Source organism: Lycium barbarum, chromosome 11 (genome assembly GCF_019175385.1).
Source record: "Lycium barbarum isolate Lr01 chromosome 11, ASM1917538v2, whole genome shotgun sequence".
NCBI classification, from domain to species: domain Eukaryota; kingdom Viridiplantae; phylum Streptophyta; class Magnoliopsida; order Solanales; family Solanaceae; genus Lycium; species Lycium barbarum.
The window spans coordinates 44,662,521-44,734,609 of NC_083347.1; the positions used below are offsets into that span (position 1 = coordinate 44,662,521).

The window sequence follows — 72,089 nt, forward strand, 5'->3', positions numbered from 1 at the left end:
GTCCAGAATGTAGTCTACCACACTAAGTACATCATGGTACATGTAATCTCATTTGGCCTGAATCACCCCTGGTCTGGTAACTAGAAGCTATAATACTCTGAAATGGCCTCAAACAAGCAGTTCTATCAACCCTGGGTCCATGAAACTGTGGAGGCGCACTAGCTGTTGAACGAAGTGAGCGCTTAGAGAATTGCTGCCTCGGGGCACCTCTGAACTCATGGTCAAACCCTGAAGACCTGACCCTCTTCCTCCAACTCCTGCCACCATGGTCCGCATCCTGCTGCAGAGCTTGAGCGGCTTCTAACTGGGTCAGCAAAAGAATGGCCTGTCTTATCTCCTGGCCTGAGTTATCTGGTGGAGAAACTGGGGGTGCTAGAGCTAAAGTTAAGGCTCCCCTTTGCTCCTCAGGAGTGGGAGAAGAATGAGAGAACTGAAATAGGACCTTACTCTGGGACTCGCCCTCCTCCATATCTTTAGGCGGCTCCCGTTCAGTCCTTATTCCAGAACTGTCTTGCCTTTCTGGGCTGCTGTAACTTTTCCTTTCATAGACTTTCCTGAAAACTTAGCGCACAGTTAAGCAAAAAGGAATTCTTATATCACGGCTCTGTCGCACGATATATGATAAGAAGGAAGGTCAATCATTCCAAAATTCCCTGCAGGCTCCTGTTTATAAGTGTGGCGCGCTTCACACCAATAAACAAGACTCTACTGGACACGGCTCGTAGACACACCCTTGGATGGAACTGCTCTGATACCACTTTTTTCACGACCCAACTAGTGGGCCATAAAGGGTACCCGGAGCTGGCTACCAAGCACCACTCATCATTCTAATTATCGTACACAACCTGTACACACATAACCTCCAAGGTAATACTTACTGTGAACTGATCATAAATTATCTCCCAAAGCATTCATATATACACAAGCCCTCATGACTACAAAATGATGTACAAAATATACACTGAGAGGTCACATAACATCTACAACCCACACATAAGCATCTACGAGCCTCTAACTAGAATCCCAAAATCATGAGGACGGGACAGGACCCCTCTATGCCCCAAAATATACACAAAAGAATATACCAATGAACAGGAACTCCGGATTAGTGGAGTGCTCTTGTGTGTGCTGATGTGGCTCCTAAGCATTTGCACCGTCTCCCTGTCTACCTGTGGGTATGAACACAACATCCATAAAAGAAAGGACGTCAGTACGAACAATGTACTGAGTATGTAAGGCATATATGATAATACAAGAAGGAAATATAAAAAGCATAAGAAGAAAGGATAACTGTAACTGCTTGTCTCTTGAGGCGGAATCATGCATGCTCACTTTTACCTTTAAAACCTATCAGACATACATACATAACTTTTCTGAATCAATAACATCATTAGCCCGCGTCTGGGGTAATCATCTCATGTCGAGCACTAGTGTTGATGCTCGTGCCATATAGACACGGTGTAGTAAGCCGCCCGCCTTAGAGGTGCTGTCCGGCCATCTAGGCGCGGTGTAACCATCATTATCTATAAGCCGCCCACCGAAGTGGTGTCATGCCCGGCCAACTAGGCGCGGTGTAATCATACATATACATATAGCATGCATGAGAGCCCAATCAAAGCTACAACTCTATCGGAGTGACATAAGGTCGGTGACCTCCGATAATGTTATGGAACAATTATCATAGCTATATCTCACCTTAAAGGAACAATAATCATAAGGTGAGATCATCAATAATGAATAAGATTAGTAAACATGTGACAACCCAATGATATTATGAAAACATTGAGAACTTTAAGCTTTAGCCTTTTATAGAATGGAAAACATCATCATGAACATCATCACTATCTTGTCATGCTTGAGGAAATAACAATATAAGATGAGACTAACTATCATGAATGATGTTAAGAATTTCATGGTAAGCTCAATTATACTATAAGAGTTTTGAGATTTAAGGTTCTCTAGGACTTCTAGGAACAACAATAATATGGATAGCATATATGGGATTATAACATAGGATCCATGCCTTTGGAAGAAAGAGGGTAGCCTTACATACCTCGTCTCCTTAGTATACGGATCCTCCGAGTCCTCGTATGCTCTATGAATGATTATCTACATTAAACGAAGTATCTGTATCAATGATGGGTCCATAACTTATACGAGAACTCATTTAGACATTTTGTCGAACATTTTATGTGCATGAGATTCATGTAGCTTGTTTACCTCAATCCTATACTATTTCCCTTTTCACCTTCAAAACTCACTTAACAATCCGACAACTTCATATTACAACTTTAATTACACCAACCAGGCCAACAACATCACAACCATACCAAGTCTAGAATAATTCATACTCAAGCATAGCTAGGAACAAGTTATAGCACAACTTAAATGTTACTTTCACCAGTTCTCCTTCCCATAAGTCATGTAAATGCCAAATAATACTATAAACATGAAGATGGAGTGATAATATTCCTTTCAATCACAAGGATCACTTTAAATTCGAAATTCCTTCACCCCCAAGAATTCTCCAAATTCGACACCACAAGAGGAAGAACAATCTAATGATGATCATGGAATTCTTCATGTTAGAATCACTTGGTTTGCCCTTGATTTTGGTCTTAGATCATAGGAGGACTTGTTGAGAAAGTTTCTAGAGATTTCTAGGTCCAAAAATGGTGAAAATAGGATTTAGGGTTGAATTTGATCTATTTATAGTAGTCCAGAAAATTCTGGACCGGCACAACATGCTGCGAAGTTGCGAGGTCGCAAAACGTGCTTTGCTAGCCGCATGTTGTGTCGCTGGCCTCGCAACATCACCAAATTCCACTGTCACACTTTTCTGCGCAACTACGCCTCTGCAAAGCGTGCTTTGCTGCTCGCATGTTACGCCACATATTGCGCCATAATGTGGTAGTTTGTCAAACTTTTGCCGAATCTTAACTCCGATGGTCCGACAAGTCTTAAACCTTCCCGAGGCATACTAAACATGGTTTTACTCTCTTATATTCGAAAGATGAACATATCTATCCTCATGACCTCGAAAATTTGTCCTACTTCCCAAGACTAGGACAACTAGCATTTGGCGAAACGCACGTACAAAATGCGAGGTGTAACAGAACAGTTCAATAATACTCTGCGTAAATTATTGAAATAAGTTGTCTCTAAGTCCCAACGAGATTGGCATGAACGAATGGAAGAAGCTTTGTGGGCATATTCGATGACTTACCCCACACCAAAGCAAGCAACCCCATACTCGATTGCGCCTTGCAGAATTAGAAGCACTTGATGAGAAAAGGCTGGAGGCTCAACAAAATCTTGAATGTTATCAAGCCCGTCTATCTCGTGCCTTCAACAAAAAGGTTCACTTAAGATCCTTCCAAGTGGGAAATTAAGTCCTTGCAATAAGAAGACCCATCATCGTTTCCATAAGTCTGGGGGCAAATTCACCTCAAAATGGAATGGACCATATGTCATACAAAATGCGTATTCGAGTGGCGCTCACAAGCTTGTTGATGCGAATGACATGAGGATCGGTCCTATTAATGCAAAGTTCTTAAAGAAGTACTATCCTTGAGGCAAGATGACACTCCTTGACGTACGAGTATAAACTGCATGTTACTCCTGGCCCGCAAGAGTATAAACTGTGCACAGCACCCAAAAAAAAAAATCAGTCCGCTAGGTTGAAAATCTCGTGAGAGGCGGCCTAGGCAAAAGTTAGGACACACAAAAAAAAACAAAAAAAAAACTCACTTCTCTGAACTACGGTATGACTTGATCTTCTTCACCGAGGTACGTCGGTGCTTAGAGTTTTATTCTAGGTTCAGTCGCAAAAAAAAATCATTTTTCTGAACTACGGTATGACTTGATCCTCTTCACCGAGGTACGTAGGCACTAGGAGTTTTATTCTAAGTTCAGTCGCATGAGTTAAAAAAATGCATCCCCCTATGCGTTGTTCAAGTGAAGTATGACGAAATGAAGTTCACCTAACCAGGCACATGTAGATCATATATACAAGTATCCTTTCGTTAAAATTTGGACCTTCACCAAATACTGATGGTTTAATGGGAGGGGGGGGGGGGGATCTCCATATAAATGGATTTCCCGACAGGATGATTGTAACCTCTCGGCATGTTAAAGTCCGAACCACTACATCTGTAAGTTGAAGTCTTAAAATCTAGCAAACCTTCAAGTTCAATTCTTCAAATCCGCCAAGTTTTCAAGTTGGAACGAAAACAAATCTAAGGTGGACTTTCCGACTTTGATTTTTGGGTACATGTTAGATTCGTAAGTCTAGTTTCTTGAGAATTTGGCGGTTCGTGATTTTGATGTTCCTACATCGAGATATGAATTTCTTTCGGCAAAACTGCGCAAATCTGAAACTATTGACGTTTCAGCATGTAAAGCCGACTTCCCGAATTTATCTGGGATGATTCAAATGGTTGTTGATTTTGATTTTTGGATACATCTTATATTTGTGAGTCTATTTCCCTAAGAATTTTGCGGCTCGTGATTTTGACGCTCCTACATCGAGATGTGAATTTCTTTTGGCGAAACTACTCGAATCTGAAAAATATCGGCGTTTCAGCATATAAAGCCAACTTCCTGAATTTACCTGGGTTGATTAAGATGTTTGTTAGCTTTGATTTTTTGATACATGTTAGATTCCTAAGTCTAGTTTTTGAGAATTTGGCGGCTCGTGATTTCAACGCTCCTACATCGAGATATGAATTTTTTTTGTGAAACTATGCGAATCTGAAACTATCGGTGTTTCAGCATATAAAGCCAACTTCTTGAATTAATCTGGGATGATTAAGATGTTTGTTAGCTTTGATTTAGCTTTGATTTTTGGATACATGTTATATTCCTAAGTCTAGTTTCTTGAGAATTTGGCGGCTCGTGATTTCAACGCTCCTACATGGAGATATGAATTTTTTTGGTGAAACTGTGCGAATATGAAACTATCGGCGTTTCAGCATGTAAGCCGCCCGCAAGAGCTTCGAGACATGAACAACAACGTTTAAGAGAAATCAAAGCCTAACACAGCGGCAATGTGCATCGAAACGAGTAAATGATCCTTGATGTTGAAGCACAAAAATGCTATCAACGAGAATTGCAGTATAAAGCAAAATGCGAGAAGCTTTTATTACTGTCAAGAACATCAACTAATCAAATGCAAGAAAGCAAAAGGAGAGCAAAAAAAAAAAAAGTTTCCTGCAAGCTAATCTAGACAGAACTTATAATTGACTAAGTCTTGAAGGTTAGCCTCTAAGTATCTCCTCTTCTCTTCTACGTCGGCCGAATTATTTGCAGTTGCCTGGGAGATCTCAGCACATCTACGATATTCATCTTCAGCAGTTGAGACTTTAGATTTGAACTCCTCAACGTCTTTCTCTGTGGCGTTTCGGAGCTTCACTTTCTTCTTCGCCGCCTTAAGAGATCGACTAGTAGCAGATAGCTTTTTGGCCTTCTCATCTTTTCAGTTAAGACAAGATCAAGATGTTCCTTGGCTCTTACAAATGACTCTGATTTTTCGTCTTCTGCGGCCTTATCAACAAGAGCTGATTGTGCTTGGTCATAGGAAGTGGAAAGCTCAATGAAAGAATCCAATAGTTTCTTCAAAGGGGAAATATCCAAGTCCTTTGCATCCATCTCCTCGAGGATCACTTTTACCTCATCTTCAAGAGAAGATAAACAATCCATAGAAGAGTTGGAGAATTTAGCTTGTATCTTAGTCCAGGCCTCCAAAACGAAATTCTTTCGAAATATCATCACAACCTTTCTTCCATAATAAATGGACATAGTTGTTGCTGGTGGTTTACGAGAACTAAGTCCCAAATTTGGTTTAGACCTCCCATGAGAAATAGAAGTGGCCTCTCGCTCTGATTTAGATGTTGGAAATGATCCCAGTGAGTCTGGCCCTGCTACAGATTCACTGCTATCTTGAGGCTTGCTTTGGTGAGAAGCCACCAAAATATTGACGCTGCTTGGATGCATAGAAATAATAAAACAATCAGTAAACTCGTTCAAGTATCACAGAACAGCAAGGAAATTTAAGTCATTACCTCTTTAGTAGCAGTCAAAGTCCTTGAAAAACTGCTATCGCTGTCATGAATCTCTACCGCATGCGAAGTAGTGTCTATTGGCTCATCTATGGGTGGTCTGAATCTCTTCGGACAACGATCCCCATGACTTCTATCACTTTCGTCTTGTGGTGGTTGCTTTTTAGAAGCTTGATAAGCCTGAGGAAGCATCTTCTCTTTTCGAACATCTGTACATGGAGGTTCTTTGTTTTTGAGTGGCAAAACTGCTTTAGACTTTAAAGCAAGAGATTTATCAGTGTAGACCTCTTCATTATGCTCTTGAAGAATGTCTATAATAGGGCCAACAGCAGCCACCAACGATTGCAAGTTGTCTTCGAGATATTTCCTATGCACTTTTGCCCACCAGGATTTATACTCGGACGAAGAGAGCTTCCTTACATTAGACGTAATATTAGGGAAAGTTGCCTTCGACATGGATTTCTAGGACACACAAATTCGAGAGAATCTAAGTCCTTCAGCTAGTGAGGCACTGCGAATATCACTTTCCAAGACACTAAGAGTGTCTTGATAAAACCCAAACTAACGGTTGAATCGGTGCGGACTATATGGCTCGAAGATATAGGAGTCCTCACTCCTCAAAGGAAGGTAATTAAAACGAAGGCTCATAAAGTAACTCACCTCCAACTCTGGTTCCTTGCCATTGTCCACAAAATAATGAAGACGGGACCTATTTGGCATAGTAGAAGTCCAAGCAACGCTATCTCCTCGATGAACGCGTTTTCTTGCATGCTTCTCGTCAAAATATCTCGCAGCACCTTCTCAAGAATGTACTACCATTAACGGAACTGATGGTCCATTAAGAAGTGCAAAATGCATCTTGAAGTAGTGATCAAGCCAACCATATAAGTAATGAATGGGAAATGATACTTTAATATGCTCAAGTTGCGATGACTTGGAAATCTTCGCTTAACCATTGTAAATGTTTGATAAGACTAGGACTGCAAGACTAATTACTCATTTATTTGCCATCATGGCCGCCATTCTAAAATTCCCCGGTCGAATGAGGTCACCATCTTTAGAGGGAAATACAAAGGCGCACAACCAACATGATAAGAAGGATGCTAAATATGTATCATCCCTTTGTTCATGATCTACTCCAAGTTTGGAAAACATTACTTCATCTGCACTTGACCACTCGGCTGCTCCAGGTATGGCTCCAGTTGGATTATATGTTGACTTCAAGCGAACAGAATTTTTCTCCTTCCGTGGTAGAGCAGGCTCGTATTTCAAAGTTCTTTTGCACCAAAACTTTATCCACTTGCTCAAGGGCACCCTTGGATTATGAATCTCACCTTCTTGAAGATGTTGAAAAGCTACGAATAGGTGCTCACATGTTTGGGGAACGAACCTTTCGTTATTCTCATTAGTACCTGTAAGCACCTTAGCTTCGGGCACTATTTCTTCGTAAGGGGAACCACCAGTTGGTAGACCTCTAATGACGTGTAAATCCTAGAGGGATATTGATAGCTCTCCAATGGATGTAAGCAATGTATTTGTCGTTGGACACCAGGCTTCAAAGAATGCTTGCAATATGTTTGAATTGCGATCATAGGTGAACAGAGAAGCATAACTAGCATCATATATTCTCGTTGTCTTCAAAATTTGTTGACTTCTACCAAGCACGTCTTCAGCCCATTCCCCATATCCTGGTGTATGATGATATTCACAGTCAATTTCCATGGTTCCTGATCCTCATTATACTTGTCCTTGAAGTATTCGACGTCCTAATCAAGGAAAGGTGCCCGCAACTTTCGACTTGCGGTCGTTAGGATTCTGAAGGGACCACATTGTTGACGATCGATTAGAGCCTTGGTTGTGTTCTGAAGTCCAATTTAGCATATGGAGAGAATTCCTCAAAGATGGCCACGGACCAGCGTACCAACCAACCAGTGGAATATGAGTCAGCAAGTTGGTTATGATTTCGCCATTTTCAGCTTCACTAATGAGATACTTGTTTTTGGAGGACGGAGACGTATAATCTCTAAAGTGAACCATCTCTTCAAACTGCATGAACAAAAGAAGCTTGGTTAATCGCAAGGTTGAAGTTGACTGAATTTATGTAAACGGGACTTATCAATCTTAAGGTGTCGGAGGCAATGGTAATCTCTCACACCCTAAGTCGATTGTTTTGTGAATGTACTCTTAAAAGGAGCACAAGTTCTCAGTTTCAAAGTGTCGGAGGTAATATTAATCTCTCGCACTCTAAGATGATTGTTTCTTGGATACGTCATCAAAAGGGTCTTTAGTTGTCAGTCTCAAAGTGTCGGAGGTAATATTAATCTCTCGCACTCTGAGCTGATTGCTTCTTGGATACGCCATCAAAAGGGTCTTTACTTGTCAGTCTCAAAGTGTCGGAGGTAATATTAATCTCTCGCACTCTAAGCTGATTGCTTCTTGCATACGTTGTCAAAAGGATCTTTATTTGACAGTCTCAAGCTGTCGGAGGCAATGTTAATCTCTCGCACTCTAAGCTGACGGTTTCATGGATATATCAATTAAGGCTACCACTCATCAGTCTTAAGATGTCGGAGATCTCGCATCCTAAGTCGATTGCTTCATGAATAAAAGGCGACCACTTATCAGTCTTAAGATGTCGGAGGTAATATTATTCTCTCGCACCCTAAGCCGATTACTTCATGCATATTTCGATAAAAAGATACCGTATGTCAGTCTTAAGATGTCGGAGGTAATATTATTCTCTCGCACCTTAAGCTGATCTAGAATGAAGTTTTTGTGTTGGACCTACACACACAAAAAAAAAAACAAAAGACAACACAAAAATAAATGCTTGAAGAATATTCACCAAGAACGTTGGAGACGTTTGCTCCTCCAAGAAAATAATGTGAGAATATTATGGACTTGGCCCCTATTTATAGGGTGAAAATAAGCGGTGTGTGGGCTGTCCAAATCCGAATAAAACATTGAACTTAAATCCGAATAAAACATTGAACTTGAATCCTAATAGGACTCTTAAGTTATTGGAGAAACTTTCGGACCAAGCACATATACGATTTACGGCGGCGACACTATGCAAATCCTTGTTTTATTTGGAAAAGAATTTCCAATTAGCCCGTGCAGTATCTTCCACTTTTGAAAAATAGGGATAAAAGCAATATTTATTGCTCGGATATTATTTTGCATGGCAACAATAAGTATGTCACACCCTAACACTGGTAGGGCATGACGGGCACCCGACTCTCATCAGAGTCAAGCGAACCTTTAGACATTCGCTCTATAAAAACCTGTCATTTCAAAAACTTTTAAGAACATAAAACTTTTCCAAATAGAAATCATTATCTCTATAACGATTACGAAAACTGTCAATCAAATAAGTACTTTAAACCAATTGAAATCATCTAAAATACATACTCTTTTAAAATCCACAAATGACTCAACTGACATCATTTTGTCGACATCTCGACAAACATACCACAGGACACTGTCTGCAGAAGTCTCTAAGAAGTAAACTGAACATTCTGAGTCCGGACAGGGCCCTGACATACCCATAATCATACATATCGATACATGACTCAGCACTGCTCCAGAATGAGGTGGAACTTGCCAATCCCAGCTGACGTCCAAGCATCCTAGCTATACACTTAACCTGCCAAACAATCTGGGGCTGCGGGCATGAACGCAGCGTCCCCAGGCAAAAGGACGTCAGTACGGACAATGTACTGAGTATGTAAGGTGGTAACAAGTCATAATCATAATTTGACTTAGGAGAGAAGAAATCGCAACCTAACTCAATACCTGCAGCCTTCGCTGGAAGAAACATAAATGTGCACACGAAGTCTCAAAATAATCTTTAAGTAAATAATGCAATCCAACACATATGCCGCTTCCGACATCTTAACAGAATAGTCCCTTCGGACAGCCGCTTCCAGCTCAGCTAGGGTGGCCCCTTCGGGCAGCCGCTTCCGGCTTAATATCACCATCATATCAACACAAACTCAATTCATAAATAACAATTTCAATTCATATCATAAGTCACTAATCAAGTCATCACAATCCAGTTATTAGCCTTAGTCTTTCATAAGAAGTTATCAAATTTGTATCTCACTAGACTGAGGAGGACATACTTCCAGGTTTAAGGGTAGAATTGTTATGAAATTCTTACTGGTTATATTCTACTCAATTTCATCTTATTGCCCTACCCAAAGGATAACTGATCATATCAGTACAAAGGGATGATACTATGGAATGTGAAATAAATTGTAAGTGAAATGAAGTAGTAAAATCTCGCACCCCCTTCGGAATGGTTTTGAAAATCAAACTTTATGTTTCCTTTAGTATAAAATTCATTTCCTCGATATCATTAGTAAAACCATATACACAACTCAACTTGGCACCTTATGGGTGTTCCCTTTGGAACAGAATAGGAGTACAATATCAACAAGCCATCACAAGAAACATTAGACCTTACTCGTCTAAGAATGGAATCATATGGAGTACATATAGAATGAATAACAGCAAGAATCATGCCAAAGGAAGAAAGGTTTACCTTACATACCTTGTCTCTTACGTGATTAGCTTAACTTATGCTTCCAAACACTGTCCAATCCACAATCAAGGTAAAGGAAACCCTGTAGACAACTTGAAAAAGGTTCATATACTTCTCTAAGCTCGTAGTTAACTTCCGTAAATTCGGGCAGCATTTTCCCTTTAATCTTCGCTTCCCTCTAATCCTAATTCAATTTAACAACACAATCAGGAACCAACAACAACAAAAAACCATCTCATATAAGTCTCTCTAAACTCAAAGCATTAACTCCCAAAGATATACACCAAAACGACCCAGTATACGCTTTGTATACGATATCTTCATACACTTTATTCTCCCAAATTCAAGAACAGCAACTTATCAAAAACATATCAACAATCCTTTTATATCAATATCCAGCTAATTCTATCCATTTAATCATACCAAAACAGCCCCCAAGTCATTTGATATCCAAAAATTATAACCGAACTTTCAACGTCATTTTGTCTATTCTAACCCGTCAAATCTATCAATGATCATGGTAAGCACATCTTAAACATACCTTGTATGAGCAGTCACCACTAAAAAAACATCCCCCAAGTTCAACTTTTAGCTTAAAACGACGGCAACAACTTGTACTACACTTTATCCTTCACGGGCCTCGAACTTGATCGATTCTCCACTTTTTCTCTCTAACTCTCCTCTCTCTCTATCTAAAATATTATGGACCTTTGGTATGAAAATGAGGCAGATAAGGCTGAAGATTTCCCTTAAATAGCAAGGGAAGTGGGCCTGACCCGACTTGGAATCGGGTTGGGCCGAGCCCACTGCCCAGCTTGACCTTTCTGCCTTAAAACGTCCATAGCTTTTTATCCCTGTGTCACATGCAGGCCTACGACCTATGGTTGGAAAGGTATTTCAATTATCTACAATTTTCATTTTAGGAGTTTTCCCAAATTCTAAAATAATGATGGGGTTATGGCCTCCCGAAGTCAGATCACCAGAAAACGTAACTTAAAAACATCTATTTGGAGGGCTTCCACTTTGATTTGGCTCAAGGGTCCTTCTTGAGTTGTGTTTAACGTCACATATATTATCCATATAACTTGTCATATGTCCTTTATAATATCTCGACATGTGGACCCCACCTCAGCTTACGATTACGAGGGCTATATATCTTTTAACGTATCATTCCAATCATATTATACGAATTCCAAATATCATACTCATGCTATCCTCATGCTAATACAGTAGAATTTCATCCTTTATACTTGTAATATTTACTCCTCCTTGAGCTCACATTAAGCCGTCTGCAGCCTTAGTAACATGAAATTTTCTGGGGCGTAACAAAGAAAACGAAAACAATTGGCAAATTCGTGTGCTCCTGTGTGGATATAATGTCAAAGCAACGTGCATGACAACTCTACTATTTTCTCCATTGCACAAAAAGTGGAAATGATATACAATTGAACTCAAATACGATTGTTCACACAAGGTATCCAAAGTTTTAAATTGACCGAGGTCAATTTTGGTACTCCACCGGTACTTCAAAACTAGTCTCCGGGAAATCCAATGAGTTTATATTCCGACAAGTCTTGAAGTAGGGGGCATTTGTGGACAATGATATTTTATTAAATTTAAATCCACAAGAAATTTGAATTATATTAAATTCAAGATATATTAGTCCAAATAAATATTATGGGTTAATATGACTGACTTAATTATTTAAGTCCAATAAATATGGATTTGATTAATGATCCAATTTTGTTGGGCTAGTTCATTGATTTGGGCTATAAATAATGAGCCCACTTGGCTAAGCCCATGATGTCATCTTCCTAGAAGCCCACTCTAGCGCCACGTGTCAAATGACGTGGCACGCCAAGTCAAACAAAGAAGCTTATAGGGTCATGACACGTGGCAAAATGATGCAACATGCCTAGTCAAATCAAAGGCTAATGAAGATGTGCCACATATACATGTGACATATTCCGACCAACCAAATATCGCCATGTCAACTGAAATCTGATTGGCCGAAAGGAGTTCGTCCTTATCACAACTCCTCCATCCTACAACTATAAATATGAGCCTCATAATTCAGAAAAAGGTGACAAATTCTAACAAGAAGCTAGAGAAAAATCGTGGATCAAACGCTGCAGATTTCTCTTTAAGCTAAAAGCATTCAAACACTCAAGTATTTCTCTAGAAGTCTAGAGATCCAGACGAACATTCAAGATCAAGCTTCAAGCCCTTGAATCCAAGTACAAGTTCAAGCTCAAGCTCAAAAGCCCTTGAATTTATTATTGAAAAGGCGAATAAGAGGAATCATAGAGATTGTAACACTCATATTTTTGAAATCAAATAATACGATTGTTGCGATATTTTCCTGTCTTGATTATTATTTTCTCGACGCGAATTTTATTATCTACAATAACATTTATAAATATACGATCAATTTTTTGTTGCTTATTTCAATATCAATTTTACTTATTTTAGATACAAGATACGCACTCTAATAAGAAAATTTCAACTTCAGTATTTCTAAATTTGTAATGGAAGGCCGGCAAGAGGTGGTAGAAGTCATATGATTTTGTTGCTAATTAAAAAATTTGTACTTCCTTTATAAAAAATTTCATCTTCTCAATGTACCACTAATAATAATTAACTATACATTTTTATATGCAAGCCAAAGTGATAAATTCACCCAACAATAGTTTAGTTGAAAGCCTATTTGTTTTCATAGAACAGAAAAATTGTTTCTAAATTCTTTATTCACGTGTTGGTCTTAGGAACGTGACGTGGCAGTTGGCACAAACATTTTGTTCTTTTGCTTTTTTTCCTCAAACATTTTGATCCTTTTCCCCTTCTCCTAAAATAAATTTTATAATTTATATGAAATTTATTAATAAAAGAAAATACCTTCCCCCTTCCCCTCCTTTTCATTTTTGTATTTCTTTGTGCTTAGGGGGCTTTGAGTTATTGTGATCTTGATTTCCTTTTAATTTTGTTCACGCCCATGTTCTTAAAGAAGGGTTGACGGCTAACAAACTACTGATATGTTTTTTGTGTTTTCTTTTCTTTTTTAGGCTCGTGAGCTCTTCTAAATGTTCTATTCAATTCATTTGCTTATTTAAATATCATGAGAATTTTTAATAAGTTTTAATATGTTGTAAAATCAATTCTTTAGTTATTAGTTCGAGTAGGACTATTTTTTTTTAATGCTTCTTTATGTTCTCTTTTTTGTTTAGTTAAATGGTATGTAATTTTCATAATTTTCTTAAATTTATGTACTTTGTGTGTTTTGGGAATATGTAATTTTGATGCTCTCAGTTAGAGGTTTAAGACTAATAAGTATGTGTTACGTTCTTTTTTTTTCTTTTACTTTTCCTCCATATTTCTTTCTTTTTTTAGTAGATTTATAATTTTTGTGCTTATCAGAATGATAGTCTTTTTTTTTTTTTTTGCATTTATATTATAAAAAATTGTTATTATTTTTTTTGGAAAAATAAATATTCTAAACTAAATGTAGGAATTAATATTTTTACCTTTAATTTTACTTCCCATCAATATGTGTATTTTTTTCTTCATTTAATCTATGATATTTATGTTTGTAAGAGAATTTTTTATGACTGCGCGAAGCGCGTTCAAGTACACTAGTTATATATGATTTTAATTACTCCCGTATTTTGCCTTTTTAAAATCATTACCTCAACTGGTCCTAATCACCCTCATGTACTTGACCTTTCTTGTTCTTTTTTACTACGTCGTCCTATTATCTTGTGCTATTAATGCTTATTATTACTGTGTACTTTTACTTATGCTTTTTCATCTCTCCTTGAGCCGGGGGTCTATCGGAAACAACCTCCCTACCAGTGAAAAGGTAAGGGTAAGGTCTGTGTACGCTCTACCCTCCCCAGACCCCAGCTGGTGAGATTATACTGGGTATGTTGTTGTTGTTGTTGTTATCCTCTCAAAAGGAAAATGAAAAGATAAAAAAATAAAAAATTGGTAGCTATATATTAATGGAGAAATAGAGAAGATATATGGAAGGGAGAAAAGGAAATATCCATTGGGATGGTAAATATAAACGGAAATGGTATTTTAGCTTTTTTACACGTCAGATTAATATGATGTGGTTCTTATTTTACACTCTCACGCACCAAACGTCACTTGAAATCACTAGGATAATAGAAAAGTTAAGTACATGGGGTAATTATAATCAATTATATTATTGTTTGAGGGGGTAACGATTACAAAAAATCCAAGTACACTGGAGGTAATTAGAATTGGATATAGTTTAAGGGGGATTTGAATAAATGCGCCAATTTTAGAGAAACCTTTAGGGTAAATCATTAAAAGAAAGATCATTAAAACTATCTTGAGAGTAAATCTATGTATGGCTATCATGATCTCTCCTTAAATGGATGAACCAACTGGAATCTTGGAGGTAATAAACTAAGTATTTTTTTTACTTGATTCAGTTTAGCCTCCTATTGGGATTATGGGATAAATCTATCTAACCAAAACAAAAACAATCTTGACGTGACTACAAGAAAAAGGGTAAACAGAAAATAAAACATATACAGCAAAAGAAAGGGAAAAAAAAACCAAGTAATTAAAGATCACATACATTAGAAGACAATTCGGAGAAATGACCAAAAAAAAGAAAGCATCTCCATGTGTCACGATTGCACGACATATTTTAAGTCGGATTACATAAAAAGGACACTTACTTCAGAAACACGATCGATCCAATGGACTGGAATTGTTTAAATACAACTTATATTATTTTTAATTTTACACCAATGGATATAAAATATAATAATAAAGAAATCGATGTTCTTAATTTGTGAAAGCAATACCATTGTTTTTTTCTTCTCTTTTTTTTTTTGTGGGTGGTTGGGGGGGGGGGGGGGGGGAGGGTATATTCTTCAAGCATATAGCTTATTCATATTAGCCACAAAACATGTAGCTTGCATTAAGCAATGTCCTAATGAAGCAGCTTGATAATCTGAAATAAGAGGAAGATAATAATGCCAAACCTTGTCATTAAATGAAGGAACCAATACCAATAAAATGTATTAAATTAAATGTCATTAAATTAAATGAAGGAACCAAAACCAATAAAATGTATTAGAGACTAACAAATCAGCACTCTTTAGTTGAATATAATATTCATCATGGAAATAGGCACAACATGAGAGCTTACGAAAATTAGATCAAATAATTAATTGAGTGTTATGTGACGGAACTTCTCTAATTTCTATCTCCTGAGACGTCCATCATGCTAAAAAATGAATTAGGCTTTGCAACTAAACTACACCAAGAAAGTGAGAGATTAAATCAACAAGATTTTCCATTCCTAGCATGCAATTCAGAACCTCGAAAAAAGATACTCAGAAACAAACAGATTCTTATATCTTAATTAAATACAATGAATTCAAATTTCCATCAGATGGAAAGCCTTAGGTATTTGTTGGATCTTTTTTTTTTCCTGACAAGAAAGAAGAAACGTGTTTTAGGTGGGTGGTAACCTAATTCCAGAGTTTTCCCTTCTAAAATGTTTCTCTTCAATATATCACAAATTACTTTTTTTAGTAGATCCTATTGGGCGCGAATAAAGTCTCACATTGATAGTTGAAAAGATTGGGAAACTATACACAACGTGTGGGATCTGTTAATGGTGCGAGATCTTCTGAGGAAAAACCGTGCGGACTCAAAGCGGACAATATCACAACATGTTAAGAGTATCTGTGTGTTGATTTAGTTACAATTGATGGACGAATGTACATTGATTGGATGATTGAGATTTTTTTTATCTTTTACAATTTCACTACAGGTCCCGAGTTCAAGTTCCAGGAATGGAGAAATTTCCTTAAAGAAAATATGGGGAAAGTTCAAATTACTCGGGCAATTAATTTCAATTATGGAACCAAAAAAGGTAAAACGAGTTGCAACCTAAAGCTTGTAACATCGAGTTTTTCTTTTACGGTAATAGAGGAGTTGTTCAACTTTGGAAGAGGAAGGGTTGTAATAAGCAAATTTATTGCCAATATTTTTTCTGTGTTTGGTAACTAAAATGTTTATGTAACTAGAAGTAGATAATGTTTATCGATATACCTGATGGAGCATCTGAATTCTAATGGGGCAAATTTACGTTTTAGGCAAAACATAGTTGAGTTCTAGCTAGCTAGTATCTTAAAACATATCCTTTCTTTGAAAAAAGCCCGTCAAGAAATTTGCTCAAAGATAACATGATTTAAGTCGGGAGACATTTTTAAAAAGGGAAACTTACAGGAATAACTATCTTTTAAGAGTTGTTAACAATCTGTAGCTACCTTTTATGTATTTACATTTCGTCACTAGTTTTTAGGAGCAGGCGTGTGTATTTAGATGTATTTGAATACACTGTTCCGTCATATACATATGTATATAAATGAAACAAACAACACATAAAATCATTCAAATACATATGTATAATGAAACAAACAACACGTCATATCCCGTAGCATCTAAAGCACAGTGTAGCAACTGCACCAGCGGCTCGGCGTTTGGTCCTTCTGCCTCAATAGATGAACCCAAGTTTTCCAGGGTCTTGGCCTCAACATTCTCTTTTCTGGGCACATGTACCATATTCCATTCTTGGTACCGGGAGAACAACTTCAAAACCTTTTCCAGGTGTTTTAACATGCGTTCCTCCTTTGCTCAAACACGCCATGAACTTCATTTACCACCAGCAAGGAGTCACACTTCATTCCTATGACATCGGAACCTAGTACAATGGCCAACTCAAGACCTGCAATCATAAACTCATAATTCGACTTTATTGTTAGTTAATGTTACACTACATATCGCCTGTCTCAACAGTTCGCCGGATGGCATACGAAGAACTATACCTAGTCCAGTTCCTTTTACGTTGGATGCCCCATCTATGTGAAGGATCCAAACCCCGGGGACAGTCCCCGAGACCAAGGTGTCTTATTTTTCAGTGCATGGCACCATTCCCGGACTGAAATCTTCCATAAAGTCAGTAAGGACCTGTGACTTGATTATAGTCCGGGGTCTGTAGCAATGTCAAATTCACTTATTTATGCTATCCACTTAGGTAGACGTCTCGAGCGTTTGGGCTTTATAAAGACGTTCTGAAGTGGAAAGTTCGTCACAACGGCTATAGAGTGACACTGGAAGTATGGCCTGAGCTTAGGGGATTACATCACGTGAGAAAAGGCCAGCTTTTCCAAGTAAGGTTACCGAGTTTCGGCCCCTGACATAATCCTACTTACATAATAAATAGGAAATTTTGTACCTTTTTCCTCCCGGACCAAGACTGCACTTACCGCCACCTTTTTGACAACCAAGTATACCAGGAGTTGCTCTCCATCCTTTGGCTTAGACATAAGTGGTGGCCTAGACAATTACTTCTTCAAGTCTCGTAGTGCATGCTGACACTCCAGCGTCCATTCAAAGTCATTCTTCTTCCTCTTCAACAAGGAGAAGAACTTGTGACACGTTTCAGACGACTGTGATATGAACCTGCTAAAGGCTGCTAACCACCTGGTTAATCCCTGCACTGCTTTTATGTTGTCCAAGGTATCTAGGATTTCTTCAATCACCTTGATCTTGTCTGGGTTTACCTCGATTCCCCTTTATGACACAAGAAACCCAAGAACTTCCCCCAGCCAACTCTAAACGCGTCCTTTTTCGAGTTTAGTTTCATGTTATATTTCCTTAAGATGGCAAAGGTTTCCAGCAAATGACTTAAATGATCCCCTGCACAAAGACTCTTGACAAGCATGTCATGAATATATACTTTCATTGTTTTCCCAATTTACTGTTCAAACATTCCGTTTACCAACCTTTGGTAGGTGGCCTCAACATTCTTAAGTCCGAAAGACATCACATTATAGCAGTAAAAGTCAAAGTTAGTGACGAATGATGTTTTATCTTGATCCTCCGATGCATTCTTATTTGATTATACCTAGAGTAAGCATTGAGAAAACTCATTATCTTATGCCAGTCGTTGCGTCAATTATTTGATCTATGCTCGGCAGCAGGAAAGAGTCATTTGGACCTGCTTTATTAAGATCTTGTTAGGTACTACAACTACATTGGCTAACCAATTCAGGTATTTTACGTCCTGGATGGACCCTATATTGAGTAACCCTATTATCTCTTCTTTAACAAACTTGTTTCCAACGTCGGCTATAAGCTGTTTCGTTTGCTTTACCGATGGGAAGCTGGGATCCATGCTAAATTTGTGTGTGCTAACCTCTAGGGGTATACCTATCATATCTTGATGGGACCAAGCAAAACAATCATGGTTAGCTTTAAGGTAAGCAAGAATATCACTCCTGAGCTCGGGGGTTAGACCCGTGCCCAGGTATACAGTCATCTCCAAGAGACCTGTATACAAGCCAACATGTTCTAGCTCTTCTGACGTTGACTTAGTTGATATGAATCATGGGGTACTTGAAAATACCTGGGAACCAGATACCTGTCCAGTAACTCATCTTCGGGTCACGTTGTTGCTTCTTGTACTTGCGGGACCGAATCGGGTGCGAGCTCCGATTCCTGTGATTACTATTTGACGTCTTTTGAATCTTCCTTGTCCTTTGGCTCATGATGGAGAACATTTCTCTTGCCGCCGGTTGCTCCTCTTAGATATGATTGATGCCCTTCGAAGTGGAAAATTTATCAGTAGATGCAATGTTAAGGGTACTGCCCTCACGTAATGTAACTACAACCTTTCGAAGATTACATTGTACCTTATGTCACCATCTATAACATAGAACTTTGCCTTTTTGATCATTCCCCTAACATTTACTGGTAGTGTAATATCTCTTTTGGTCGTTTCACCATATTGAATACGAAAAGGACCCAAGTGGCTGGTATTAGCTTTTCCAACATCTTCATTTTCTCTACGACTTTCCATCGAATGTTGGCTGAACTACTTGGATCAATCAAGACATGCTTAGTTTGAAAACGGTCTATGTCTGCAGTGATTACCAGTGCCTCATTATGAGGCGATGTGATCCCCTCTATGTCTTCTTCGGTGAAAGTGATGCAATTTTCATCCGAAAGCTCACGAGGTATCTTTTCCCAAGTAACTGGCACCTTTCTCTTTTTTTCCATCATGAAGGTTGTACCAGCAACTTTGGCTCCTCCAATTATCATATTTATTACCTGACGTGTGACGGTCGGCACGACCTGGTCGTTTGTACCCATACGTTTTTCATAATTATTCATCTCTCTCTCGCTCAATAACTCCCTTAGGTATCCTTTCTTGAGAAAGTCAGTCACCTCCTCCCGGAGATGATTGCAGTTCGCTCTTCTATGCCCTTTTGTGCAATGGAAATGGTACCATACGGTCATATCCCTTGAATTAGGGTCAGATCGGAGTAGCATAGGGAATCGTGTTGCAGGCTTAGTTCTCATGGTGGCTACCATCTGCACCTCGTCAATGCTGAAGTTATATTCAGAGAGCTTTGGATATTCCGTACGCCTTGAAGGGGATCAAAAAGACTCTCCTCTGCAGATCCCAGTTGGTTCTACCACGATCATCCTTTCTATCGGCATTTGACCTTTCCAAGGACCGGTACCCCTAGTTACCACTGGCCTCTCCGACAGAGTATATGGTTGAAACCGGTTCTTCGATGAGTTACGGTCCGACCCAACCCCTTCGCTCGTCGAATCTTGATGCCAAGTTCATCCAGTGACCTCTCCTAGAAGATTGTCTTCCACCTAGATCTTTGACTTATACCTATTGTATACATACCTGTTGTTGCTTGAAAATCCAATAGATTCTCCTTGAGTTTTTGTAAAGCGTATGAGATCTGAGGATTTAAACTCTCGGTGAAAGCCTCTGCGGCCCACTCATCCGGTGCTGCTGGCAGCAATATTCGCTCCTTCTGAAACCGGAAGACGAAATCACGGAGTAACTCGGTTTCTTTTTATAAATACAGAAGATGTCTGCCTTTCGTGTTTGCACCTTTCGGGATCCAGAACGTGGCTTAATGAACATATATGTGAGCTTAACAAACAAACCAATTGAGTGTTCGGACAAAATAGAATACCAAGTTAAGGCCCCTTTTGGCCAATGTGTCACCAAATTTCTTGATTAAGACATATTTAATCTCATTCTCCTTAAGGTCATTCCCTTTGCCCGACATGGTATACGCCGTTATGTGTTCCTGTGGATCCGTTGTCCCATCGTACTTAGGGATGTTCGACATATTGAATCTTTTTGGGGTCAACTCTGGCTCGGCCTTAGGTTTATATGCTAACTGAATGTACTTCTTCCCATCTAGGCCCTTGATAATCGGTGGTGCCCCCGAGATCTGGTCCGTCCAGTCATGAAATTCCTTCATATTCTTTTCTGCTTCCTTAGTATTTTTGTCCATCCTATTGTTGATGTCTTGCATAAACTGTAAGATCCATGCCCCAAAGGGGTCCTCCGAAGCGTTTTCGCTCCCGGATGCATATCCATTTCCAAAGGTTCTTCCTTCTGATCGATCGCCCCTAGATGTATCATTCCTAACTATATGAGCGGGGGAGTCCCTTCAGCGCCGCTTTCTCCAGCATTTGGGACGTTGCGAAAAAGTGCTAACATAGTCTACCTCATGAGTTCCATCTCCTCGATCAACGGCTGTTGTTGTGCCCTCATAATCTACATCGCTTCTTTGGGGATCTCATCAGTAGGAGTTGCTTCCTCTGTAACCTGTTGATTTTGATCGTTCCTCGAGGCAATTGATCCGTATGTGTGCTGGGCCCTAGTCGTTGGATCGTGGGCAAGCACGCCATTCAGATTAAGCTGCTCATTGTTACTGTCATTTTCGGTGTTGAGACATGCTTGGTCGTCAGTAATATTTGTCATAACTGAAATAACGGTTCTACTAGAGAAAACTAAAGAGAATCAGTATAATAGACAGGGTCACAATGATACCACAATTGTCCGGCCCTGGTGCCAGTTTACCCGTAAATCGATAAAGTTGAATTTGTATACGTGGTTATGGATACGCAGATCAATATGACTAAAATAATGAAATAATAGACAAGAACAAGCAAGATAATTGTAAAGAAAACTAATAATATTCAAAGTAAATAGCATGCACGAGCCTTGGAGAAGCAGTGAGCTAGACTCTCCAGGTAGAGTGATTGCCAAAGCTTTGTCAAGATAAATCAAGTGCTAATATTAAGAAATTGCTTAAGAGTGCTTGCTTTTGCCATTAGATTTCAGATGTCCGTTAAAATGAAATGTGATACTCTATTTATATTAAAGCTATGAGGTGCACGATCCATGAATCGTGCCTCCCTTTATTACCAAATATTAATAAAAAGGGGTAATAATGCTCATTTAAGACTCGATGAAGACCTGGAGTCTTCTTGTAACGTCTAACCGTTGAACTTCGTGTGACCGGTGCAATAGAACGATACCCCGAGCCTTTACACTCTTTAGTCCCCATAAGCGAGATATCATACCACTTTCCTGGGGTCATGCAAGTTTCCTTGGAGCTTCTCACTATCTAATTCAGATCCGATCTATCACTCTTGCCACGTGTCATCACTTAATACGTCCACTTGGAGTATACGAATTTTACCCATTACATGAAGTTCATTTATATTTCCTTTTCTTTTTTCCTCCCAACAAGCCCTGTCGACCCGAAGAACGGAAATGTATATGCAAACCAAAAGCCACATCTTACAGGTGGGTGGACAAGAAGTAGCCAAAACATATTGACCATTCCAGTATGTCAGTCAAAATTTATGTAATAGTTTTGTGTACATTACACAATACGTACGACGGATTATGACTATTCCACTAATTATAACTGTTAATGATTTAATCAATTTCACTTGGTTACTTGTGTTGTTATCATTGTTTTTGTCATTTGAATTTAGCACAACAGATTTTGTATGTATCATATATCTGTTGGGCTAAACCAAATGAAGAAAAAAATTGTACGCATGCATTATGGTCTTACCAAACAATAATACCGAATTCATCAAAACTTCCTTTACCGAATTCTTGTTCTTTGTTTCTCCGTAGTTGATCTCCACTATAAAATAGCATTTGAAGTGTGCATAGTTTCTTCAAGTCCCTTTTGTAGATCCACAAAGAGCATTCAGCACTTGAAACTCAAAAAGGGCTTCACTAGGTAGATATATCATCATGGTGCAATTTAGTGTTCATGACTTATCTTTCATGTTTGGCCTTTTTGGTATGTTAAAACGCAAAACAATGTACACTGATTTTGTACCTTTTATCTTTATTTTGTTCTCTCAATATTCTCTAACTCGTATTCTACTATTATGCAGGTAATATCGTGTCATTCATAGTGTTCTTAGCACCAGTCTAAGAACAATTACTTTGATCCCTCTGTCCATATTTAATTTGGCACACCCCTTAAGAAGCAATTAATAAAATGATATGCTTACTATATCACGCTTTGAATATGATAAATTCAATGTTTTAGAAAATGCATCAAGAAATGATTATAGTTAATAAAAAGGATAAATTGAGAACTAATTGTTAAATTCTGTCTTAATTTGCTAAATTGGATAAGTAAAAGTGCACATGTATTTTTAATATAGAGGACAAGTAAAATTGGATGGAGCGAGTACATTTCAAGTTTATTTAAGAAGTTTTCAGACAATAATAATATGATGGACAAGTTGGTTTCTTTCTCCATTTCTTTTTTTCTTCCGGGCCAACATTTTACAAGATATATAAAAGGAATTCATCAGAAGGGTTTCAAGCAATACCATATTTAGTAGCACTATTCAGTGCTGGACTATTGCTATATTATGCTTATCTCAAGAAGAATGCCTACCTTATTGTCAGCATTAATGGCTTTGGATATGTCATTGAATTAGCTTACATCTCTTTGTTTCTCTTTTACGCACCCAAAAAGTCTCAGGTGAACTCCCTTTGCTCTTTCTCATTAGGAAAGAAACAAATTAAATTTTATACACATGTTGTATATGATTTGAGTTATCGGATTAAATCTTATACACTGATAGTACAATTTTAGTTATTTATTAGTGTAGTAACATATTACAGCACGCTAGTTATCATAGATATTAACTCGTAATTATCTCATAAATGACGTGATAGCATACTGTCAGTACACTACAATGTAAAGATTCTTTTACACTATTAGTGTCTTTTAACTTGAGATAGCAAGTCAGTTACCATTTTTATCAAGTTACTAATTAATCATTTTAGGAGAGATTTGTTTGTAATTATTTTATAAATGGGTTGATTGTGTAAAATATTTTATTTACACTATCAATACATAAAAAGAGACATATTTCATACTACTATTTTGCTTGCTATAATTTGCAGATTTTCACGGGGTGGCTGATGTTGTTGATAGTACGAGCCCTAGGAATGGTAATGTTATTTTCTTATGTATTTGCAAAAGGCTCAGAAAGAGTGATGATAGTGGGATGGATTTGTGCTGTTATCAACGTTGCGGTCTTTGCTACTCCTTTAAGCATCATGGTCTCAATAATTACTCTCTAGTTTTTATTTCATACTGTAATTTATCCCTTTATATTTATATGTATGCTTCTGTTACTTCCTCAACTCTTATAAATGTGTGTTGTAGAGGCAAGTAATAAGAACAAAGAGTGTAGAGTTTATGCTCTTCACTTTATCATTGTTCCTCACTCTCTGCGCTACAATGTGGTTTTTCAAGAAGGACTTCTACATTGCAGTAAGTTATCAATAAATTCATACAATTTACCCCCTCTGTTTAATGAAGAATAACTTTTTTCACATACAATATATACCAATGATCGGGTGCGGTTCAGTGGAATCGGTGGTTTAAAAACAATTTTCTAGCTTAATTTAATTTTTTTAAAAGGAAAAAAAAACTATACACCTAACTCTACTTTTGCTAACTACTATTAAAAAATGGACCCCCATAATTTAGGGGCCTAAAACACTTGCCTTAGTGGCTTGTATATTAGGTCGTCTCGCCGATGATATTTCTCTCTCTATAAAAGAGTACTATATCATTAAGATTAAAATTAGAATTTAAAAGTTAAAATAAAATGAAAAAGTATCTTACAAATGAAAAAGTGTCCTATAGAAATGGAATTGAGGGGTAGTGCTTTTTTCCTGTTCCAACCTTTTCTTTTCTTCTAAACAACTAATTTGATTTTTATTTAATTTTATTACTCATTGGGGATTGTGCAATTATCAAATGTACTGGGGTTTCTATTTAGAGTCGTTCAAATGCTACTATATTTTGTTTACAAGGATTCAGACAAAGAGGACATTAATGAAATATTGGATCTCAAAGAAGTTGCAAAATCAAAAGGTGTAGAAGTCAGTGTCAAGATTGAAGGTGATTCTAAGGCATTGCACTCAATGGAGAAGCCTTTTCCAGAATCAAAATAAGCAAGAAAAGGAATATCTAGCAAGAATATAGAAACTTGTAATATTTAGTACTTGTAGCAGGCGGTGTGACCTAGACTTTACATTAATAATCCTGATTACCCAAACTTATATATGGAATGTATTTACCTATATCTAATGTTTACATTAAATTGATAAATATATAACACGTATTTACAATATACATAGTTACTATTTCTGTCCCGTTTTATGTGTCACACTTTCCTTTTTATTTCGCCTCAAATGAATGATATCTTTCTATATTTATAAACAACTAGTATCTCTACACGTGCATTGCACGTGTATGTCCAGTCATGTAGCACACGATTCTGTAAAATAATACAATATGTTTAGAAAGATTTGAGTAAGTAATTATATATTAAAAATTAATATACAAGTTTATGTGAATGATTGATATGAATCTTCATATAATAACTTATTTGTTGAGGTCAACATTACTGGATATACCTGTGAAATGTTGCATGAAACTTTTATGTAAACTGTAAAATGAGTGTAGGTATTATAAGCAACTATCTTTAGGATATTAATCTTTTCTACATATATAGTGCAAATGGGTAAATAAAAATTATGTTTGCAAGATACAATTCTTATTCAAGAAATTAAAGTTTCATTTTTTTTATTTCTTCTACGACAGAAGTTCAACCCAATAGAAAACGGAACATCAATATATTTCCGTTGGTAAAATGCAGAAGATTCTGGCAGAATTTCAGAAAAATAGCTTTTCTCAGTGTGACTACAATACAGGAAAAAAGCTTTTGTATAGATGTGTATTTTGATTTTAAATGCAGCTAACAATTAAAGACAAAAACAAAAAGGTTGATTACCAACATAAGTTCTAGTTGGTGCCTCAATGAACATCACAAGCCTTGAAAAAAACACACCTTCTTTTTAATTATTTGATTATTATTATCAAAAAATTATTATATATAAAAATCTATGTCATCGATCAGGAATTATTGACAAAATATGTTGTCAAATAACAAAAAATCGTGGTTAATTCTATTTAAATGTCGTATCAGCGTAAGCTTGTAACAAAAATCATATTAGCTATGAATTATTAGAGATAGATCAACAACTGATTCCTTTTATTTTTTCTAGTCATAATACACGAAATACTATACTAATAAAAAGAAGCATTCTTTAATGTTACACTCCTTTTGCACATATATATGGTTAGTATGAATATGAATCATCCAAATACCTTTTCAAGTATAAATATGATTCATCCAAATAAAAGGCTTCATCTATATCATTTTCATGATCTCGATCTAATTATCAAGTATTACTGTAAGTTTTAATTTATGTCTTATAACCTTGAAAATAATATTCCACATTTTGCATAAATGCTAGGAAATTATATATAACCGATCCAATTTCCTCTGGTAAGCATGCATGCAAGACATAATATCTATTATTAGAGTATGTCCATTTATTCTAATATTTATAAATATTAAATTTTCAAATCATATTCTATTGTTAATTAAGGACTAAGAACATAAGGTAGAACCCGGTTTTATCACTTTCTTCTTAATCTTTTGTTGCAGTGTCTTTTGCCATATACTCTCAAGCAATATCTTTGACCGTTAAAGATATACAGATGCATAGGTGAAAAGATTTGAGAATCAAGTAATTCATCACATTTTGCTCTTTGCCGTAATTTGACATTTTCTCTTCTGATATGCTAGCCTTATATATGTGCAAAAGGAGTGTAGCATTATTAATGCATGCTTAAAGAATGGTCCAAATTTATAAAGAAAGAAAGGTTAAGATAAAATATATGATTGTGCGTTCTTCGCTATTTATGTAAACCTAGTTGTGTTGATCTTCAAATAGCTGCTCCAATCAACTTTTCCTTCATTTGGTTCATAAAGTGTGAAGATTCATACAAGTGTGCCAAACATTTGAAACATCCTAAAATAGAAATTAAATGCATAACCTGAAATGGTGAGAGGAGTTGCATGTTTTTGGAAAAATGTCAACCCAAGGTTGCCAACGAATCCCACTCCGTCTCATAAAACTCTATTACAAATTATCAAATATAAAAATTGCACAAGATCAACTTTGAACAAAGTGTCTAAGATATTAAGTTGAAAAGGACAAATAAATGGTAACTTCGCTTGTTTGAATTGAAAGTGTGTATCACAATATGCGTTTTCTTCAACTTAAAAAAGAGAGAAACGGTTTGTAACGACTCGTTTGGTCGTTATTGCATTTCCGACCCTTTTGATAACTTTTTCGAGCTTTATTAGCTCATATTTGACCCGCGGGGACCGTTGGCATGCTTCGCAAGGTCATTGCAGTAGATTTGAGAAAGTTTTGGGGAAATTTGGCTTAAACCCGAAAAATGGATGACTCAAAGTTGACTTTTGGGTAAACGGACCTTTTTTTAGAATCCGTCGATTCCGAGAGGTCCGAATGATCTTTTAGAACTTGTGTGCATATTCGGTTCAATTCCCAATGCACTCGCGTGCATTTTGGGACTTTGGTTGGAAAGTTAGTTTTGAGGTAGCGGGGGTTGACTCGGTCAACGAGACCCCCGATGGGAATTTTGAGGCCACGAGTGCTTTCGTAACGTGTTTTTATGTATGTCTACATATCCGGTTTGTGAGCAGATGGTTTTGGGTGATAGTCGGAATTTCGGGTTGAATTGTGAAACTTGAGTTTAAGATTCTGGTGTCTGCTATGGCGACACCATTACCGCTATAGCTGCACCGACGTTGCGGTGCCATGGCCGCAAGAGCGGCGTAGTGAGAATCTAGGTAGACCGCCATAGAGGTCTGAGAAACCGCCCTAGTGAGACCACCGTAGCGGTCCCGATGCTGCGGAAGCAGTGATGACTTAATCTGTGAATTAAAAGTGATGAAAACCTAGCCTCTTGTCATTATTTCATATTCATATCTTAAGGTTTGGGAGGCGATTTTTAGAGGGTTTTGGCTATTTCTTCACAAAAGTAACTTCCTTGGTTTTAGAATCCTCCATTTACTTCTATTAATCCTTAATCTAAGGCTAGAATCCATAGAATCAAGAGGAATCAATTTGGGTTTTTCATGAAAGAGGAGATTATGGAACTTGCAACAGAAAAGACAAGTGATTAGCAGAATGTAGCACAACAAGAACCAAGAGTAAGTCAGGGGGATGGAGAAAATGACAAACAAGCTGTAGAAAAGGAGCAGAAAGAAGATTCAGTTCAAATACAAATCCTAGGAATGAGTACCAATTCAAAATCACAGCAAAAGACTAAATCAGTGCAATCTTCCAATAAAAGTAACAACAAAGGGCAAAGAATAGAAGAGGAAGAAGAGGTCAACTCCGGAAACATCACAATTCCTGAGAAGATGCAGTCAGTAGAGCAAGTAATAAGGAGTCCAAAGGAAACCAATGATCAGAAGGAGAATTTGCAACCAAAAGTAAATGAGGTACAAGGGCGACAAGGCAGCAGTTCTGTATAATCTTCATCAAAAAGCAAACAACATATTGTTACCACTCCAAACAAAGCAGGTGAAAGTAGCAAGTCCATCAAAAGAGGGGTGGATAAAGGTGAATGTACAGTTTTGGAGGTGATAAATACTCAACATGATACAAGAATCCTAAAAACTGGGATTTCAGGGGGAAAATATCTTGATATGCATTCAATTGATCAAAACATACAAGCAGTGGCTAGAGTAGGGGATCACTCTCCAAAACAGGTGGATAAAGCAATAGGGAGAGGAAAGAAGAAGCAGATAAGAGACAACAGTGGAGTTCAAACAAGATGAACTTTGTAGAAACCTAATGTTGCCTTATGAATGCTATCATTTGGAATATTAGATCGGTGAACACAATGGAAGCTTTTACAAGGTTAATGAAGATGCATCAAAAATATCATTTTAGTTTTATTGGTTTACTAGAACCTTTTCAAGATGCTGACAAGAAAGAGGAATACAGAAGAAGAATAGGGCTACAACCTACTTTTGTTAACTACTCTAATAAAATTTGGGCTTTGGTGGATGATATGTTTGAGGTGTGAATTGTGGAGGATTATCCAGAACTTTTAACTCTCAAATTGAAGATGCAGGGGCTTATGGAAGAGATGGTGGTCTCTCTAGTATATGCAAAGTGTACTCAGATAGAAAGATTGGAGTTATGAGAGGCTTTGGAACAACTAGCTGTCACAATTCAAGTGCCTTGGATGATAGGAGGAGATTTTAATGTCATCACATCTGAAGAAGAGAAGTATGGAGGTCTACCTATTACAATAAATTAAGTTCATGACTTCAAAACATGCATTCAAAGCTGTTCAGTGATGGATCTGGGCTTTAAAAGGGGAAAATATACATGGTGGAATGGTCAAAATAAAGAGGATTGTATTTTCAAGAGGTTGGACAGATATCTAGGGAATCAGGCCTTGCTGGACAAATATACTGGTTTGGAAGTGTCTCATTTAATCAGATATGGGTCTGATCATGCTTCTCTATTAATATCTTATATTAGGGAAACTGAAAATTTCATAAAATATTTCAAGTTTCTCAATGTGTTGGCTAAGGATGATAATTTTGTGGGTACAGTAAAAGAACATTGGAAGGCTGGCTTTATGGCTAATCCTTTCAACTTGTTCCATTATAAGCTGAAGAAGGTAAAGGCTGCTTTAACACTATGGAGCACAGAGACTTTGGGAAACATCTTTCAAGAGATTGAGACTTTGGAGGATGTGATCAAGGTGCATGAAATTCAGTTTGAACTTCTACCTACCCCTGCAAATAAGGAGAGACTGCATAAAGTTCAGGCTGATTTGAATAGATATCTGCACTTAGAATAAGATTTTGGAAGAAAAAGGCTGGAATGCAATGGTTCAAGGATAGGGACAGGAATACTGCATTTTTCCATGCTTATGTGCAAGGTAGGAGAAGGAGGTTGCAATTGAAAAGAATACAGGATCAGAATGGGAATTGGATAGAGGCACAGGAGGATCTATCCCCAGAGGCTATTAGTTTTTTCTCATAGCAATTTATTAAGGAAGCAGGCCCAACTGATTTTGATATACTGGATCATGTTCCACAGAAGATTAATGCTGATCAAAATGATGTCATCCGGGAAGTACCAACTGAAGAAGAGGTAAAGAAAGTGGTGTTTAGTCTAAATGGAGAAAGTGCTGCTAGGCCAGATGGATTTACTGGAGTTTTCTATCAAACCTATTGGGATGTCATAAAATAAGATGTAATGTTATACCTCGTATTTTTGTACATTGGATTATTCGTAAGCTAATCGATATACGTTTAAGGACAAGATTAATTGTGGTGTATGAGATAAGGACTTTTAATCCCCGATTTTAATTAGTGTATGACTTGCTTATGAATTTCAATTAGTGTAGAAATATTATTGGAGATTAGGGATTAATTAACCATGATTAGATAATTAAGTGGGGATTAGTTATTAATTGAGATTAATTAAGTTAGCCAATTAGACTACTAAGTGGGCCCCATCGAATTATAAAAAAAAATATAATAATAAAAATAAAATTGATGATTCATTATAGGGGGGGGGGGGGGGGGGCACATGTCCTATGGATGGACACCATATACATAGTCAAGTTAATGACTAATGTTGCTACATATTTTCATTTGCAAATTTTACACAATTGAAAGCCAAGAGAGAAGCATAGCCATGGCTGCCAAGCTCTCGGCCATGGCAGTCCCCTTTAAAAAAAAAATCTTTTTATTATATTCCAAGGTATTTCACACGTTCAAGAAGGCAACGACATAAGGTATTGAATCGAGGAAGAGGAAATAGTGCAATTGGTGCAAGTGAGTATATGATCTGTCCTGATTAAATTTGAGGTAAGATTTCTTTTTCTTGAAATATAATTGGAGTTAATGATGTTGTAATGGAAAGATTAGTTTGTATTAGGCGAAATTGGAAGTAAGAAAATTGCATGAATTCGTTGGTATTGTAAGTTGGGCTGAATTGGAGTTGCTTCGATTTAATCGAGTTTGATTGTTGTTGGCGTCGTTGGTGGTGTGTTAAAATTTAAGGAATCATGGTAATTAAAGTTGTAGTTGTTTATATGGAATTGTTGAAATATGGATTGGATTAGATGTTCATGAGGTTAGGAACTGTTCTTGTTGTAAGTTGATGGGCTGTTTTAGAACTTATTGTGATATTAAGATAGTTTTCTTGTGTATGAGTAATTGGTTTTGTTGTCGTTGGTGTTGTTGTCGTGTTATTGTTGATTTGGCTTATAAATTTGGAAGGAAACCAGAGCATAACGTATCGTACACGAAGTGTATATTGGGTTGTTTGACGTATACCCTTTTATATGGATGATCTTAATTCAAAGGGACTTAAATGAGGTTGTTGTTGTTGTTGCGGGATGCTGGTTACATTATAGTGATTAAAGAATAGGGGAAACGCTGCCCGTTTCATTTTAGAATTTAATTATCAGTTGATATACATCATATACTAGCGTCATCTAAGTTCATATACGCATTCCCTTGTTATAGGATTCGTGTAAGCATTAACGAGTTCATTGTTGGTTCATTTTGGCGACTTAAGGTATGTAAATATATGTTTATCCAGGGGTACGGCGGGGCCCTGTCCCGTCATATTTTCCTATCGATACTCTTAGAGCAGGAGGAGCCTCAGTTATTCTATCGAGACTGACCCCTCGGAGGACCTAGCGACAATTTCTCCAGAGTTTCTGATATCCAGGGAGGAGGTCCCCGAGGCCGTACCAGTTGCTCCTATGGCAAAGCACCACGTTAGACCGGCTACCCTGGTAAGTGTTACGGATTACTCCAGCCCCCTATCCTGGCCATCGGTAAACCAGGAGTTGCCCGGTTATCTACATTCCTCGGACTCAGATGATGAAGGCCAGACGAGTAGATGGCGGGCAGACGATGACGAGGAGCACACTTCACCTTATAGATCACCAGATTAGACTAGAGACCGATCGACTACAAGTATATGAGACTTTATTGAAATTTCCTATGTATGTGCATTTGCTATAGATTATTACCTAATAGTGGCGAGCGGAAATCAAGGGGGCCGACAACTAAGTATCTATGAGTAACAGCGACCAAGGTGTTCCCATCACCATGGGAATTTTGAAATCTAGGATGGAAAGTAGTTGTACATACAGGTGAAAGTTGGATATTGAGGTTACGTTATGAGAATTTGTATATATAGAGTGGCAAACAGGCCACCATCAAGGTAAGTATAGTAAGGAAATGGATTGAATGCATATATGTTGCTAATAAGTTCAAAAGTGTGAACAGGGGGGGGGGGGGGGGGGGGAGCTGAAGAAATCAGTAAAAAGACAAGCGACGGTAAGCGGGGTATATGTTAGATATGGTATGAATGTTGCAGGTAAGATTGAAATGCAGCTAAAGATTAAAAGGGAAAATAAACAGGAAAGTGTAACAGGTACAGTTTGAGTTGGACATATGAGGTAAGTTCGTCATTTTCATACTGTTGTTGGTATTGGAAGGGTTTGTGATAATAAGAGATGATTTAGAAAAGCCTGGCAAATCTTAATAGGATGTTATATTGAAGTATCACTGAATTGACAAGCAGGTATAAATTACGACGAGGTTATAGTTAGAAGAAGTAACAGTATGATTGAGACAAGAGTACAGAGGAAGAAGAATTGTGACGAATATGAATGTGTTGATAAGACAGCTTGTGAGGTATTAAGGATAAGATTGACCAGAAAGGGGTAAAAGGTTAAGAAGTGTTACACTATAGGATTAATTACGAACAGGATATAATGTGAATATAATGAGTAAAGCCTAGCGAGGAAGTGACTAAAATATATGACGTGATCTAGGTGACAAAAGTATAAAGGCAATGTGAAATGGAAAGGCAAGGTATGAAACGGATGAGAAAGACATATAAAGTTCTATAGGGAAAGTTCAGAATAAAGATTATGCGATAACGGGAATGAAAGCGAGCACAAGAAAAGAGGAAGTTAATTAAAAGAAGGAAATAAGAAGGAAGCGAGCGAGATAACAGTGCAGTAATAGGTTATAACATGTATAGCCGAGGACACGAGTAATATAAGTACGGAACTGTGAAAGACCAAACTACAAAAAGATGAGCAACAAGGCGAAATGAGTGCCGGAAAATGACTGGTATGATAAGAACGAATAGGGATGAACAAAATACGTTCTGAAAAAGAGAAAGGGGTTATGCGGGAGTAGTGTTTTCCGAAGGATACAGGGGTGGCATGAGGTTCCTCGTGCACAGAATAAAAGATGGACATAGACTGGAGAAATGGTAGGGGAATACTAAAGGAAACATCCAAGATAGACGTAATAATTGAGTACGAGTATAAAATAAAAAGTGAAATATATAGCTACGAACTTAAAGGTGTAATACGATGACGAAGTGATAAGATAAGACCATTATAAAGACGAACTTGATATGATTTTGAGTAAGTTAGAAGTCAGTGTTGGGTACACAACAAGGGTGAAAGAGCATAAGGCATAAAGAAGTACTGTGTATATATGACTTCACCTCGGAAATAGTGAAATCCTTAAAGGACAAGGATTGTGGATTTAAGAAACAACTGAGGTATTGTAAATTTAGTAGAGGAAACAGATTATATCCGCTGGGATAAAGATACCGTTATAAGAGAGCTTTGGACACTTATCATCAGAATATATGTGCTACCTAATTGAGAATTTGGAATGACTACAAGTACTATATAGCGAAAGGTTCCCGTCACTTCCTGATTTTGATTAAGGTTTCGTACATGGATAATCAAAGCTATAAATTATAAAGAAAGACATAAGTATGGTACAGTATACCAAGTGAATTGGAAAAAGGATCGGGTGAAATTGAGATTGGAAATAGGGACATGGAGTAGATTATAAACGGATAATGGTATAAGTACACCCTGAAGGGGGGAAGCGGGTGAGAGCAATGCGAGTGTAAGATGGAAACAACTGACACTACAACACATTTGATATGAATTCTTAAGCTTTAAGTGAGATACCTCGCAGGGACAAGTTAGTAAGATCTGAAAGCCAGCAATGAGTGGATAGAAGACAGGATGGTATTTGAGATAGTGCGGAGAAGAATCTGTAAAGATCCTGAATGATGTGGCATTACAAGTGGGTGCTTATAAAAAGAAAGACTATGACAGAACAATGGTAATGAGTAACTTAAGAGATATTATAAGAGATAGCAATGCTATACTAGATTAAAGGCTAAGATGTTGGCAATAGAGTTGTGCGCTAATGATGTTGCGACTTATAAGTAGCAAAAGGAAGGGACAGAGAATCTCCTATAATAGGATATGAGAAAAATCAAAGGATGAATCAAGGGAAAGGAGTATGACAAGATGGGCTACGAGCGATTTTTAGTACGGATGAGATATGTAAAGTAGAATAAACCAAGAGAAGCAAAGTACAACTAGGATGGGATATATTTTATACAAGTTGTACAAGAATAGTTATACAACTTACGGATGTTTGTATGCTAAGAATGAGACCGAGTGAGTACTTGATAAGAAGATTAAGGATTCAGTAATATCAATGCGGTTGTGATATTTGGGGTTCATTAAGGAAGGATGTAAAGATGGTTTAAGCTAAATTACCAATATAGAATTAGTACAGAGGGCAAAAGCCATAGTGGAGCCCCGATATCAATTGAAATATACAAGAGAAGAATGTAAGGTCTGCATAAAGGCTAGTAAGACGACGCTAAGGTACTTCTCGGGCTGATTTGAGCGCCTTCGCATATTCTTGTAAAGATTGCAACATAATGTGTGACAGAAAAACTAAGAGCGAAATCTGAGTAACAGGCGATAGAAGGGTTTGAATTAAAAATAAAGAAACGACACGAGATAATATGCCTAAAGTGTTACAAGTTGATTTAAGGGAAGTAATGAAATGGTTTAAGCGAGATGATCAGAACGAGCTGGTTACTAGAAGACAGTGAACTTAAAAAGAACGAACAAAAGGACGGGCACCTTAAGTTTGGGTTGTAACAGAAGGATTAGTTATAAGCTATATTACTAAAGAGGGCATATGACAGAAGAGAGATATTACCCCAATGTGATGATAGGGGTGCTATAGGGAAAACTACCTATACAAGTGTTCACTCACGATGTGAGATAAGTATTTACCTCAAAAAGAGTGCTCTTGAAAGATGCATTATGGGATTTATATAAGATTTAAACCCCTTAGGATTATCATGTGTTTTAACCTTTGTTCAGATATAAGTTAAGTGAGAAGAGACACCCGAAGGAGATTGTAAAGATAAGAAGAAGGTTCCTGATTATTAAGTAATCACGAAAGGTTAAGAGATGATATGGTATCAGTATGTAACAGCTGATTCACATAGTTGACTTAATAATATGGTTATAGAGGTAATGACTATGCGATTAAGATTATGGGAAGGAGTAACGACAAGGACAAAAAGTTTCTAGACTAGTTGAGGAAAAGGATACTCAAGTATCAAGGAGAATCATATCAGGAGAGTGACTCACTTATATCTGTTAAAAGGATATTCCTGAAGTGTCAAGGAAGTATTGCAACCGAGATTCATTACTAAGAAGAAAACTCGTTTTCAACTACTCAAAGGGAACATTAAGATAGTGCATGTCAGAGGATTAAAAGATGAATTCACAACAAGAGAAACTCGACTTAAGCTTCGAGTATAGATGGACAAGCAAGGAAAGGCACAACATAATAGAAGAGTAATTGATTCGTCATAAGATCACCATAACCAATATACCTATACAGGACTAGTTTAACATTCGAGGACGAATGTTTTAAAGGGGGGAAGGATGTTATACCCCGTATTTTTGTACATTGGATTATTCGTAAGCTAATCGATATACGTTTAAGGACAAGATTAATTGTGAGGTATGAGATAAGGACTTTTAATCCCCGATATTAATTAGTGTATGACTTGCTTATGAATTTCAATTAGTGTAGAAATATTATTAGAGATTAGGGATTAATTAACCATGATTAGATAAGTAAGTGGGGATTAGTTATCAATTGAGATTAATTAAGTTAGCCAATTAGACTAGTAAGTGGGCCCCACCGAATTATAAAAATAAAATTAATGATTCATTATGGGGGGGGGGGGGGTGCACGTGTCCTATGGATGGACACCATATACATAGTCAAGTTAATGACTAATGTTGCTACATATTTTCATTTGCAAATTTTACACAATTGAAAGCGAAGAGAGAAGCATAGCTATGGCTGCCAAGCTCTCGGCCATGGCAGTCCCCTTTTTTTTAAAAAAAAATTCTTTCTATTAAATTCCAAGGTATTTCACACGTTCAAGAAGGCAACGACATAAGGTATTGAATCGAGAAAGAGAAAATAGTGCAATTGGGGCAAGTGAGTATAGGATCTGTCCTAATTAAATTTGAGGTAAGATTTCTTTTTCTTGAAATGTAATTGGAGTTAATGATGTTGTAATGGAAAGATTAGTTTGTATTAGGCGAAATTGGAAGTAAGAAAATTGCATGAATTCGTTGGTATTGTAAGTTGGGTTGAATTGGAGTTGCTTCAATTTAATCGAGTTGGATTGTTGTTGGCGTCGTTGGTGGTGTGTTAAAATTTAATTAATCATGGTAATTAAAGTTGTAGTTTTTTTATATGGAATTGTTGAAATATGAATTGGATTAGACGTTCATGAGGTTAGGAGTTGTTGTTGTTGTAAGTTGATGGGCTGTTTTAGAACTTATTGTGATATTAAGATAGTTTTCTTGTGTATGAGTAATTGGTGTTGTTGTCGTGTTATTGTTGATTTGGCTTATAAATTTGGAAGGAAACCAGAGTATAACGTATCGTATACAAAGTGTATATTGGGTTGTTTGACGTATACCCTTGTATATGGATGATCTTAATTCAAAGGGACTTAAATGAGGTTGTTGTTGTTGTTGTGGGCTGCTGGTTACATTATAGTGATTAAAGAATAGGGGAAACGCTGCCCGTTTCATTTTAGAATTGAATTATCATTTGATATACATCATATACTAGCATCATCTAAGTTCATATACGCATTCCCTTGTTATAGGATTGGCGTAAGCATTAACGAGTTCATTGTTGGTTCATTTTGGCGACTTAAGGTATGTAAAATTATCCCTTCCTTCTTTTGGCATGATCTTCATGAAACAAACAGATGACGTATATATGACTCCATAGAAGCTCCTATTCTTAGAGACACTAGGATGGCTAATGTTCTTGATTCCCAGAACTTATCTTATTGTGTCTTGATACGTATCTATGACTTCTGAAGTTCTATTTGATATGTTCCATAGTAACATTCGAAGGATACTTGATATGACTATTGTCTTGATTTCCAAATGATAGTTCGTTTGAATATTCTATTGAGCCTCAAATATAATTTAGTTTGCATATGGTTGCTCACTACTCTGCTCGTGCATGCCTCAATATATCTTTCACCGAGTCCCGGGCCGGGTATGTTTTCGTGCACAGTACCACTGCATTGTTCACCGAGTCCCTCACTAGAGGGCCGGGTATGGTATATATATATATATATGTGTGTGTGTGATGATATGATGATATGATGATGTGATTATGGCGCCAAGGATGGCATGTGATGACTTTATTCACCGAGTCCCACAACGGGCCGGGTATGATACATGATATTGGTATGCATGATTTACATTTCATAAGGCAAGTGTATTGGTATTTTGAATGTCATACTTGTCTCATGTGATCTCTATTTCAGTCATGATCCTCTTTATTATATTTCATGCTTTATATACTCAGTACATATCTCGTACTAACCCCCTTTCTCCGGGGGGGGGGAGGGGGGTTGCGTTTCATGCCCGCAGGTACAGATACTCGATTTGGTGATCCTTCGGCTTAGGATTTCTACTCAGCTGTCTTGGAGAGCTCCATTGTTCCGGAGCCTAGACTTTTGGTACAGACCTTTTCATGTATATATATATGTTTATCCAGGGGTACGGCGGGGCCCTGTCCCGTCATATTTTACTATCGATACTCTTATAGGTCTGTAGACATATGTGTGGGTTGTGTATAAGTTTGTTCAGCTATGTCTATACGATGTGCTATGGATATGTTTGTCTGTAGTGGTAGCCTTGTCGGCTTGCGTATGGTATTGATATGTCGTGGCAGCCTTGTCGGCTTGCGTATCATATTGACATGTAATGGCAGCCTTGTTGGCTTGCGTATCATATTATATTTTGATTAGTTGTGATTCCTCAAGAGACAGGTTATCCGGATACATATATATGATGACGTTATGAACCTTTGGGGTTCTTTTGCAAGTTTCCATATTGTTCTTAAGAATCAGTTTGTCTATATTTAACAGGTACGTATACGAGTGTCCAGCTCGGGCACTAGTCATAGCCCAGGGGATTGGGTCGTGACATGTAATAAATATGGTTAAAGCTTTTTTCAGTGGATCAGAATTACCCAGGTATATCACTCATACTAACTTGGCCCTATTGCCTAAAAAGGACATCATCAATACCTTCTCAGACATGAGACCAATTAGTTTGAGCAATTTTAGTAATAAATTCATCTCAAGTTTGATTCATGAATGAATGGTGGAGTGTTTAGCAGAAATTGTTTGTCTACATCAGGCAGGATTTGTGAAAGGAAGAAGCATAATGAAGAATGTCCTACTTACTCAGGAAATTATTTCAGATATCAGGTTGAGGACAAAATCTACCAATGTAGTCATGAAACTAGACATGGCTAAGGCTTATGATAGGGTCTCATGGATTTTCTTAATCAAAGTGCTAAGGCAGATGACTTTCTCTAAATTTGTGATAGATATGATATTCCGGCTCTTTAGCAATAATTGGTATTCAATATTGATCAATAGGCAACAACACGGATTCTTTCAGTCCTCCAGAGAGGTTAAGCAAGGGGACCCATTATCCCCTACTTTGTTTATTCTAGCTGTAGAGGTTCTTTCTAGAAATCTCAATGCTCTAAATCAAGTTCCTCAGTTCAAAGGTTAAGGGATGCCTAAATGGAGTCCTAAGGTGAACCATCTTGCTTATGCAGATGATATGATCATCGTTTCCTCATCAAATGTGTTTTCTCTACAGCTTGTTATGGAGGTTTTGAAGAAACGTGAGATCACATCAAGGCAAATGATCAACAGGGAGAAAAGTGCAGTGTAAATGCACAAATAGGTGCCTGAGGATGTGAGCATCACTGTAGAAATTATCACAGGGATTGGTAGAAAAGATTTTCCTTTCATCTAGAAAAGGTTTTCCTTTCATCTACTTAGGTTGTCCTATATACCATAGTAGGAGAAAGAAAGATTTTTTCACACATATTCTGATGAAAATAATGAATAGGATACATAGTTGGAAAGGGAAATTGTTATCTTTTGGGGGTAGAGCTATTCTTATTAAATATATGTTTCAAAGTATGTCAATTCATCTTTTATCTGCAGTTAATCCCCCTATTTGTGTAATCAGGCAAATGCATAAAATGTTTGCCCAATTCTTTTGGAGCAACGCAATAGGAGGGAAAAGTAGGCATTGGGCTTCTTGGAATCATCTTTGATTACCATTAATGGAAGGAGGGATGTGATTCAGATCACTACATGATGTATTTGTAGCTTTGTTCTGTAAATTATGGTGGAATCTCAGGACTAAACCATCATTACGGAGTGCCTTCATGGTTAATAAGTATTGCAGAAAAGAAAATCCTGTGACTGTTCAGTGGAGATATGGATCTCAGACTTGGAAGAATTTGTTACAAGCTAGAGATTTGATAGAGCATCAAATTTGGTGGCAAATAGGTATGGGAAATGCATAATTCTGGTTTGATAATTGGACAGTCATGGGTGCTTTGTATTATTTTGTAGAAGGATATGATGAGAATATTCAAAATGTATCAGATGTGGTGGAGGATCGGTAGTGGAACATGGATAAATTGAATAATTTGTTACCTGAGGATATTGTGCAACATATTGACACCACTATCAAACCTCCAAGAGCAGAAAAAGGAATGCATAGGCCATGGTGGATACTGAATAATAAGGGAGATTTCACAGTCAAGTCAGCTTGGGAGTATATCAGATTGAGAGGGCAGAATATGGATGTGTATAAGCATATTTGGATTAAAGGATTGGTTTTCATGATATTTTTTTTTCTATGGACATGCTGGAAATATAATGTTACACCTCGTAGTTTCGTCCGTTGAGATTCGTTAGGCGTTAGTTGTCCTAATCGCGGAAACTGGAGTTACCTTAGGATATATGAGATTACATGTTCCCATATTATTTTTATACGGGTTTAATCCCATGAAATGAGCTATGGAAGGATTTAAGAACAAACAAATAAAGGAATGGAGTTTGTGGGAACTTTGGTAAAACTTGGCAAACTTTTCGGATAGAATTTTGGTCCAAATTGGTGGGGGCATATCTCCTAGAATATGAGGAGTTTTGGTGCGTTTCTTTTGTCCAAATTGACGTTCATTGAGTCTAACTTCCAACGCAACAAACCGCTCGTCAATGTGACGTCTGAGTAAACAGTTATGGCCATTCTACGACAGACTGTCTGAGCAGAAAATTTCTGCGGACCATTTGACGGCCCGCAGGAATTTTGATGCCCCGCAGAAAATTTTGCGGTCCGTCAAATTGACACAGCCCAGCGTCAAATGGTCACAGTGACCCATATTTGACTGGGCAGTTCTACAGACCATTTTGATGGTCCGTAGGAATTTATACGGCCCGTTAAAATGGGCACAGAATTGCCTACGGGAGTTTAAGTTCTGCTTTATATATTTCTTCCACTTCATTTGGACACATTATTTTACCAAACCAGATCCAAGGCTCTTTAAAAAAATAAAATAAACTCTCTTCCACTCCATAAGCTAATCCAAGCCAAAATCCAAGAGAGATTAAATATCAATAAGCAAGAATCAAGATACCCATGTGCTAGAGGTCTTGCTAGGGTTAATAAGCTCCAAGAATTCTTTGGATGTTGAAGCTAAGGTTTTTCTTCAAGTGGAGTATTGCTATCCAAAACCCATTCCTACACTATCAAAGGTAAATTTTATGATCAATTCATGTTATTTAGAGTATTGAGGGGTTGAAAGACCTGGATTATAGAAGGAAATAGAAAATGGGTTACAAATATGAGAATAGTGATGTTTTTGAGTTGTAGCTTAATATGAATCATGATTCTTCGTATGCTACAAGTATAGTTATGTTACAAAATGATATTAAGAACATAGGAGAAACATTATATGGGGATGAAGGTAATGTTGTATTATGACCATGGTTATGGATGCCCTTGAAAGGGAAGTAGGAGAATTGAATAATGTATGGTTGATGAAGATTATTGAGTATGATATTATGGATATTGTTATTGACGTTTGGGAGTTGACATGTAATATGAGAAAAGTTGTATAAACAAAGGAAATGCTGCCCAATTTTCTCTAGCATTAGTAAGCACGTTCATATAATCGATTAGCTAATGTTAATGCGAATTCTATTGAAGGTAGAAACGTGAGCATTAAAAGAGAACAATCAAGCGATGGAATTGTTAAACGAAAGAGGTATGTAAGGCTAGTCCCTTCTTTCTAAGGCATCACTCCTATGACACGAATCCTCCTATCTTTCCATGATTTTCCTATATATCGAAAATTATGAGTCTACGATTATAAAGATCTTCATACAAGATAAAGAAAAGAGATACATTACGAGCATGACAATACTGATGATGAATCTAACTCTAGAAGTCCTAAAGCTCATGACATGACATTCCTACGAAGCTAATGATCCTTATATGATTCCTATGATATTATTTTCCCTACCTCTCCATGACTTTCTTACATTCTGGGGACTAGGAGTCAACGTTGATAAAGAGATACTTATGAGATAAAGATGAGAAACATGACATAAATACGATAACAATGATGATAAGTCTAAGCCTAGAGATTCTAAAGCAAGATATGATGTCTATGAAGTTAATGATCCTATTTACGATCCCTTGATGTTGTTCATGGTGTATACTCACCTTAAAATTGTAGTTCCTTCAAGGTGAGATATGATGATTATGGTCACTCCATAATGTAATCGGGGGTCACGACCTTATGTCACCCCGACATAGCCAAAGATGCCTTCTAGTTCTAATGTATGTTTTAATGATAGATGTATAATAATGCTAAGCTATGATAAGGTTACGATAAACTTATGATAAGGTCATGATAGGCCGATGAGATGCATAATAATGATAAGTCTATGGTGTGCACGCGATGATACAATTCTACAGTGCCTAAATGGCTGGACATGTCACCGCGAAGGTGAGCTACTTATGATTCCACCGTGCCCAAAAGGCCGGACATGTCACCGCTAAGGCGGGCTGCTTATGTTTCCACCGCGCCTAGAAAGCCGGACATGATCATCACTAGTGGGCTGCATATGATGGTTACCCGGACGCGGGTTAACGATGATGGTATATATACGATATGGTAATGTATGTGCTATGACGATATACGTACTACGAATATATATATGATATATGTACGAAATGCATCCACTCTTAAAAGTCAAGCAGGTTATATCTTCATCTTATGTCTTATGATTTCTCTGTTATATTCATTTCATTCATGCCTTACATACTCAGTACAATGTTCGTACTGACGTCCGTTTTCTTTAGACACTGTGTTCATGCCCATAGATAGACAGGTAGGTGATCCAGACTCGTAGGAGCTATTAGCTGACTTGAGGGCACTCCATTGTTCTGGAGGTGCCATTGACTTATTATTTTGTGTATATATGTGTATTTTGGGCACGACGAGGTCCTGTCCTGTCCCTATGTCTAGCATTCTAGTAGAGGGTCGTAGATACGCATGTGTGGGTAGTATGGTCTCACGGTTTCTCCTCGTATGTATATATATATATATTATTTTGATAGCCGGAGGGCTTACGTATATAAGGTAAGCATGTTTCCAAATGAAAAATGGTTTTCTATGATTTGAATATAAGATTAATGAATGAACGCGTGATGGGCACGATGGGTAATGGTATGAGCGGTGCTCGGTGGTTAGCCCCAGGTAGCCGTCATAGCCCCTAGCTAGGTCGTGACAATATAAGGTTCCTTTGGATGATATTTTGAACAAGATGCATTATAATATGGCATCCAAATGCTGGTGTTGTTCCAACCCAAAGGAGGAAACAATTCAACATTTGTTTGCTACATCTTATGTAGCTAACAAGATTTGGGCCTACTTTTCTTTAATTTCAGGAATGAACATGAAGGGATTATCTTTACAACAAAGAATTATAAAGTGGTGGACTGCCCCAGTCATAGGAAGAGGGAAGATGATTTACAAACCTATTCCAGCTATCATTATCTGGGAATTATGGAAGAGAAGGAATGCCATTAAGTATAGAGGGAAAAGTCAAATGAGAGAGTTATCTATCTAGTTTTTGCAACTATCCAAAGATTTGTAATGGTCACGAATCCATCAATTACTCAGGTGCCACACAGATGGGAGGAATTGATAAGGATGCTGGAGGAAAGAACTAATAGGCTAAAGATTACAAAGGTGGTATGGAAGTTTCCACCATAAGGGTGGTTGTTGTGCAATACAGATGGGGCCTCTAGGGGAAATCCAGGTAGGAGTGCTTATGGTTTTTTTGAGGAACACAGATGGGAACTTGATATATGCTCAAGTTGCTGATATAGGCATTACTACCAACACAGATGCTGAGGTGATGGAAATTGTAAAGCTATGAGATATTGTAGGAACGAAGGACTTGACAACATCATAGTCCAAGCTTACTCTGAAATGATATATAAAATTTTAGAAGAGGGTTGGAAACCACTATGGGGAATTTTTAACTGGATTGAAGAGATTTTGGAGATAAAAAATACTATGACTGTTTCTTCAGTCATATTTTAAGAGAGGGGACTAAATTGGCAGATGCCTTGGCTAACCAGGCCTTAGATAAAGCCTCTTTGCAGTGTCAAAATTTCCAGGAATTGCCATCAATGTGTAGGAAGATTCTCAATAGTGATAAGACCCAAATTCCTTATTTGAGAATAAGGACTAAAAGATTATGGAGGAATGCGGGGGTGCTGGTTGGAAATTTGGAGAAAGGACAAAGGAAGGAAGCCTATCATCATGTTTAAATTTTAAATCCATTTGGAGGAGAACATGGTGGTATTTTTTACTGACTTTGTGTATTTTTTTGCAGGTATCTAATCTATGTAACTCAGAAGATACAATGATGAAAATGCAGAACAAAATCATCAAGGAACAAGTAGAAGACACATACATTCATACTTTGGGCATAAACATCAAGGAAAACACAAAAATAACACTTATACTCAAATTCTCAATTATAACTTTGAACAAATAGATTGGATAGATGTTTTATTTCTGGTATTAGCATCATACGGTGCTCATTCAAATAGACAAACATTTAATCTATGCAAGTCAAAGTTAAAGTGAGAAGGAGAGGCAAATGTTCCACAGAATCATCAACAACATCATCGGAAAAGGGAAAATTGCAGCAGTGAAACAAGAAGTAAGGAAGATGGAGAACTTACCAGAAGCTATGGAGGTCCAACCAACGAGATGAGCTCGGACTGTGGTTTCAACACAGATAGAGTTCTAAAGTGGTACATGCATAACAAGGACAAGGTAATTAAGCATAATTTGCGGCAGGAAATTAAGAAGATGAATAGATCTATGAATTTGAAGTTTTACCTAAAGATGGAGATACGAGGAAATGAAGAACTCCACATCTGGAGGTGTGAATTAGAAATGAACCATCAACATAACATCATATGGTATTCACCTTCACACCAACACCGACGACCAGATACAGAGAAAAGCGTGGATAAAGAGAGAGAGAGAGAGAGAGGTCACCGGATAAATAGGGTTCCGTTTAGGAAAGTGGACAAAGTTTATTTCTTTGGCATTTTTATTTTTGTTGCTTTTATTTTGGGCCTGACCCGATTGTGGGTTGGGCCTTTTTAAACTCTATTTTATTTTTTGCATATTAATAAAATGCTCGGATGGGCATAATTAATTTTTTTTTAAAAAAGAAAAAATCCACAAGTGGTTCTTAGATTAATCATACAAAAGGCAGTTTGTAAAGGATATATGAAGTCAAAGCTAGCAACGAGAGTGATTGAGCTAAACTACTATCCCTAGCGTAGAAGTTTGTTGGAGTGGATAGGATAGTTTTTTTATACCTATAGCAATGTGCAAGGGTGGGGCTCTTTTCCTACAAGTGTTATCCTTGACAATTTTGTAAATATCACTTGGTAATTTGTTTTTTAACTTACCAAGAAAAATATTTCGAAGTCCTTACTCTAGTTCAAAATTGAATTATCCCTCTCTATTATCCAAGCGTTTGGCTAGTATGATTAACAGAAGTTCATAGCCATGACAACGATAACAGAAAATCTCCAACACTCGTTTTTCCTGTAATGCCAAATCAGGTATCGTTTTTGAAATTTCATCACTCACCTATGACTAGCTTATAACAAATATATATACTGCGGGTCCACAAAGAATTCGCTAAAATAAGCAAGCTCTTAGGATTATAAAATTTTGAAAATGAGAACGAAAAACTGATAAGCAGTTAATTAAATCCATATTTCATTAAAGAGTTTAATTTTGGTGAAGTTAGGATGTATAGATATTTTCTACCATTAGGTCTAACCAAAAGAAAAACAAAGACTTATTGATTCATGAATTTAAAAGGGCATAGGGACAGACTTTAAGGGAAGAGAATCAATAGATTACATATTCGTACTAAAATAATACATAGAGTCATTAGATTAACAATTTTGAATATACATAATCATGTATAGTTCTTTTACCGTTCTACGATACTACTTGTACAAGATATCTGTCAATAGAATCCTCCCATGGACCACAAGGAGAAGGCTTCACATTTCTCAGTTCCTCCCAAACAACACTATTACACTTGAAACCACTCCCAAATGCAATCTGCCACACTCTATCACCTTTTCTCATTCTTCCTTTTTCCTCTATATATGCAAAACCATACCATATGGAGCTAGATGAAATATTCCCAAATCTATGAAATGTCATTCTTGATGCCTCAACATGAATTGGTAGCAACTATAAATTCTTCTCCGGTTCATCTATTACTGCCCTTCCTCCAGCATGTATGCAAAAATGATCAAATGCCAACTTGAAATCTGGAATATAAGGCTTCACATTACTGTTGAATAGTTTCTTTATTATCAGTGTAGCAAAGAATAGGAACTACTTGCTAATTGGTAAAACAAGAGGAACCAATGTAGTGATATTTGTCTTAAAAGCACCACCAGCAATTGCCATGAGATCTTTTGATAAAGAAACACCAGTTTTCCCAACATCATCTTATTCTTGGTAAACACAGCGAAATGCCTTATCATCTGCTCTATGATGCGTTCTAACAACATGAACAAGCTTATACTTTACTCTTTCTCTTGTCTGTAGACTTGTTAGAAAACAAATAGCAGCATCTCCAACACGAAGCAAACAATTTGTTATTAACATTGACTTATTGTTCCCACAATAACAATGTAGCGTCATATTCTCAGTACTGACAACAACTGCATACGTACGTTCCTATGCACTATTAACAAGTCTTTGGCCTGATCAACTACGATCACACCAGAACTACAACCCATACCCACTAACTCACCAGGGATGTGATTTTATTTGTTGCTGTCTTGACATTCATATAAAGTTAGTCCATTGATCATTCACAATCAAACCTTGTTTCTTCTTTTGTCTTACTTCTCACCCTTTTTCTCAAATGATTTCATTCATAGGACAATAGTCCTAAGCATTTTTCAGAGTATCATTGACTTCTTTTTGATAAAGCTGCAACTTAAGATTCAACGTCACTCCTTCCATATTCTCATCTGATCAGTTCACACTGCCATAGAAGCACTGTCCTCTGCTATCTCAACATATTAATAACAGGGTAATACATAGTCCTTTTAGAATTCTTTGGAAAAATGTTGTGTGAAGTCACTCTTCAAGCATATGATATCTTACTCAACAATTAGTTCCATATTTCGGTCATAATTTAATTAGCCACACCGCTCTCACAGCCTGATTAAAAGTCTCAATCACTTCACGATACCTATTAACATTTCCTCTTAGTATTAGAAGATCTGCAGGGTTTGATTCTCTTCCCCCCTTTGTTTATTGGGTTACTGCTCTAGTAGACCTTTCTTCAATTTGTCTCACTTCTGTCCTTCCTTCTCTGTTTCCAATGCATACTGAACATTCGTCACTTATCGTTCCTTTGTGTCGTTGATCAACCTTAACTTGTTTTCACCTACCTTCACATCAGTAATAGCAAACTCCTGTTGTGTGACCGTTCGAGTAAATTCCCGAATAAATAACCTGAACTATAACACAGAACGCAACTGCGGTCATAAGGTCAACTAATTGCCAGGCAAGGAGCTTTTGTAAACACATCTCTTTTAATTTATTTCCTCGAGGTATCACCGAGGTCAACAAGGCTGGCTTATAGTGACACGAAAGTTTTCTCCCGCTATAATCATCGGGTGAAGTCTAACTTAATAATCTGAATCGGTGTTACATGCATCGACCTATATGTGTATATCGAGTTCATTTTATAACTCAATCTTCCAAAGCATAAAAGAGCTAGCCAAATTCTTCTAACTTGCAACTTCTTCTGGAATGCTTATCTCTTTAATTCTCCTTAGTATATAAAACTTCTTTCTACCCGAAGCACATCATTTTCCCTTCTCATGTTTCTTATTCTATGCTAACCTAATCATCGTTGCTTTCAGCTTAATACATACTTGCTACATCTATCCCACATTTGACTACTAACTTCGTCTCTAATCACTAGCTGCTCGGCCATTTCTTTCTTCTTTCCATAATCCTACCTAATGTTTCCACAATTTCCCTTAGATTCCCAGGAAAATTTCGGTAGAGTTTCCTCTGTAAACATACCAATCCCAAACCTGCACACAACCTAGAAAATACATCTCATGGCTTAGAATGCCACATATAGAAACACATATGATATATAACTCAACCACACAGCGCTGATTACTATAAAAGAATGTAAAGTAATAAGACTTGTCTCATAAGTTGCATCTAAACACCCTTTCTAGAATTCCATTTTGTTTTCTAAACATTATGTCAATCAATTCCCTTTGCGGTGTCTGCTTACTCATAAATCATCCGTCTAGCTGCCGTTGGGTCACCAACAGGTATAGATACCTCAAATATCTAATTAGCTTAGGTTTCACCCCAACACAGTCGGCAACAACAGGAGTAATATATATGGCGAAGTAAACCCCAGGTAAATCAATGCATATATATCATAAGAGGATACCGATAATATACCTGTGACAACATCAGGGAAAGACTCAAGATCCCGTGGTCCCGCTCGTGCGTAAGAGCGGTGCTGTGGGTCACTCAAACCAACTGCTCCCTCTCTTCCTCTGCCATGGCCTGTTGGTGTCTGTGAGCTTTGCCTTGGAGGGCGCACTGATGATGAAGAGCCAGCTGCTAATCCCATAGGCCGAACCTTATTTCTACCACGTATCTATGGACAGTCGCGCCAGAAATAGCCTGGCCGAGCTCAGGCATAACAAACATCCAAACACAAATGACATGGTCCAGGATGTAGTCTACCACACTGAGTACATCGTGGTACAGGTAATCTCATTTGGCCTGAATCACCCCTGGTCTGGGAACTAGAAGCTTTAAAACTCTGAACTGGCCCTAAACAAGCAGTTCTATCAACCTTGGGTCCAGGAAACTGTGGAGGCGCACTAGCTGTTGAACGAGCTGGGTGCCTAGAGAATTGTTGCCTCAGGGCACCTCTGAACTCATGGTCAAACCCTGAAGACCTGACCCTCTTCCTTCAACTCCTGCTACCATGGCCTGCATCCTGCCGCTGAGCTTGAGCGGCTACTAACTGGGTCAGCAAAAGAATGGCCTGTCTCATATCCTGGCCTGAGTTATCTGGTGGAGAAACTGGGGGTGCTGGAGCTAAAGTTGAGGCTCCCCTTTGCTCCTCTGGAATGGGCGAAGTATGAGAGAACTGAAATATAACCTTACTCTGGGACTCGCCCTCATCTATATCTGTGGGCGGTTCCCGTTCAGTCCTACTTCTGGCCGCTGTCTTTCCCTTCTGGGCTACTGTAACTTTTCCTTTCATAGACTTTACAGAAAACATAGCGCACGGTTAAGGAAAAGGGAATTCTTATATCACCGCTCTATCGCACGATCTACGATAAGAAGGAAGGTCAATCGTTCCTAAATGCCCTGCAACCTCCTATTTATAAGTGTGGCGCGCTTCACACCCATAAACAAGACTCTATTGGACACGGCTCGTAGACACACCCTAGGACGGAACTGCTCTGATACCACTTTTGTCGTGACCCAACTAGTGGGCCATGACGGGTACCCGAAGCAGGCTTCCGAGCACCACTTTTGTCACGACCCAACTAGTGGGCCATGACGGGTACCCGGAGGTGGCTACCGAGCACCACTCATCAAACTAATTATCATACACAATCTGTACACACATAACCTCTAAGGTAATACTTACTGTGAACTGATCATAAATTATCTCCCAAAGCATGCATATATACATAAGCCCTCACGACTACAAAATTATGTACAAAATATACATTGAGAGGTCACATAACATCTATAACCCACACATAAGCATCTACGAGCCTCTAACTAGAATCCCAAAATCATGAGGACGGGACAGGACCCCGCCATGCCCCAAAATGTACACAAAAGAATATACCAATGAACAGCAACTCTGGACAGTGGAGTGCTCCTGTGTGTTTTGATGTGGCTCCTAAGCGTCTGCACCATCTCCCTATCTACCTGTGGGCATGAACATAGCATCCATAAAAGAAAGGACGTCAGTACGAACAATGTACTTAGTACGTAAGGCATATATGATAGCATAATAAGGAAGTATAGAAAGCATAAGAAGAAAGGATAACTGTAACTGCTTGCCTCTTGAGGCGAAATCATGCATGCTCACTTTTACCTTTAAAACCTATCAAACATACATACATAAACTGTCCGAATCAATAACATCATTGGCCCTCGTCTAGGGTAATCATCTCACGCCGCCCACTAGTGGTGATGCCCGTGCCATATAGACACGGTATAGTAAGCCGCCCGTCTTGGCGGTGCTGCCCGGCCATCTAGGCGCGGTGTATTCATCATTATCTATAAGCCGCCCACCGAAGTGGTGTCATGCCCGACCAACTAGGCACGGTGTAATAATACATATACATATAGCATGCATGAGAGCCCAATCAAAGCTACAACTCTATCGGAGTGACATAAGGTCGGTGACCTCCAATTATGGTATGGAACAATTATCATAGCTATATCTCACCTTGAAGGAACAATAATCATAAGGTGAGATCATCAATAATGAATAATATTAGTAAACACGTGACAACCCATTGATATCATGAAAACATTTAGAACTTTAAGCTTTAGCCTTTCTAGAATGAAAGTCATCATCATGAACATCATCACTATCTTGTCATGCTTGAGGAAATAACAATATAAGATGAGACCAACTATCATGAACGTTGTTAAGAATTTCATAGTAAGCTCAACTATACTATACACGTTTTGAGAGTTAAGGTTCTCTAGGACTACAAGAATAATATGGATAGCATATATGAGATTATAACATAGGATCCATGCCTTTGGAAGAAAGAGGGTAGCCTTACATACCTCGTCTCCTTAGTATATGGATCCTTCGAGTCCTCGTATGCTCTATGGATGATTATCTACATTAAACGAGAACTCATTTAGACATTTTGTCGAACATTTTATGTGCATGAGATTCATGTAGCTTGTTTACCTCAATCCTATACTATTTCCCTTTCCACCTTCACAACTCACTTAACAATCCAACAACTTCATATTACAACTTTAATTACACCAACCAGGCCAACAACATCACAACCATACCAAGTCTAGAACAATTCATACTCAAGCATAGCTAGGAACAAGTTATAGCACAACTTAAACGTTACTTTCACCATTTCTCCTTCCCATAAGTCATGTAAATGCAAATAATACTATAAACATGAAGATGGAGTGATAATCTTCCTTTCAATCACAAGGATCACTGTAAATTCGAAATTCCTTCACCTCCAAGAATTCTCCAAATTCGACACCACAAGAGGAAGAACAATTTAATGATGATCATGGAATTCTTCATGTTAGAATCACTTGGTTTTCCCTTGATTTTGGTCTTAAATCATATGAGGACTTGTTGAGAGAGTTTCTAGAGATTTATAGGTCCAAAAATGGTGAAAATATGATTTAGGGTCGAATTTGGTCTATTTATAGTAGTCCAGAAAATTCTAGACTGACACAACATGCTGCGAAGTTGCGAGGTCCCAAAGCGCGCTTTGCTAGCCGCATGTTGTGTCACAAACCTCGCAACCTCACCAAAATTCACTGTCACACTTTGCTGTGCAGCTGCGTCTCCACAAAGCGTGCTTTGTATTGCGCTATAATGTGGTACTTTGTCAAACTTTCGCCGAAACTTAACTCCGATGATCCGACAAGTCTTAAACCTTCCCGAGGCTAACTAAACATGGTTTTACTCTCTTATATACCCAAGATGGACATATCTATCCTCATGACATCGAAAATTTGTCCTACTTCCCAAGACAAGGACAACTAGCATTCGGTGAAACTCATATACAAAATGCGAGGTGTAACAGAAGTGTTCAATAAGACTCTTTGTAACTTATTGAAAACAGTTCTCTCCAAGTCCAAATGAGATTGGCATGAATGAATGGAAGAAGCTTTGTGGGCATATAGGACGACTTACCGCACACCAACGCGATTAACCCTATACTCGCTTGCTTATGGAGTTGAATCAGTCCTACCACTTGAGTGCAAAATACCTTCTTTACGACTTGCTATTCAAGAAGGGCTTACCAAAGAGGAAAATGCTCCATTGCGTCTTGCAGAATTAGAAGAACTTGGAAAAGGCTGGAGGCTCAAAAATATCTTGAATGTTATCAAGCCCGTCTATCTCGTGCCTTCAACAAAAAGGTTCGCTTGAGGTCTTTCCAAGTGGGAGATCAAGACCTTGCAGTAAGAAGACCCATCATCATTTCCCATAAGTCTAGGGGCAAATTCACCTCAAAATGGGATGGACCATATGTCATACAAGAAGCGTATTCGAGTGGCGCTTACAAGCTTGTTGATGCGGATGGCATGAGGATCGGTCCTATTAACGCAAAGTTCTTGAAGAATTACTATCCTTGAGGCAAGATGACACTCCTTGACATATGAGCATAAACTGCATGTTACTCCTAGCCCGCAAGAGTATAAACTGTGCACGGCACCCAAAAAAACATCAGTCCGCTAGGTTGAAAACCTCGTGAGAGGCGGCCTAGGCAAACATTAGGACACACAAAAAAAAACAAAAAAAACTCACTTCTCTAAACTACGGTATGACTTGATCCTCTTCACCGAGGTACGTAGGAGCTTAGAGTTTTAAGCTAGGTTCAGTCGCAAAAAAAAAATCACTTTTCTGAACTACGGTATGACTTGGAGTTTTATTCTAAGTTCAGTCATGAGTTAAAAAAATGCATCCCCCTATGCGTTGTTCAAGTGAAGTATGACGAAATGAAGTTCGCCTGACCAGGCGTATGTAGATCATATATACAAGCATCCTTTCGTTAAAATTTAGACCTTCACCAAATGTTGATGGTTCAATTGGGGGGGGGGGGGAGTATCCATGTAAATGGATTTCCCGACATGATGATTGTAATCTCTTGGCATGTTAAAGTCCAAAGCCACTGCATCTGCAAGTTGAAGTCTTAAAATCCAGCAAACCTTCAAGTTCAATTCTTCAAATCCGCCAAGTTTTCAAGTTGGAATGAAAACAAATCTAAGGCGGACTTTCCGACTTTGATTTTTGGGTACATGTTAGATTCCTAAGTCTAGTTTCTTGAGAATTTGGCGGCTCGTGATTTTGATGTTCCTACATCGTGATATGATTTTTATTCGGCAAAACTGCGCGAATCTGAAACTATTGAAGTTTCAGCATGTAAATGTTACACCTCAGAAAAATTTTCCGTTCATGTACAGTGAATAGACTAACGAAGAGCACGAAGTATAAGATGTTTCGATAAGTAAGAAATAACACTTGATGATCCTAATTGAGATTTCAAAGGCATTCGAAGTAAGAGAAGAAAGTTTGTTAAGAAAGGCAAGGTATACGTTACGAATCAGAAAGGATTTACAAGTGATAAGTTAGCGATGATTTAATGATGTATTGGAGAAGAGTTATAACTTCCCTTATATAGTTAACGAGGTGTTAAACAAGTGTCAAGAATGTTCCACAAGGATTGGAGATCAAACGAACGACGGAGATCATTTCAGGGAAATGGGGTTATACGACCGACCTATACGGTCCGTATAACATTATACGGTCTGTATAAGGGTCCGTATAACACCCAGTAGAGATGATATTTGCCTGATGGTGAACCACGACCACTTATACGGGCCGTGCAATGTTACACGGACCGTATAAGTGTCCGTGGAAGTCCCGACGGGCTGAGTTAAGTTCAATTATATAAATGTTATCCCACTTCACTAATTTCATTTCCCACACTTCTTAATCTCTCTCAAGGCTTCTAGAGGGTTCCACACTTCTTCCACAAGAACCCAAGAGAAATTGATGATCAACTTCATCAAACCAACAAAATCAAGTGTATGAGACACATTAAAGTTCATCCAAGCCAAGGAATTCCAATGGAAGTGAACTAGGGTATTGGTGCAAGAGAAGTATATCCACTCAAGGCTTATTCCTATACTATCTAAGGTAATTTTTATGATATTTTCATGTTGTTTAAGGTAATGAGAGGTTGAAAGACTTAGATTATGGAAGGAGATAGAAAATAGGTCACAAAGATAGGAATAATGATATTTTGAGTAGTAGTTTGGAGTGAATCATGAATATTGATATGTTGTGATTGTAAGTATGCTATAAGTGACATTTATAATATGGGATAAGCATTATATGTGGGAAAACATAATAGTGTACTATGACCATGATTATGGATGGATTGAAGTGTAATTGTGAAATGTGGATAACGTAGATGAATGATGATTGTTGCTTATAATATTGTGAATGTTGTTATGGATGTTTGGGAGTTGATATGTGATATGAGGAAAGTTGTGTAAACAAAGGAAATGCTGCCCAATTTTCTCTAGCTTTAGTAAGCACGTTCTTATAATCGTTTAGCTAATGCTAATACGAGCTCCCTTGAAGGTAAAGACGTGAGCATTGAAGGAGAACGATCAAGCGGTAGAATAGCTAAAGGAAAAGGTTTGTGAGGCTAGTCCCTTCTTTCTAAGGCATGAATCTTATGACATGATCTTCCCTCCTTCTCCATGAATTTCCTACATTCCGGAAAACTAAGAGTCTATGTTCATGAATAGCCATATGAGTTAAAAATAAGAGATATTATGAGCATAATGATGTTTCTACAAAGCTAATGATGTTAACTACGATCCATTGATGTTGTTTATTATATACACTCACCTTATATGCAGAATGCTTATGAGTGCTCTATAATGGAATCGGGGGTTCACGACCTTATGTCACCCCGATAAAGTATAGCTGTCTTTGAGTTCTATTCATGCATTATGACGAGTACATGAAGATGATATTACACCGCGCCTATATGGCCGGGGCGACACCGCTAAGGTGGACAGCGTATACACCATGTCTCGATGGCATAGGCAGGCACCACTAGTGGGTGGCGTGAGATGGTATCCCGGACGCGGGCTAATGATTATTACACTGTACCTATATGGTCGGGCAGCTTATACATCTATGCATACATGATATGATGATGATTATGGAGTAAGCCAGCATGCATTATTTCTTTTATAATTGATAGTCAGTTACAGGTTGCTCCTCATTTGATGCTTCCTTATTTCATTGATGTATTATTATTGTTGATGTCTTACATACTCAGTACAATGTTCGTACTGACGTCCGTTTTCTTTGGACGCTGTGTTCATGCCCACTGGTAGGCAGGGAGGCGATCCAGACTCGTAGGAGCCACTAGCAGACTTTGAGAGCACCCCCTTTATTCTGGAGGTGCCATTGATTTATTCTTTGTGTATATATATGTTTTGGGCATGCTAGTACTCTAGTAGAGGCTCGTAGATGCGTATGTGTGGGTAGCATGGTCTCACGATGTCTTTATTGTCTGTACATTATTTTGATAGCCGAAGGGCTTATGTATATAAAGGTAATTATGTTTCAAAGTGAAAAAAAATGGTTTTTCCTATGACTTGAATATAAGATTAATGAATGAACGCTTGATGAGTACGATGGGTAATAGTATGAACGGTGCTCGGTGGTTAGCCCCGGGTACCCGTCAATGCCCCTAATCGGGCCGTGACAGTAAAGTCGAATTCTCGAATTTATCTGGGATGATTCAAATGGTTGTTGATTTTGATTTTTGGATACATGTTATATTTATGAGCCTAGTTTTCTGAGAATTTTGTGGCTCGTGATTTTGACTCTACGACATCGAGATATGAATTGTTTGACGAAACTGCTCGAATTTGAAAAATATCGGTGTTTCAGCATGTAAAGCCAACTTTCTGAACTTATCTGGGATGATTTAGATGGTTGTTGACTTTAATTTTTGGATACCTGTTAGATTTATGAGTCTAGTATCCTGAGAAATTTGCAGCTCGTGATTTTGACACTCTTACATCGAGATATGATTTTTTTTGGCGAAACTGCTCGAATCTGAAAAATATCGGCATTTCAGCATGTAAAGCCAACTTCTTGAATTTATCTGGGATGATTCAGATGTTTGTTAGCTTTGATTTTTGTATAAATGTTAGATTCCTAAGTCTAGTTTCTTGAGAATTTGGCGGCTCGTGATTTCGACGCTCCTACATCGAGATATGAATTTTTTTGGTGAAACTGCGCGAATCTAAAACTATCGGCGTTTCAGCATGTAAAGGCACCCACAAGAGCTTCGAGACATGAAAAACGTTTAAGAGAAAGCAAAGCCTAACACAACGGTAATGTGCAACGAAACGAGTAAATGAACCTTGATGTTGAAGCACAAAATAGATATCAACGAGAATTGCAGTATAAAGCAAAATGCGAGAAGCTTTTATTACTGTTAAGAACATCAACTAATCAAATGCAAGAGAGCAAAAGGAGAGCAAAAAAAAAAATGTTTCCTGCAAGCTAATCTAGACAGAACTTATAATTGACTATGTCTTGAAGGTTAGCCTCTAAGTATCGCCTCTTCTCTTCTACGTCGGCCGAATTAGTAGCAGTTGCCTGGGAGATATTAGCACATCTACGATATTCATCTTCAGCAGTTGAGACTTTAGATTTAAACTCCTCAACGTCCTTCTCTGTGGCGTTTCGGAGGGTTCGTAACACCTTCACTTTCTTCTTCGCCGCCTTAAGAGATCGACGAGTAGCAGATAGATTTTTGGCCTTCTCATCTTTTTTAGTTAAGACAAGATCAAGATGTTCCTTGGCTCTTACAAATGACTCTGTTTTTTCGACTTCTGCAGTCTTATCGACAAGAGCTGATCGTGCTTAGTCATAGGAAGTGGAAAGCTCAAAGAAAGAATCCAATAGTTTATTCAAAGGGGAAATATCCAAGTCCTTTCCATCCATCTCCTCGAGGATCACTTTTTACTCATCTTCAAGAGAAGATGCACAATCCACAGAAAGGTTGGACAATTTACCTTGGATCTTAATCCAGGCCTCCAAAACGAAATTCTTTCGAAGAGTCATCACAACCTTTCTTCAATCAAAAATGGACATAGTTGTTGCTGGTGGTTTGCGAGAATTGAGTCCCAAATTTGGTTTAGACCTCCCATGAGAAATAGAAGTGGCCGCTCGCTCTGACTTAGATGTTGGAAGTGATCCCCGTGAGTATGGCCCTGCTACAGATTCATTGCTATCTTGAGGCTTGCTTTGGTGAGAAGCCACCAAAATATTGACACTGCTTGGCTGCATAAAAATAATAAATAATCAGTAAACTCGTTCAAGTATCACAGAACAACAGGGAAATTTAAATCATTACCTGTTTAGTAGTTGTCAAAGTCCTTGAAGAACTGTTATCGCTGTCATGAATCTTTACCACATGCGAAGTAGTGTCTCTTGTCTTATCTACGGGGGGTCCGAATCTCTTTGGACAACGATCCCCATGACTTCTATCACTTTCGTCTTGTGGTGGTTTCTTTTTAGACGCTTGATAAGCCTAAGGAAGCATCTTATCTTTTTGAACATTTGTACATGGAGGTCTTTTGGTTTTGAGAGGCAAAACTGCTTTAGACTTTAAAGCAAAAGATTTATCAGCGAAGACCTCTTCAATATGCTCTTGAAGAATGTCTGTAATAGGGCCAACAACAGCCACAAATGATTGCAAGTTGTCTTCGAGATATTTCCCATGCACTTTTTCCCACCAGGATTTATACTCAGACGAAGAGAGCTTCCTCACATTAGACATAGTATTAGGGAAAGTTGCCTTCGACATGGATTTTTGGGACACACAAATTCGAGAGAATCTAAGTCCTTCAGCTAATGAGGCACTGCGAATATCACTTTCCAAGACGCCAGGAGTGTCATGATAAAACCCAAACTGACAGCTAAATCGGTACAGACTATATGGCTCGAAGATGTAGGAGTCCTCACTCCTCAAAGAAAGGTAATAAAAATGAAGGCTCATAAAGTAATTCACCTCCAACTCTGGTTCCTTGCCATTGTCCACAAAATAGTGAAGACGGGACCTATTTGGCATAGTAGACGTCCAAGCAACGCTATCTCCTCGATGAGGCGTTTTCTTACATGCTCCCCGTCAAAATATCTTGCTGCTCCTTCTCCAGAAAGTACTACCATTAAAGGAACTGATGGTCTGTTAGGAAGTGCAAAATGCGTCTTGAAGTAGTGAGCAAGCCAACCATATAAATAATGAATGGGAAATGATACTTTAATATGCTCAAGTTGCAATGACTTGGAAATCTTCGCTAAACCATTGTAAGTGTTTGATAAGACTGGGATTGCAAGACTAATTACTCCTTTATTTGCCATCATGGCCGCCATTATAAAAGTCCTCGGTCGAATGAAGTCACCATCTTTAGAGGGAAATACAAAGGCGTACAACTAACATGATAAGAAGGCTGCTAAATATGTATCATCCCTTTGTTCATGATCTACTCCATGTTTGGAAAACATTACTTCATCTGCACTTGACCAGTCGGCTGCTCCAGGTATAGCTCCAGTTGGATTATATGTTGACTTCAAGCGAGCAGACTTTTTCTCCTTCCGTGGTGGAGCAGGCTCGTATTTCAAAGTTCTTTTGCACCAAAACTTTATCCACTTGCTCAAGGGCACCCTTGGATTATGAATCACACCTTTTTGAAGATGTTGAAAGGATACGAATAGGTGCTCACATGTTTGGGGAGCAAACCTTTCGTTATTCTCATAAGCTCCTTAGCTTCGGGCACTATTTCTTCGTAAGGGGAAGCCAATGGGTAGACCTCCAATGACGTGCAAATCCCAGAGGGATATTGAAAGATCTCCAATGGATGTAAGTAATGTATTTGTCGTTGGACACCATGCTTCAAAGAATACTTGCAATATGTTTGAATTGCAATCATAGGTGAACAAAGAAGCATAAATAGCATCATATATTCTCGTTGACTTCAAGATTTGTAGACTTTTGCCAAGCACGTGTTCAGCCCATTCCCAATATCCTGGTGTATGATGATATTCATGGTCAATTTCCATGGTTCCTGATCCCCAATGTACTTATCCTTGAAGTATTTGACGTCCTAAACAAGGAAGGGTGCCCACAAATTTCGGCTTGCGATGGTTAGGATTCTGAAGGGACCACATTATTGACGATCGATTAGAGCCTTGGTTGTGTTCTGAAGTCCAATTTAGCATATGGAGAGAATTCCTCAAAGATGGCCACGGACCAGCGTACCAACCATCTAGTGGAATATGAGTAAGCAACTTGGTTAAGATTTTGCCATTTTCAGCTTCAATAATGAGATACTTGTTTTTAGAGGACGGAGACGTAAAATATCTGAAGTGAACCATCTCTTCAAACTGCATGAACAAAAGAATCTTGGTTAATCACAAGGTTGAAGTTGACTGAATTTATGTCAATGGGACTTATCAGTCTTAAGGTGTTGGAGGCAATGTTAATCTCTCACACCCTAAGCCGACTATTTTGTGAATGTACTGTTAAAAGGAGCGCAAGTTGTCAGTCTCAAAGTGCCGGAGGTCATATTAATCTTTCGCACTCTAAGCTGATTGTTTCTTGGATACGTCATCAAAATGGTCTTTACTTGTCAGTCTAAAAGTGTCGGAGGTAATATTAATCTCTCGTACTCTAAGCTGATTGCTTCTGGGATACATTATCAAAAGGGTCTTTACTTATCAGTCTCAAAGTGTCGGAGGTAATATTAATCTCTCGCACTCTAAGCTGATTGCTTCTTGCATATGTCGTCAAAAGGATCTTTATTTGTCAGTCTCAAGGTGTCGGAGGCAATGTTAATCTATCGCACTCTAAGCTGACGGTTTCATAGATATATCAATTAAGGCAACCACTCATCAGTCTTAAGATGTCGGAGGTAATATTATTCTCTTGCATCCTAAGCCGATTGCTTCATAAATAAAAGGCTACCACTTATCACTCTTAAGATGTCGGAGGTAATATTATTCTCTCGTACCCTAAGCCTATTGCTTCATGCATATTTCGATGAAAAGATACCGTATGTCAGTCTTAAGATGTCGGAGGTTGTTACACCTCAGAAAATTCCCCGTTGATGCACAGTGAATAGACTAACGAAGAGCATGAAGTATGCGGTATTGAAATAAGTGACAAATGACATTTGATGACCCTAATTGAGATTTGCAAAGACATTCGGAGTAAGAAGAGAAATTTTGCCAAGAGAGGGCAAGGCATACGATGTGTATCGGAAAGGATTTACGAGTAACAAGTTAATGATGATTTAATAGTGTCTTGGAGAATAATTATAACGTCCCTTAGATTGTCAATGAGGTGTTAAACAAGTATCAAAAAGGTTCCATAAGTATTGGAGATAAAACGAAGTGACGAGAATAAGATCAGAGAAAAGATGGGTAGCACGGCTGATTATACGGTCTGTATAATGGTCCGCAGAATTGTCACAGTGAAGGTCCCTCACTGATGGGATTATACGGTAACTTATGCGGACCGTATAAAATTATACGGACCGTATAATGGTCACGGAAGCTATATGTTGAAAGGGCGATTTCACGGTCACTTATATGGACCGTATAAGTTTATACGAACCGTATAAGTGTCCGTATATTTTCCCGATGGATAAGATTTTTAAGTTATTAAAAAGGGGACCAAGTTCATTATTTCATTTGATTTTCACCAACACTTCAAGAACTCTCTAGAACCCTCTCCACTCTTCATCCATAAGAACTCAAGAGAAATTTATGATCAACTTCATCAAACTAAGAAAACCAAGTGTAAGAAACTCATTAGAGATCATCCAAGTAAAGAAATTTCATTGGAGGTGAACTACGGTTTTGGCTCAAGTGAAGTATTTCAACCCAAGGCTTATTCCTACACCATCTAAGGTAAGTCTTATGGTCTTTCCATGTTATTTAAGGTATTGAGAGGTTGAAAGACTTGGATTGTAGAAGGAGATAGAAAATGGGTCATGAATGTGGGAATAATGTAATTTTTGAGTAGTAGCTTGGATTGAGTCATGATTCCTGATATGTTATGATTATAATCATGTTATAAATGATATTAAGAACATGGGATAAACATTGTATATGAGTGAATGAAATAGTGTGCTATGACCATGGATATGGATGACTCGAAGTGAATTGAGGAATATGGATAATGTAGGTGAATAAAGGCCATTGTTATGATGTTGTGAATGTTATTATTGATGTTTGGGAGTTAATATATGATATGGAGGAAGTTTTATAAATAAAGGAGATGCTGTCCAATTTTCTCTAAGCTTTAGTCTTGTATGCTAAGCTATCGATTTTCGAATGATAGTATAACTCTAACGAAGGTAGAATTGTGAGCATTGAAGGAGAACGTGCAAGTGATAGAATAGTTGAACGGAAATGTATGTAAGGCTAACCCTTCTTTCATAAGGCATGGTTCCTTGGTCAAATATCTAATCTTCTATAAGCGTGTGATGTCCTCCAAATGATTCTATCATTAAAAGCTACTACGCTCATGATTCTCGATATGTTACGATTGTACTAAATTCCTCCTATGATGAGTAATCCTCTAGGGATAGATGTAATGAACGACGATAGTAATGATGCTAAAGACGCTTATAGGCTTTTATGTATATATGCCTATGTATGGCTATTATGAAACCCCGAGCTTATATGGCTGGGTAGAATATATATATATATATATATATATATATATATATATATTGCGCGCGCACCACTGCAGTTGGGTACGGACAACCCTGAGCCTTGGTAGGGCCAGGTATGTATGACCATGAGCCTTGGTAGAGCCAGGTATGTGAAACACCAAACTTACATGGTTGGGTAAGCTATGTAAATGATATGTATATGAATATGACTATGTATATGAATATGAAAATGGATACGAAATGTAAATGAGTATGGAAACGGATACAGATGTATGTACACAATCACGCATAAGAAATGGAAAGTCTCTATGAAAAGCAAGTAAGTGTTTATGACAATGATACTACTATCTCCCATTTTATGCGATTTCTTATGTTGCTTATTATGCTTATATAATGATGTTGATCATGCTTTGCATACTCAGTACATTCTTCGTACTGACGTCCTTTTGTTTGTGGACGCTGCATTATGCCCGCAGGTGGTCAGGGAGATAGGCTTGATCCATAGCTTTATTACTCAGGGACTACATAGCGGAGCTCCATTTTATTCCGAGCTACAACTTTTGGTATTTATTCTTTTGTGTACATATTTATGGGCATAGCGGGGTCCTGTCCCGCCTATATTATATGACATACTCTCCTTAGAGGTTCATAGACATGTGTATATGGTTAGATATATTTGCTTTATCGGCTAATATTTTGGATAGCCTCGTCGGCTTATGTACATTGTTGCGGGCATAGTTGATAATGGTGCCATAAATGTTTTGTTGCCCAATGGATATAGTATGATTGATGGATAGAAAGCATGATTTAGATATGTGGCTCACCTAGATGTAAATGTGTATGCACGTCAAGAGTTGCCCGGGTCTACCCGGGTACCCGTCATGGCCCTCCGGTTGGGTCGTGACAAAAGTGGTATCAGAGTAGTTCTGTCCTGGGGTGTATCTACGAGCCGTGTCCAGTAGAGTCTTGGTTATGGGTGTGTTGCACGCCACACTTATAAACAAGAGGCTGCGGGCATTTTAGGAATGAATGACCTTCTTTCTTCACAAGATCGTGCGATAGAGCTATGATATAAGGACTTCTTTTTCCTTAACAGTGTGTTATGTATTTCAGAGATGCCTGTAAAGGGAAAGGCTACAGCAGCCCAAAAGGGCAAGATAGTGGCAGAAAAACGGGCTGAAAGAGCACCGCCAACGGTTGTAGAGGAAACTGAGTCCCAGAATGCGGCTCAATCTCAGTCCTCCCACTCAGTGCCCATTTCTGAGAAGCGTAAGGGAGCCTTAGCCCCAGCTTCAGCACCTCCGGCTCCTCCACCGGATGGTTCAGGCCGAGATGTAAAAGAGGCCATTCATTTTCTTACTTAATTGGTTGCTTCCCAGACTTAGCGGCAAAGTACAGGGCAAGGTGATAGGGCTGCTAGTGCAAGGGCTCGTGATTTTATTAGCTTGAACCCTCCAAAATTCTTTGGATCAAAGTCGGATGAGGACCCTCAGAGTTTTATTGATGGAATGTAGAGGACACTTCGGTTGATACATGTTTTGGACACCGAATCAGTGGAGTTAGCATCCTATAGATTGAGGGATGTTGCGGTTTATTGGTACACAGTTTGGATGGCTTCACGGGGAGCCAATAAGCCTCCCTCGGTATGGCAAGAATTTGTAGATGCCTTCCTCCGACATTATTTGCCTCCAGAAGTTTGGCGAGCTAGAGCCAACAAGTTCTTGAATTTGAGGCAAGGAAGCATGAGTGATTTAGAGTATAGTCTCCGCTTCAATTCTTTGGCCAGGTATGCTTTGGCCATGGTAGCGGATATGGGTGACCAAGTGCACCGATTTGTGAAAGGCCTAGGGCCACATTTGATGGATAGATGCTTGACTGCGTCCCTTCAGGACAATGTGGTTATTTCACGCATTCAAGACCACACTCAAAATTTAGAAGAAAGCCTACAAGAACAAAGGAGTGAGCGTGAGCATGATAGAGGATATAGCAAGAGGACTAGATCTTCGGGTCCAATGAGTGAGTTTAGAGTCGGGCATTGATAGCAGTTTTCTAGGCATTCAGGCCATTCTATGACTAGTGCGCCTCCACGGTTTTCAGGCCAGAGATTTGATAGATCTACTCATTCCGGGCCGAGTCAGAGTTTTTTCTATTCTCAGTTTAGAGGCGATTCGGGTCAGGCGAGGCCACTCGTGCCACGATGTTCCCAATGTGGGAAGTTACATTGGGGTCAGTGCCAATTAGGTTCAGAGGTTTGCTATTCATGTGGTCGGCCAGGCCATATTATGCGTGATTGCCCCTCAGTTGATGGTAGAAGTAGGACCCAGCCTTCAGGGTCGGTAGCCAGATCTTCATCATCTATATGCCCTATGGGGCCAGGTTCACATGTGCCGGTCAGCCATGGTAGAGGCAGAGGGAGAGTCCCCAGTTCTAGCGGTCTTCAGCACCGTATTTATGCTTTGGATGGATGCCAAGATCTTGAGTCTTCTCCTGATGTTGTCACAGGTATATTATCGGTATTTTCTCATGATGTATATGCTTTGATAGATCTGGGCTCCACATTATCATATGTTACTCCGTATATTGCGGGACGATTTAGAGGTAAATCGGAGTCGATCAAACCTTTTGAGGTGTCTACACCCGTTGGTGAATTGGTAATAGCCAGTCGAGTGTATAGAAATTGGGTAGTTTTGATTTGTGACCATCATACTATTGTTGACTTACATGAGTTAAAAATGGTGGATTTTGATGTTATTATGGGCATGGATTGGTTGGCTTCTTGCTATGTCAATGTTGATTGTAGAATGAAAATGGTTCGTTTCCAATTTCTGGGAGAACCAGTTTTAGAATGGAAAGGAAATACTGCGTCACCAAAAGGTAGGTTTATTTCCTATCTAAAGGCAAGAAAAATGATCACAAAAGGTTGCATTTATCATCTAGTTCGGGTTCAAGATATAGAAGTTGAACCGCCGACTCTTCAGTCAGTTTCCGTACTGAATGGGTTTCCGGATGTATTCCTAGAAGAGCTTCCAGGCCTCCCTCCTGAGCGGGAGATTGATTTTGCTATTGATGTGTTGCCAGACACCAAGCCTATATCTATTCCTCCTTATAGAATGGCTCCCGCAGAATTGAAAGAGTTGAAGGAACAATTGAAATACTTGCTTGAGAAAGGATTTATTAGGCCTAGTTCATCCCCGTAGGGAGCACCCGTATTGTTTGTCCGAAAGAAAGATGCCTTCTTGCGAATGTGCATTGACTATCGGCAACTGAATAAGGTGACGATTAAGAACAAATATCCTCTTCCGAGGATTGATGACTTATTTCACCAATTACAAGGTGCCAAATGGTTTTCAAAGACATATTTGAGGTCCAAGTATCATCAAATGAGAGTTAGGGAGAAAGATATCCTTAAGACAGCCTTCAGAACAAGATATGGCCATTTTGAGCTCCGCGTAATGTCATTTGGGCTAACTAATGCACCGGCAGTATTTATGGATTTGATGAATGATGTGTTCAGGCCCTTCCTAGATTTATTTGTGATTGTATTCATCGACGATATCTTGGTGTATTATAGATCCGAGGCAGAACATGCAGATCATTTGCGTACTGTCCTTAGAGTTCTTCAAACTCGAGAGTTGTTTGCAAAATTTTCTAAGTGAGAGTTTTGGTTGAACTCAGTGACATTTCTGGGGCACATTGTTTCAGCCGATGGTATTCGGGTAGATAGCCAAAAGATTGAGGTCGTGAAGACTCGGCCAAGGCCCACAAATCCTACGGAGGTTCGTAGCTTCCTCGGCTTAGCAGGTTATTACAGGAGATTTGTAGAAGGCTTTTCTTCTATTTCTGCACCACTCACAAAGCTAACCCATAAATCAGCAAAGTTTCAATGGATAGATGCTTGTGAACGTAGTTTCCAAGAGCTAAAAGATAGATTGACTTCTGCCCCAGTCCTGACACTTCCGGAGGGATTGGAAGGTTATGTTTTTTATTGCGATTCTTCAGGCATTGGGCTAGGATGTGTGTTGATGAAACTTGGTAAGGTGATTGCGTATGCTTCAAGGCAATTACGAAAACATGAGAAAAATTATCCAACCCATGACCTTGAATTGGCTACAGTGATTCATGCGTTAAAGATGAGGAGACATTACTTGTATGGTGTTCATGTGGATATTTACACAGATCATAAGAGCCTTCAATATATCTTCAAGCAAAAAGAGTTGAATTTGCGGCAACGACGATGGTTGCAATTGCTAAAAGATTACGATGTTGATATTCTATATCACCCCGGAAAGGCAAATGTTGTGGCTGATTCTCTTAGCCGTAGATCCATGGGAAGTTTGTGTGATGTACGACCAGAGAAAAGAGAAATGGCTCATGAGCTCCAGCAGTTAGCTAGCCTAGGAGTTCGAGTAGTGGACTCAGGTAGCAGGGGAACTACCATTCAGAATTCAGCAGTCTCGTCACTAGTAGTGAAAGTGAAAGAGCGACAATACGAAGATCCCATGCTAATGCATTATAGAAATACACTCCCTCAAAAGGAGAAGTCATCATTTGAGATTGCAGGAGACGGAGTTCTTCGATGCTGAGGCAGATTATGTGTTCCTGATGTGGCAAGGTTACGCCACCAAATATTGAGGGAAGCCCATTGCTCCCGCTATTATGTCCACCCCGGAGCAACGAAAATGTACCATGATCTTAAATCTTTATATTGGTGGAATGGGATGAAGATATATATAGCGGAATTCATCGCTCAATGTCCCAACTGTCAACAAGTGAAAATCGAGCACCAAAAGCCGGGCGGATTGTTGCAAGCTATAGAGATTCCAACTTGGAAGTGAGAAGTAATTAACATGGACTTCATTACAGGCTTACCCCGTTCTCGACGTAAGTATGATTCTATATGAGTGATTGTGGATAGACTCACGAAGTCAGCTCATTTCTTACCAGTCAGAACTACATATGTGGCAGAAGATTATGCAAAGCTTTATGTTAAAGAAATAGTACGACTTCACGGTGTTCCAGTATCTATTATCACTAATAGAGGAACTCAGTTTACAGCTAATTTTTGGAAGTCCTTCCAAGAGGGTTTGGGGACTTAAGTGAGCCTTAGCACGACATTTCACCCGTAGACTGATGGACAAGCTGAACGTACCATTCAGACTCTTGAGGATATGTTACGGGCATGTATGATAGATTTTGGAGGTAATTAGGATGATCACTTACCACTCATTGAATTTGCTTATAACAATAGTTATCATTCTAGCATCCAAATAGCATCGTATGAGGATTTATATGGGCGAAAGTGTAGATCCCCAATTGGGTGGTTCGAGGTAGGAGTGACTAAATTGATAGGGCCAGACTTGGTCCAGCAATCCATAGAGAAAGTTCAACTCATACAAGATCGGTTATTAGCAGCCCAAAGTCGTCAAAAGTCCTATGCGGATAATCGCCGAAGGGACTTAGAGTTCCAAGTGAAAGATTGGGCATTCTTAAAAGTGTCACCAATGAAGGGTGTAATGAGATTTGACCAAAAGGGGAAGCTTAGTCCACGGTACATTGGGCCTTATGAGATTGTGCGCAAGGTAAGCAAAGTGACTTACGAATTAAATCTACCTCCTGATTTGGAGTCAGTTCACCCAGTTTTCCATGTCTCGATGCTTCGAAAATGTGTTAGAGATCCAACTAGGATCGTGCCGGTAAATGATGTTCAAGTGAAAGAAAATTTGACTTATGAAGAGGTACCCATTGCCATATTAGATAGGCAAGTACGGAGGCTTATAAACAAAGAAGTGGCCTAGTTAAGGTTTTATGGATAAACAATAACCGAGAAGAAATGACATGGGAAGCGGAAGAGATTATGAAATCCAAGTACCCGCACTTATTTCAGCCCCCGGAAGGGATCCAAGATGAGACATCAAGATCATAAGGTATGTATGTTTTCCTTTTTATGCATTTGGGTCATGTGTGGCCAAACTCTCTTGTTATTATGTTGTGGCCCTGTGAGGCATTCCTATTATAGGCTGTTGTGACTGGATGGTAGTGCCATATTACAGAGAAAACTCTGGCGAAATTTTTATTGAATCCCCAAGGACTTAAGATTCGAGGACGAATATTCTTATGGGGGGGGGGGGGGGAAGAATGTTACACCTCCGAAAATTCCCCGTTGATGCACAATGAATAGACTAACGAAGGGCACGAAGTATACGGTATTGCAATAACTGAGAAATAACATTTGATGACCCTAATTGAGATTTGCAAAGACATTCGGAGTAAGAGGAGAAAGTTTGCCAAGACAGGGCAAGGCATACGATGTGTATCGGAAAGGATTTACGAGTAACAAGTTAATGATGATTTAATAGTATCTTGGAGAAGAATTATAACGTCCCTTAGATCGTTCATGAGGTGTTAAACAAGTATCAAGAAGGTTCCATAAGGATTGGAGATCAAACGAAGTGACGAGAACAAGATCAGAGAAAAGATGGGTTACACAGCCGATTATACAGTCCGTATAATGTTATACGGTCCGTATAATGGTCCGCAGAATCGTCACAGTGAAGGTCCCTCACTGATGGGATTATACGGTCACTTATACGAACCATATAAAATTATACGGACCGTATAATGGTCATAGAAGCGAGATGTTAAAGGGACGATTTCATGGTCACTTATACGGACCGCATAAGTTTATACGGACCGTATAACTGTCTGTATATTTTCCCGACGGATTAGATTTTCATGTTATTAAAATGGGGACCAAGTTCATTATTTCATTTCATTTTCACCAAACACTTCAAGAACTCTCTAGAACCCTCTCCACTCTTCATCCATAAGAACTCAAGAGAAATTTATGATCAACTTCATCAAATTAAGAAAACCAAGTGTAAGAAACTCATTAGAGATCATCCAAGTCAAGAAATTTCGTTGGAGGTGAACTAGGGTTTTGGCTCAAGTGAAGTATTTCCACCCAAGGCTTATTCCTACACCATTTATGGTAAGTCTTATGGTCTTTCCATGTTATTTAAGGTATTGAGAGGTTGAAAGACTTGGATTGTAGAAGGAGATAGAAAATGGGTCATGAATGTGGGAATAATGTAATTTTTGAGTAGTAGCTTGGATTGAGTCATGATTCTTGATATGTTATGATTATAATCACGTTATAAATGATATTAAGAACATGGGATAAACATTGTATATGAGTGAATGAAATAGTGTGCTATGACCATGGATATGGATGACTCGAAGTGAATTGAGGAATATGGATAATGTAGGTGAATAAAGACCATTGTTATGATGTTGTGAATGTTATTATTGATATTTGGGAGTTGATATATGATATGGAGGAAGTCGTATAAATAAAGGAGATGTTGTCTAATTTTCTCTAAGCTTTAGTCTTGTATGCTAACCTACGATTTTCTAATGATAGTATAACTCTAATGAAGGTAGAAACGTGAGCATTGAAGGAGAACGTGCAAGTGATAGAATAGTTGAACGGAAAGGTATGTAAGGCTAACCCTTCTTTCATAAGGCATGGTTCCTTGTTCAAATATCTAGTCTTCTATAAGCCTATGATGTCCTCCAAATGATTCTATCATTAAAAGCTACTGAGCTCATGATTCTCGATATGTTACGATTGTACTAAATTCCTCCTATGATGAGTAATCCTCTAGGGATAGATGTAATGAACGACGATAGTAATGATGCTAAAGACGCTTATGGGATTTTATGTATATGTGCCTATGTATGGCTATTATGAAACCCCGAGCTTATATGGCCGGGTAGAATATATATATATATATATATATATATATATGTAGATATATATATATATATAGATAGATATATATATATAGATAGATATATATATATTGCGCGCGCACCACTGCAGTTGGGTACGGACAACCCTGAGCCTTGGTAGGGCCAGGTATGTATGACCCTGAGCCTTGGTAGGGCCAGGTATGTGAAATACCGAACTTTCATGGTCGGGTATGCTATGTAAATGATATGTATATGACTATGAATATGCATATGAATACGAAAATGGATACGAAATGCAAATGAGTACGGAAACGGATACGGAGGTATGTACACAATCACGTATTAGAAATGGAAAGTCCCTATGAAAAGCAAGTAAGTGTTTGTGAAGATGATACTACTATCTCCCATCTTATGCTATTTCTTATGTTGCTTATTGTGCTTCTATAATGATGTTGATCATGATTTACATACTCAGTACATTCTTCGTACTGACGTCCTTTTGTTTGTGGACGCTGCGTGATGCCCGCAGGTGGTCAGGAAGACAGGCTTGATCCATAGCTTTATTACTCAGGGACTACATAACGGAGCTCCATTTCATTCGGATCTACAACTTTTGGTATTTATTCTTTTGTGTACATATTTATGAGCATAGCGGGGTCCTGAACCGCCTATATGATATGACATACTCTCCTTAGAGGCTCGTTGCCTTGTGTATATGGTTAGATGTATTTGGCCTTGTCGGCTTATATCTTGGATATCATTTTGTTAGCCTCGTTGGCTTATGTACATTGTTCCGGGCATAGTTGTTGATGGTTCTATAAATGTATTGTTGCCCAATCGAAATAGTATGATTGATGGATAGAAAGCATGATTTAGCTATGTGGCTCACCTAGATGTAAATGTGTATGCACGTCAAGAGGTGCCCGGATGGGGTAGCACTGGGTACCCGTCATGGCCCTCCGGTTTGGTCGTGACAGAGGTAATATTATTCTCTCGCACCTTAAGCTGATCTCTCATGAACTTTTTGTGTTGGACCTACAAAAAAAAAAGGCAACACAGAAAAAAAAAAAATGCTTGACGAATACTCAACAAGAACGTTGGAGACGTTTGCTCCTCCTAGAAAATAATGTGAGAATATTATGGACTTGACCCCTATTTATAGGGTGAAAAAAAGCGGCGTGTGGGCTATCCAAATCCGAATAAAACATGGAACTTGAATCCTAATAGGACTCTTAAGTTATTGGAGAAACTTTCGGACCAAGCACATATACGATTTACGGTGGTGGGGCTATGCAAATCCTTCTTTGATTTGGAAAAGAATTTCCAATTAGTCCGTGCAGTATCTTCCACTTTTGAAAAATAGGGTTAAAAGCAATATTTATTGCTTGGATATTATTTTGCATGGCAACAATAAGAAAAATAAAACAAGTGGCAAATTCGTGTGCTCCTGTGTGGATATAATGACAAAGCAACGTGCATGTCAAATCTACTTTTTTCTCCATTGCACAAAAAGTGGAAATGATATACAATTGAACTCAAATACGATTGTTCACACAAGATATCCAAAGTTTTAAATTGACCGAGGTCAATTTTGGTACTCCACCGGTACTTCAAAACTAGTCTCCGGGAAATCCAATGAGTTTATATTCCGACAAGTCTTGAAGTAGAGGGCATTTGTGGACAATGACATTTTATTAAATTTAAATCCACAAGAAATTTGGATTATATTAAATTCAAGATATATTAGTCCAAATAAATATTATGGGTTAATATGATTGACTTAATTATTTAAGTCCAATAAACATGGATTTGATTAATGATCCAATTTTGCTGGGCTAGTCCATTGATTTGGGCTATAAATAATGAGCCCACTTTGCTAAGCCCAAGATGTCATCTTCCTAGAAGCCAACTCTGGTGCCACGTGTCCAATGACGTGGCACGCCAAGTCAAACAAAGAGGCTTATAGGGTCATGACACGTGTCAAAATGATGCAGCATGCCTAGTCAAATAAAAGGCCAATGAAGATGTGCCACATATACAAGTGATATGCTCGGACCAATCAAATATCACCATGTCAACTGAAATTTGATTGGCCGAAAGGAGTTCGTCCTTATCACAACTCCTCCATCCTACAACTATAAATAGGGGCCTCATAATTCAGAAAAGGGGACAGAAATTCTAACAAGAAGCTAGAGAAAACTCGTGGATCAAACGCTGCAGATTTCTTTTCAAGCTAAAAGAATTCAAGCACTCGAGTATTTCTCTAGAAGTTCTAGAGATCCAGACGAAGATTCAAGATCAAGCTTCAAGCCCTTGAATCCAAGTACAAGTTATAGATCAAGCTCGAAAGCCCTTGAATTTATTATTGAAATGGCAAATCAGAGGAATTTGAATAAATGAGCCTATTTTAGAGAAACCTTTAGGGTAAATCATTAAAAGAAAGATCATTAAAACTATCTTGAGAGTAAATCTATGTATGGCTATCATGATCTCTCCTTAAATGGATGAACCAACTTGTCACGACCCGGCCAGGGGGCCATTACAAGTACCCGGAGCTGCCTACCAAGCACCCCTCATTATGCTACTCATCATGCACAACCTGAACATAAAACATCTCCAAGGCAACACATAAATATACATAAGCCCTCACGGCTGCAAAAATGATATACAAAAAATACACAAAAGAATATGACCATAAGTAGCACCTCCGGAGTAGTGGAGTGCTCCTGTGAATCTGCTGATAAACTCCTACGGGTCCGCACTGTCTCCCTATCTACCTGTAGGCATGAACACAGTGTCCAAAAAGAAAAGGACGTCAGTACGAAAAATGTACTGAGTATGTAAGGCATGAATAATACTAGCATAATAAGGACATAATGAAACATGAGGCGAAGGTATAACCTGCTTAGCTTTCA

At 38.3% G+C, this 72,089-nt stretch overlaps 1 pseudogene; it reads right to left on the minus strand.

Annotated features, from left to right (window-relative positions):
- Nucleotides 1–39,640: 39,640 nt before the first annotated feature.
- Nucleotides 39,641–46,631, minus strand: LOC132619793 (3-ketoacyl-CoA synthase 4-like; annotated as a pseudogene).
- Between the last annotated feature and the right edge of the window lie 25,458 nt (nt 46,632–72,089).